The 72,089-nt window shown below is 45.2% G+C and overlaps 1 protein-coding gene across 1 annotated transcript; it reads left to right on the forward strand.

The window, feature by feature from the left end:
- Nucleotides 1-5,495: 5,495 nt before the first annotated feature.
- Nucleotides 5,496-46,352, forward strand: LOC143940991 (UDP-glucuronosyltransferase 3A1-like). The gene is made up of 7 exons (XM_077462861.1): nt 5,496-5,648; nt 23,112-23,213; nt 30,606-30,720; nt 33,910-34,444; nt 37,018-37,249; nt 38,262-38,481; nt 45,168-46,352. Exons 1-7 carry the CDS (start codon nt 5,552-5,554, stop codon nt 45,442-45,444), a joined length of 1,578 nt encoding a protein of 525 aa, XP_077318987.1. The 5' UTR covers nt 5,496-5,551; the 3' UTR covers nt 45,445-46,352.
- Nucleotides 46,353-72,089: the final 25,737 nt, after the last annotated feature.

The following is a 72,089-nucleotide window of genomic DNA, read 5'->3' on the forward strand; positions in this document are numbered from 1 at the left end:
TACAAATCAATTGCAATTTAAAAATTAAATATATTAAAAAAATTCCAATTCAATTTTGCATAAAAAAGACAAAAAATAAATATAAAAAGGAAATTACATATACAGCTTATAAATTTTTTTTTAAATATACTAATCAATTGCAATTTAAAAATGAAATATATAAAAAAAATAATCATTTTTTCCTCACATATGCTCATTATAGGAAAAGCACCGAAATTGAGCTAGATACAAGTACACTGCGGCTCTCTCAGCTGCTGCTACTCACTCTGGTCTCACAAAATGGCTGAAATAGTTAAACAATACTGTTTTTTGGGCTTTGGGAGGGTCCTATGATGTTATCTTAAATAAACACTCCTAGATGCAAAACGCGGCATGCAAACATCCCGTGTACATTAAGCCTTACTTACTTGGTAGGTGATCAATTACTTATGGCAAAAGAAAAACTGCGCTATTCAAAATAAGTTCTGTAAAGCTTCAAATCCAAAGTGATATACAACAAACAAAACAATAGAACCAAAGAGCTTTGCTAGTGTTAAATTCACAATAAACGAAAGCCTAAAAATAATTGAATGGATGAATACTTACGCGTTGACGTCAGCACGGGTGAGCGACGTACTGACGTCACCTCGCACTGTCACGCTCCGCTTTGTACGGGTGTGTTTTTATGCTTTTAAAATTTTGCCGGCTGACTTCTATTGTGTGCTACGATATTGCGCCTTTTCTGTCTGTATAGACTTTTATATAGACCATTTTTTTTGTTTTAATAAACCATCGGATTTTACCTATGGCGGTGCATTTCTGTTTTCTCCCCATGGTTATACATACCCGATAAGATCATCCACCCTTACCTCTTTCTCCTTCCATTGGACCGAGTGTATCACCACCAATTATTCAGTGTGTCAGCTGATACTGACCTATTGGGATTGTTGGATTGCCTAAGCTGGAACTTTGGGAGACGCCAGGTCTGTGAGTCATTTGCAGCAGCGGGAGACCTTCACTACCCAGGATTGGGTGATAAGCCCTTTTCAGATGTTAATCTGGTAAACCTGCATTCCTTAAGGCGGTGGAATCACACTATTTACAGGGTGTCGTAACATCATCATCGTGTTAATTTCTCCTGTCACTGACGGCTCTGGGCTTATTTGCCTTTATCGCTAGCACCATTGACTTTTTGTAATGCATTTTGATCTGGTCCATAGTGTTCATTAACATTATGGTAATTCTGGTGTGACACCCATTTATATATGCACAATTGCACTTCTAGTTTGTGTATTCATCCATTCAATTATTTTTATTTTTTGGTTTTCATTTATTGTGTATTTATCACTAGCACAGCTCCTTTGGATCTATTGATTAATTCTGTCATGCAATAAAATGCAAATTAATTATTTAAAAATCATACAATGTAATTTTCTGGATTTTTGTTATGATGAAAAAAATTACAGACTGCTACATGCTTTGTAAGTAGGAAAACCTGCAAAATCGGCAGTGTATCAAATACTTGTTCTCCCCACTGTATCTCTATGAAATGTTTTTACTTTTTTGTTTTCGCATCCTTATCTACTTTATCAAGTTTTTTTATTTATATTGCTATTCAAATCAACCCATGGGTATTTTTAATACTGTCCAATTTACTGTGTAGTGCATTAATTGTATTTTCCAATTTCAGCATTGTCTTTTGTTTCCTTTTCAAGACCAATTCTTGTCATTTAAAACCCACCCCATTAACCACTTGCTTACTGGGCACTTAAACCCCCCTCCTATCCAGACCAATTTTCAGCACTGTTGCTCTTTGAATGACAATCATGCAGTCATGCTACACTGTACCCAAATTAAACTTTTATCATTTTTTTCCCCACAAATAGAGCTTTCTTTTGGTGGAATTTGATCACCTCTGTGTTTTTGTTTTTTTTTGTTAAAAAATGTAAAAAGACCGAATTTTAAAACTTTTCATTTTATTTTATAAAATTGTAAAACAGGTAATTTTTGTCTGTCATTGATGTACGCTGATGAGGCGGCAGTGATGGACCCTGATCAGTTACACTGATAGGCAGCACTTCTAAGTGGCACTGATTGGCACAACTGGTGGGCATTGATAGGTGGCACTTGTGGGCTTTGATAGGTGGCACTTGTGGGCATTGATAGGTACTTGTAGGCACTGTCAGGTGGCATAAATGAGTCATAATTTCCTCTTCCTCTTCGGAACGATGTCCCTATCAGATGAGCCGGTGATCGGCTTTTTTTTTTCTCCTCCACTATCAGCGAGAGGAGAAAAAAAAACGATCACGGAGCTTTTGTTTTGATCATGTGTGTCATTGGCTGACAGCTGATCGCATGGTAAGGGGCCGGGACCGGCCCCTTACTCAAATCGGTGATCACCCGAGTCTCATTGACTTGGTGATCACAGTGTGCGCCCTGTAGGGCGTGTGAGGGGAGCGTGCACAGGGGAATTCAAGTCCGTGCTGTGGCCGTCAAAAGCTCATCCTGGCTACCCATAAATGAGTGGCTTTCGTGACAGAGGGGCGACCCCCAGGATGGTCAACACATGGTCTCAGCAAACCAGTCTATAGTCACGCCAAGTGCCAGTGGTGGCCGCCCTCATTAATGAACAAGAGGTCCCATGCCTGATTGACACAGATTCAGAGATCTCTGTCATGGAGTATGACTTTTACGCCCAGTGGTTTGGGACACTAGACCAACTGGATGCCTCCTGGCAATCCCTCAAGGTAGCCAAGAATTTACTCATCCGGGTAAAAGGTGTTACCTGGATGAGGATCCAGATTGACAACCAAGTTGTGGCTCGAAAGCCCAGTAAGCTCAGGAGTGCTTACTGTTCTAGGCATGAATGTGTTAAAGAATTTAGACTTTCCCTGCTCGCTGGCCAAGTTAGAATATTCCAACCAGAATGTGTAGTGCTGTGGTCTGCGAGCTGTGTAGCTCAATGTGATACAGGCCTAGGAAGCTCACCAGAGGGCAGCAAGGAAGCAGTCCAACAGATAGGAGTCGTCTGTAACCCTCCAACACAAAAAATCCTCCTGGCACCAAGAGGTAGTCTAGTCTCTTCCCATCTGGACCCATAAACTTCAAGGAGTCACAGTAATGGTAGAACCCAGTAGTGCCAGGGGAGTGGCTAGTTGCTCACACCTTATCCAAGGTCCACAAAGGAGAGGTTCTAGTGCAGCTCGTCAACCTAGGGACAACCCCATTTGTGCTCCACTGCAAGCAGCCATGTCCTCGTTGGACAAATCACAATCCAAGTTACTGCTGGAACAGCTGTACATCCCCTTCCGGGGCTATCTTCTACCACAACAAAACCTGCTTCCTTAACTGTTTGAAAAAGCAGGTTTTTGTCGCCAGCCTGGAAGACTACAGCTACACCGAGGCCATCCATCACCCAATCCATATAGGGTTTGCTCCACCCATTTTGTAGCAATACCATATTCCCCCAGCTTTGTGTCAGGAGGTCACAGATTTGCTGTGCAACATGCTACAAACTTGGGTGATTTGAGAAAGTCATAGCCCATGGGATACACCCATGATCCTGGTGCGAAATACAGACGGAAGTCTGCGGTTTTGTGCAGACTACCACAAGTTAAATGCTTGTCCTCACCAGGATGCTGACCCGTTCGTTACCCCAGGTAGAATTGGCAAGTGGCTACAGGCAAGTCTCGGTGAGAGATCAAGATAGTGAAAAGACTGCCTTTGTCACACCCTTGGAACTGTTGGAATTTAACTGTTTGCCCCTTGGGCAGAATAATTCCCCCAGCACTTTTCAGTGCTTAATATTGTTTTCTTTCCAAAATGGGGTCATTTTGTGGGTAACTCCACTGGGCTGGTGCTCAAGGACCTTCAAAAGTGTGATAGGTAGGAATTAAATGAGATGTGTAATTTATGCTCCTAGAACGCCTAAAGGTACTACTTCAATGTTGGGCCTCTGTATGTGGACAGGCTGTATAAAAGTCTCACACATGTGGTATCGCCATACTCGGGAAGAGTAGCAGAATGAATTTGGGGTTTAATTTCTGCTATATACATGCTACGTGTTAGAAATATCTTATAAATTGACAACTTTGTGTAAATAAAAAAAAAAAAGCAAATGCGGTTTAATTTTTTTTCCACATTTTCCAAAAACGTCTGAAAAAGAATGAACTGTTCAAAAGATTTGATTATACGTTGGGGTGTTTGCTTTCCAAAATGGAGTCATTTTGTGGGCAATTCCATTCTACTGGTGCTCCAGGGCCTTCAAAGGTATAATAGGTGGTTGAGAAATGAGACGTGTTATTTATTCTCGTAGAACGCCTGAAGGTGCTACTTCAATGTTGGTCCTATGTATGTGGCCAAGCTGTGTAAAAGTCCCACATGTGGTATCGCCATACTCGGGAAGATGTATTTTGGGATGTCATTTTTGTGGTATGCATAGGCTTTGTGTGAGAAATAATTTGATAATATGACAATATTGTAAAAAAAAAAAAATCTTCATTTTGCAAAGAATTGTGGGAAAAAATTACAACTTAAAAAAACTCACCATGCTACTTACTTAACACCTTGGAATGTCTACTTTTTTAAAAAGGGGTCATTTGGGGGTATTTGTACTTTCCTGACTTGTTAGTGTCTCAAGAAATGAGATACACCTGATGTACTGAAGGCCTGATCAGATGTGATCAATTTTCAGTGATTGGCACCATAGTTTGTAGACTCTATAACTTTCACAAAGACCAAATAATATTCACTAATGTGGGTTATTTTTTTACCAAAGATATGTAGCAGTATACATTTTGGCCAAAATTTATGAAGAAAAATGACTAATTAGCAAAATTTTGACAGTAAGAAAGGCATTTTTTTCACAAAATTTACGTTTTTTTATTTTTATTTATAACATAAAAAATAAAAACACTAGTGATTAAATACCACCAAAAGAAAGCTCTATTTGTGTGAAAAAACGGACGCAAGTTTCATATGGGTACAGTGTTTAATGTAATTGTTATTCAAACTGTGAGCGCTGAAAGCTGAAAATTGGTCTCTGCAGGAAGGGGGTGTAAGTGCACTGTATTGAGGTGATTAATATTCTTTCCCCTTTTGCAACTTTCTCCTGGCTAAATGTTAATTGGAAAAAGTCTCTTATTATGCCCATAGGCTCGGTGCTCGGGGAGTCGTGAACCCGCAAAAGTCGTTGCAATGGACTAATTCCATGAAATATTTGGTTATTGTAATTTTCTTGAATACCCAGGATTACTGCCATCTCAAGAAATCAGGGGAAAAAAAAATCAGGAAAAAAATCAGGAAACAAATGTCATATGCGTGACACGGACTTGTTTTATTCACACACTGAAAAAAATAACTTCACAGCCCACAACTAATTTTTTTACAGCCTCAGACTTTGCACCGTGAGAATTGTTATTCTCTGAGCTTTTGGTTCAGTTCAACTGTTGGAGTCAAATGACATAATGTCAGAAGGGGTGTGGCTACTGTTCTGACCCCTCCCAGTCTCAGTCCCATCAATGATCTCTGTACAAACAGTGTAGAATTCACTCCGTTCTGATTCCTCATTACAATGGCTGCATGTAAGAAGCAGGCTGTGTTCCTTCTGGTCTTTGTACTGCAGTTCCTGTTTATTGATGGGGCCAAAATCCTGACAATCTGCTTTGTTGGTGAGTCATTTCATATATATTACATATAGTACTTGCTATATAACGTAATGAATGTTCTTCAGCCTATTTTCTCTTCTGAACAAATGTTATTTTATTATGGGCAGTAGTAAAGTACCACTTTATGGTCACCAGATTGAGCTGAGGAGCAGAGAAAAGTCATGTGTCTTTGTAACCAGAGATACAATACAATCATACAATTCGTTACCATGTAATCAGTGATTACATTTATTTTAGGGCTGTTGCTGATTAAAATTTTCGTGTTTGATTAATCAATTTTTTTTTAATCGATTAATTATAACGAACATACAGATCCAACTACTTTTAGCTGATGTCCTTGCATTGCAACTCTGCATTAGTCAGTGGTAAATGTGGTATACACTATATACAATCACACGACACTAGTTAGTTTCCACAATCCATGACTTAACTTCACAGTTCACCCAAATACGTTTTAAATTCAAACTGTAGCACTGACGTAAGTCTTTTTTTTTCCACAGTAGCGTGACAATCCCTCCACCTCTGGTCTAACTAATCACTCTCACCTGATGGCATGGACCCCTGTGCTAACAGGTGGTCATGCAAGCGGGTATCAAAAGGGTTAACATGGACCATAAACTTCTCTCACGTCTCCTTAGATCTCAGCAAGGACACCAGGTCATGGGTAGAAAGAAAAGATCTAAGTGCTCACCGCTTAAAGCAGAGCTCCACCCTAAAGTGGAGCTTCTGCTCATTGGAACCCTCCCCCCCTCCGGCGCCACAATTGGCACCTTTCAGGGGGGAGGGGGGTGCAGATACCTGTATAGTACAGGTATTTGCACCCACTTCCGGCATAGATATCCGGAGAATCTGCGGATATTTACGCCACTTCCTGCGGGTCCCCCGCTGTCTGCTGGGAAACACACGGATCCCAGAGACAGCGGGGACCATCCTTATTGCGCAGCGCGACTCGCGCATGTGCAGTAGGGAACCGGGACGTGAAGCCGCAAGGCTCCATTTCCTGATTCCCATACCTAAGATGGCGGCGGCAGCACCCGAGAGCCGATCGAGAGATCGGCTTCGGGTGCCGACATCGCGGGAGCGCTGGGCGGGTAAGTGTCCTTATTTTAAAAGTCAGCAGCTGCAGTATTTGTAGCTGCTGACTTTAAAAAAAAAAAAACTGCGAAACTCCCGCTTTAAGTATAAGATTTCATTTTTCTGTTCAAACACAATCTGCTCACATAAAAGGGATAATAACACAGCATGTAAAGCCGACAATCATGTTAATTCTGTAGGGCAGCAGCGGGTGACGCTATGCGTAGCTCCTCCCCCGTATGCGTTATGTTCAATCAGAACTTCGGCGTCACCGGACTCCTCCCTCCTCCCCTTCATTAGCAGACTGAGGCACTTGGGGAAGGAGGGAGGAGACCAGTGACGTTGATGTCCATGTTTTCACCAGATCTCCGACGGAACTCCCTGAAGACCCGGAAGCGGGCAGAGAGGTGAGTACCAATCAAAAGAATTTTGATGGATCAAAAAAATTAATCGAGGAATTAATCTTTAATTTCCTAATTTTTTTGCTAGGCCTAGGTTCACACTTGGGCTGCTGCATAAAAAAATATAAATGCACTTGTATTCACAATTTAAATCAGATGACTATATAAACAGCGGCTAGCGCAATATTGAAGAAATGATGATAAAAAAATGTATAGATGGGGTGCAGCACTCATGTAATAAATAAGACCTTTTCAAATTAATCCAAAGACGGTGTTCAGCATACTTCACATCAAAGGTGGTTAGCAGAAGGTGAAAAGGGAGGAAACCTTTCCCACAAAGCACCAGAATTGCACAGTGGTTCACACCCGTATTGCACACCCATATGATCAGATTCCAGTGTGGACCACAAAAAGGGTCCTGTACCATTTTGGTGCAAATGTGATGCAATTATAGCCATACAGTTTGTATGGCTAATATCGCATCGCACAGACATCGCATGTGCTCTGCACAGCAAAGTGGTGCGAATCACATGCGATGTCTGGCATCACACTAGTGTGAATCATGGCTTAGGGACTTGTTAATGACTGGAATAGTACCACTGGATTAGCGTAGGGCCAATGGGGTGCCTATATTTAAAAAGAAACCAAAGTCTACTAAGTAACTGTAGACCTGTTAGTAATGAATAGAAAACTGGCTAAAAGACTGAATTCAGAGAGTAGTGGTTAATATTTCTTACTCTGAGTGGTCTAAGGTTATCAGTGGTGTACCCTAAGTTTCAGTCCTGGGACCCTTACTTTTTAATACAGTTATAAATGATACAGGGTCTGGGGTTAAAAGTAACATTTCAGTGTTTGCAGATGACACCAAGCTATGCAGTGGAATAACATCCTTACAGGATGTCTCCAATTTATAAGCCCACCTCAATGCTCTGTCTAATTGGGCAACTATATGGCAAATGGGGTTTAATGTTAATAAATGTAAAGTTATGCACTTTAAGAATATGCATGCATCATGCATACTAGGGGGAGTACAACTGGGGGAATCAATGGTGGAGAAGGATCTGGGGGTTTTGGTAGATCATAAGCTCAATAATAGCATGCAATGCCAAGCTGCGGCTTCCAAAGTGAGCAAAGTCCTTCTTGTATTAAGAGATGTATGGACTCCAGAGAGATATCATTTTGCTCCTGTAAAAATTATTAGTAAGACCTCATCTGGAATATGCAGTTCCGTTTTGGGCACCAGTTCTCAAAAAGGATATCAGGGAACTGGAGAAAGTGCAGAGAAGGGCAACCAAACTGATAAGAGGCATGGAGGAACTCGGCTATGAGGAAAGATTAGAGGAACTGCATTTATTCTCTCTTGAGAAGAGGAGAATAAAGAGGAAGTCCACCTAAAAAAAAGGGGTGTGGCTCCCGTGGAAGTCTATTCCCGGATGTGGGTGTAGATACCTGTATTATACAGGTATCTACACCCTCCAACCACCTGAAAGGTGCCAATTGTGGCACCAGAGGGGGGGGAGGAATCAGATGAGCGATAGTTCCACTTTTGGGTGGAACTCCGCTTTAAGGAGGAATATGATCAACATGTACAAATACATAAGTGGTCCATATTCACTTTAAGGTCATTACAGAGGACATGGGGGAACTCCTTCACATCTGGAGGAAAGGAGATTTAATCTCCAAGTATGGAAAGAGCTGTGAAAATAGAGAAAATAGACTCCCTGCAGAGGTGGTTCTGTTCAGCTCAGTAGATTGCTTAACCACTTCCCGACCAGCGCACGACGATGTACGTCGACAGAATGGCACGGGCAGGCATATTGGCGTACAGGTACGTCCAATATTCGATGCCGCCCTGCCATCGGGAGCGCGCCGCCGGCGGCGCGCTCCCACGCTGGTCGGGACCCCCGTGAGTCCGGTCGCGGGACCCGCGGACTCGATCGCCGCGGGCATGCCCGCGATCGTCTCACGGAGCGGCCGAATGGAGGAAATGCTGTGTAAACAACATTTTTCCATTCTGCCTAGCAACTAGTGACGCTGATCTCTGCTCCATGTGATTGGAGCAGAGATCAGTGTACACTAAATGAAAGCCTAACCCCCCCACAGTTAGTAACACACCCCTAGGAACACTTAACCCCTACACTGCCACCCACTGGTTAACCCTTTCACTGCCAGTGTCATTTACACAGGAATCACTGCATTTATATAGCAGTGATTACTGTATAAATGACAATGGTCCCAAAAATGTGTCAAATGTCCGATGGGTCCCCCACAATGTCGCAGTCACAATAAAAATCGCAGATCGCCGCCATTACTAGTAAAAAAAAAAATAATAAAAAATTATTAATAAAAATGCTATAAAACTATCCCTATTTTGTAAACGCTATAACTTTTGCGCAAACCAATCAATAATCGCTTATTGCGATTTTTTTTACCAAAAATATGTAGAAGAATACGTATCGGCCTAAACTGAGGGAAAAAAAAGTTTTTTCATATATTTTTGGGGGATATTTATTATAACAAAAAGTAAAAAATAATGCGTTTTTTTCAAAATTGTCGCTCTATTTTTGTTTATAGCGCAAAAAATAAAAACCGCAGGGGTGATCAAATACCACCAAAAGAAAGCTCTATTTGTGGGAAAAAAAGGACGTCAATTTTGTTTGGGAGCCACGTCGCACGACCGCGCAATTGTCAGTTAAAGCGACGCAGTGCCGAATCGCAAAAAGTGGTCTGGTCTTTGACCAGCAAATTGGTCCGGTCTGAAAGTGGTTAAAGAAAGGGCTGAATTCTTTCCTAAAATTACATAATATAAATGGATACTAACATTGTGTAAAGTTATTCCAGGGAATATCCGATTTGCCTCTTGGGGGATCAGGAATAGTGATGGACGAACGTTTCGCCCGGCGGTCGTTTCGCGGCGAATTTCCGACTTTCGCCGTCCGCGGGTTCGAACGCCTTTTTCCGTCGTTCGCCCCGGCGGACTTACGTGTTTAATGTATACAAGAACTTTAACCTTTCAAGACACGTTTATCATGTGTTACAGGACAACCAATTGAGACATGACAGCTCATGGACACTTGGACATTCCCCCTAACCTATAAATACACCCGATCCGGTGGCCATTTTACATTCTTTCTTCTGTCACTGTAGGGAAAGGATCCTGTGTGGAGTAGGGACAGAGAAAACGCTAGCTATTTGGTACACAAAAGTTCTTTTCAGGACTGGTATAGGTGTTAGGTCAGCAGCCTGAGTTTCTTTTGTCAGTTTAGATAAAGGGACAGAGCGCTGTATGCTGCTATTTTAGGGACAGCTCAGCCAGATTAGTCTTTCTTCATCATCATCATCATCATCATCATTAGCTGTTACTATCAGGTCCACAAAAGAGCTGTTCCAGCTAATCGTTCCAGCCTACTCTTTTTTGCCAATTTGTATAGGGACAGGCAGGAAGCAGTGTGTCAGGCAGTGAGGATAATTTTAAAGACTTGCTGTTACTATTAGTTCCACAAAGGTTCTTTTCAGGACTGGTATCAGTGGTACGGTAATAGGCTTGTACACGTATAATATTCTTTCTTCCAAATATAGAAAGAATATTATACTTGACTGCTGCCCTTCTGCTGCAGTCTGCTAATCATTCACAACTCACTTGTTCCACAAAGCTCTTTATCAGGACTGGTAACTTGGTCTGTCTAGGGTGCTACGGTACATAGGCTTGGGTGCGGTACAGTCTGCTGTTCTGTAAGGACCGCTATCGGTCCACAATACATAGGGTTGCCGTGCACTACTGCTGACCGCTGCCCTATACTGCAGCAGTCCTTCAGCGGTATAGGGACTGACGCACAGTCTGCTAAACACTAATACACAACCTGCTTGGTCCACAAAAGTTCTTATAAGGACTGGTAACTTGGTATAGGGTGCTACGGTACATAGGCCTGAGTGCGTTACAGTCTGCTGTTCTGTAAGGACCGCTATCGGTCCACAATACATAGGGTTGACGTGCACTACTGCTGACCGCTGCCCTATACTGCAGCAGTCCTTCAGCGGTATAGGGACTGACGCACAGTCTGCTAAACACTAACACACAACCTGCTTGGTCCACAAAAGTTCTTATAAGGACTGGTAACTTGGTATAGGGTGCTACGGTACATAGGCCTGAGTGCAGTACAGTCTGCTGTTCTGTAAGGACTGCTATCGGTCCACAATACATAGGGTTGCCGTGCACTACTGCTGACCGCTGCCCTATACTGCAGCAGTCCTTCAGCGGTATAGGGACTGACGCACAGTCTGCTAAACACTAATACACAACCTGCTTGGTCCACAAAAGTTCTTATAAGGACTGGTAACTTGGTATAGGGTGCTACGGTACATAGGCCTGAGTGCAGTACAGTCTGCTGTTCTGTAAGGACCGCTATCGGTCCACAATACATAGGGTTGCCGTGCACTACTGCTGACCGCTGCCCTATACTGCAGCAGTCCTTCATTGGTATAGGGACTGACGTACAGTCTGCTAATCACTAACACACAACCTGCTTGGTCCACAAAAGTTCTTATAAGGACTGGTAACTTGGTATAGGGTGCTACGGTACATAGGCCTGAGTGCAGTACAGTCTGCTGTTCTGTAAGGACCGCTATCGGTCCACAATACATAGGGTTGCCGTGCACTACTGCTGACCGCTGCCCTATACTGCAGCAGTCCTTCATTGGTATAGGGACTGACGTACAGTCTGCTAATCACTAACACACAACCTGCTTGGTCCACAAAAGTTCTTATAAGGACTGGTAACTTGGTATAGGGTGCTACGGTACATAGGCCTGAGTGCGTTACAGTCTGCTGTTCTGTAAGGACCGCTATCGGTCCACAATACATAGGGTTGCCGTGCACTACTGCTGACCGCTGCCCTATACTGCAGCAGTCCTTCAGCGGTATAGGGACTGACGCACAGTCTGCTAAACACTAACACACAACCTGCTTGGTCCACAAAAGTTTTTATAAGGACTGGTAACTTGGTATAGGGTGCTACGGTACATAGGCCTGAGTGCAGTACAGTCTGCTGTTCTGTAAGGACCGCTATCGGTCCACAATACATAGGGTTGCCGTGCACTACTGCTGACCGCTGCCCTATACTGCAGCAGTCCTTCATTGGTATAGGGACTGACGTACAGTCTGCTAATCACTAACACACAACCTGCTTGGTCCACAAAAGTTCTTATAAGGACTGGTAACTTGGTATAGGGTGCTACGGTACATAGGCCTGAGTGCGTTACAGTCTGCTGTTCTGTAAGGACCGCTATCGGTCCACAATACATAGGGTTGCCGTGCACTACTGCTGACCGCTGCCCTATACTGCAGCAGTCCTTCATTGGTATAGGGACTGACGTACAGTCTGCTAATCACTAACACACAACCTGCTTGGTCCACAAAAGTTCTTATAAGGACTGGTAACTTGGTATAGGGTGCTACGGTACATAGGCCTGAGTGCGTTACAGTCTGCTGTTCTGTAAGGACCGCTATCGGTCCACAATACATAGGGTTGCCGTGCACTACTGCTGACCGCTGCCCTATACTGCAGCAGTCCTTCAGCGGTATAGGGACTGACGCACAGTCTGCTAAACACTAACACACAACCTGCTTGGTCCACAAAAGTTTTTATAAGGACTGGTAACTTGGTATAGGGTGCTACGGTACATAGGCCTGAGTGCAGTACAGTCTGCTGTTCTGTAAGGACCGCTATCGGTCCACAATACATAGGGTTGACGTGCACTACTGCTGACCGCTGCCCTATACTGCAGCAGTCCTTCAGCGGTATAGGGACTAAGAGTTTTGTCACAGGGTGATTTAAAAAATGACAGGCAGAGGAAGAGGCAGGCCCTTCCGCACGGGTGGTAGGGGTAGGGCAGGAGCAACAGCCTTGAGCCAAAGTGGGAAGTTGCAGAAGGTGCGTTCAATTACTTTAAAGGACGCACCAGACTTGGTTGAGTGGCTCACTCAGCCTTATTCTTCTGCACCCTCCTCATCCTCTCGATCTGCACCCTCTTCTTCACTCTCTGCTATGTGCACCCCCAAAGACACTACCACCAACAACACCACCACCACCACATACCTTCCGCTTGAGTGCAAATGGGGGCCTTCATGCTCCAGTGTTTTAATAGGGACCCCCGTATAAAAAGCATGAGGGTCAAGGACCAGTACTGGGTGGCAACGTACTTAGATCCCCGGTACAAACACAAAATGGCGGAAATGTTACCGCCGTCGCAGAGGGCTGTCAGAATGCAGCACTTCCAGGCCTTGCTTCGAGAAATGCTGCATTCTGCTTTTGCGTGCGCTGGCAGAGGAGCAATTCCCACTCCCAGAGAAGGATTTGCGGGTACCAATCCAACAGCGCCTGCAAGAAGAGGCCGGTTTGAAGATGTGTTGGTGACTTCGGATATGAGGTCATTCTTTCAGCCGACCCATCGACAGGTGTCATCCGGATCCAGCATCAGGGAACGCCTAGACCGTCAGGTGTCCGACTACATTGGGTTAACGGCCGATGTGGACGCTCTGAGGAGTGATGAACCCCTAGACTACTGGGTGGGCAGGCTTGACCTCTGGCCAGAGCTTGCCCAATTTGCAATCGAACTGTTGGCTTGCCCCTCATCCAGTGTCCTGTCCGAAAGGACGTTCAGCGCAGCAGGGGGGATTGTGACCGATAAGCGTACTCGCCTAGCTCACGACAGTGTTAACTACCTCACATTTCTAAAAATGAATGAGGCATGGATCTCGGAGGAATTCAACACATGTGATCAGTAGACCATGTATATGTCTATAAACAATTTTTGGAATCAAGCACACAGACCTTCTTAATTCATTTGGCTCACTTCCCTGACCCAAAAAAGCACACCGTACTATATGCCCCTACCCTCCTCTTTGAAGAGGTTGAGCGGTGTCATATTTCTACTGGGGCTGCTTATTATGAGGGGTTCCCACCATCCCTGTGCTGTGCTGACTTCCTCCTGGGTGTTCTTATTATGAGGGGCTCCCACCATCCCTGTGCTGTGCTGACTTCCTCCTGGGGGTTCTTATTATGAGGGGATCACACCATCCCTGTGCTGTGCTGACTTCCTCCTGGGGCTGCTTACGGTGCTGCTGTCAGCGCTGTATGTCACGGAGCTGCTGTCAGCGCTGTATGTCACGGAGCTGCTGTCAGCGCTGTATGTCACGGAGCTGCTGTCAGCGCTGTATGTCACGGAGCTGCTGTCAGCGCTGTATGTCACGGAGCTGCTGTCAGCGCTGTATGTCACGGAGCTGCTGTCAGCGCTGTATGTCACGGAGCTGCTGTCAGCGCTGTATGTCACGGAGCTGCTGTCAGCGCTGTATGTCACGGTGCTGCTGTCAGCGCTGTATGTCACGGAGCTGCTGTCAGCGCTGTATGTCACGGAGCTGCTGTCAGTGCTGTATGTCACGGAGCTGCTGTCAGCGCTGTATGTCACGGAGCTGCTGTCAGCGCTGTATGTCACGGAGCTGCTGTCAGCGCTGTATGTCACGGTGCTGCTGTCAGCGCTGTATGTCACGGAGCTGCTGTCAGCGCTGTATGTCACGGAGCTGCTGTCAGTGCTGTATGTCACGGAGCTGCTGTCAGCGCTGTATGTCACGGAGCTGCTGTCAGCGCTGTATGTCACGGAGCTGCTGTCAGCGCTGTATGTCACGGTGCTGCTGTCAGCGCTGTATGTCACGGAGCTGCTGTCAGCGCTGTATGTCACGGAGCTGCTGTCAGCGCTGTATGTCACGGAGCTGCTGTCAGCGCTGTATGTCACGGAGCTGCTGTCAGCGCTGTATGTCACGGAGCTGCTGTCAGCGCTGTATGTCACGGTGCTGATGTCAGTGCTCTGTATTACGGTGCTGCTGTCAGTGCTCTGTATCTCCTGCACCCTCTTGTTTGCCTACCCTGGTCCCTGACCTTCCCTCTCCTCCATTGCCTTCATTAGCTCCATAGTCCTGAATTGTCAGAACAATTTCCCAAATAAAAAAAAAATGCTTGTAGTTATCGATCCCAAATTCACCTCATACATGTATTATGCTATTGTCCAGGTGGTGGGACTACGTGCTACCCCCTAATAATTACCCCGTGGCCGCAAATTCGACCTAAAGGTTTGCGAAATTCGCCTCCCATTGAAGTCAATGGAGCCCGCGGCGAACGGTCGTTTTCGCGAACGTTTGTGTCCGTTCGCGTTTCGCGTTCGCGAAACGTCCCGTCGGAAGTTCGTCCATCACTAATCAGGAAGGAATTTGTACCACTGCTGGAGCAAATTGGATCATGCTTTGCTGGGGGGGGTTGCCTTCCTCTGGATCACCTGTGGGTATAGGATTGTATTTTTTTATTTTTTCCTTTTATTGGTTGAACTAGATGGACTTGTGTCTTTTTTCAAGCAGACTATGTAACTATGTAGTTCATGCCTGCTACTTCCATCATAGCAAATAAATAGTAGAAATAAAAAATAGACAGTTCTTACTTTTGTTTAGATCATCATCCTGTCAAAGTATAAAGCTGTTATCTTTTATAATTATTACATTATTTCACTTTTCTACTCAATCACCTTTGTTTTCTACTGACATAATTCCACAGTATGACCGGGTTCTTTTTTTCTTCCCATATTTTATCATATTATTTGAAAATGAAAGATTTGTCCCACAAAGCCTGTAACATCTGTTTCCTCTAGTGAAAAGAAAGAAAAAAGTTTTAAAAGCAAATCTGATAAATACTACAGTTTGTAAAGCTAAATCCAAATTCATCAAGGTGTCCCTAGATGGTACAATCCTCATCATATTTACACACAGATTTTATATACTGTATACTCCAAAAACATTATAGACGTTCAGAGGCTCCTCCAAAAATAGCTTGTTTTAGAAAGGATTGAATATCACCTTTTGTTGGCATTGGGATTCACAGCTGTGGATAAGGTACCACCAGTCCTCCTGTATGGGGCCCAGGCCAGTGGGGGGCCCAGACAGCATGGTACATCAGATGTGGCCAGGGAGGGTAAGGGTGTGGTGGGGGAAGAAGAGTAATTATTGGAATTTGATTCCCTTTATGGCTCTTTCTGCAGCAGCTGAAAGCTGGCATCTTTTTCTCTCCCTCCTGCTGGATTTCAGCTGCTGCAAAGGGAGCCATTCAGTGGATCAGTTACAGTAATTGCCCCCCTCCCCCTCCGCTACACTGATCACCCTCTCTGTGCACCATACGTTTCCCCCTCACCCCAGGCTCCCCTACCCCCACAGTGCTACTGGCTTCCCCTTCTTCCCACAGACTTACAATTTTATGTGATAGACCAACAAGTGGCACATAATTGTGAAGAGGAAGGAAAATGATAAATGTTTTTCATTTTTTTTTTGAAATATCTGAAAAGTGTGGTGTGCATTTGTATTCAGCCCCCCTGAGTCAATACTTTGTAGAACCACCTTTCACTGCAGTTACAGCTGTAAGTCTTTTTGGGGGTGTCTCTGCCAGCTTTACACATCTAGAGAGTGACATTTTTGCCCATTTTTCTTTACAAAATAGCTCAAGCTCTGTAAGATTGGATGGAAAGCGTCTGTGAACAGCAATTTTCACGTCTTGCCACAGGTTCTCTATTGGATTTAGGTCTGGACTTTGAATGGCCATTCGAACACATGAACATGCTTAGATCTAAACCATTCCATTGTAGCTCTGACTGTATGTTTAGGGTTATTGTCCTGCTGGAAGGTGAACCTCCGCCCCAGTCTCGTCTTTTGCATGCTCTAACAAGTTTTCTTCTAAGATTGCCCGTGTATTTGGCTCCATCCATCTTCCCATCAACTCTGATTAGCTTCCCTGTCCCTGCTGAAGAAAAGCATCCCCACAACATGATGCTGCCACCACTATGTTTCACTGTGGGGATGGTGTGTTCAGGATGATGTGTGATGTTAGTTTTCCACCACACATAGCATTTTTGATTTTAGGCCAAGAAGTTCAATTTTGGTCTCATATGACCAGAGCACCTTCTTCCACATGTTTGCTGTGTCCTCCACATGGCTTCTGACAAACTGCAAACGGGACTTCCTATGGCTTTCTTTTAACAATGGCTTTCTTCTTAACACTCTTCCATAAAGGTCATATTTGTGGAGTGCACCACTAATAGTTGTCCTGTGGACAGTTTTCCCACCTGAGCTGTGGATCTCTGCAGCTCCTCCAGAGCTACCATGGGCCTCTTGGCTGCTTCACTAATGCGCTCCTTACCCAGCCTGTTGATTTAAGTGGACGGCCATGTCTTGGTAGATTTGCAAGTGCATACTCTTTTTCCATTTTTTTTTTCCATTGCATAATCCATTTGCATACTCTTTCCATTGTTGGATGATGGATTGAACAGTGCTCCGTGAGATGTTCAAAGCTTGGGATATTTTTAAAACCTAACCCTGCTTTAGACTTCTCCACAACTTTATCCCGGACCTGTCTGATGTGTTCCTTGGCTTTCACGATGCTGTTTCTTCACTAAGGTTCTCTAACCAACCTCTGAGGGCTTCACAGAACAGCTGTATTTATACTGAGATTAAAGTATACACAGGTGGACTCTATTTACTAATTAGGTGATTTCTGAAGGCAATTGGTTCCACTAGATTTTAGTTAGGGATAACCGAGTAAAGGGGACTGAATACAAATGCACGCCACACTTTTCACATATTTATTTGTAAAAAAATGTTGAAAGCCATTTATCATTTCCGTCTACTTCACAATTATGTGCCACTTTGTGTTGGTGTATCACATAAAATCCCAATAAAATACATTTACGTTTTTGGTGGTAACATGGCAAAATGTCAAGGTACTGTATGCATTGTTCATGCTCAGGGCTCATGCTCACAGGTATAAATAAAATCTTCATACCTCTGCCAGATATTGCTGCCAGAAACGCCCAGCATGGAAAACGCATGTCATGGTCCATACTGTAACACTACTTGTGTTGTTTATGTGCCTTTAGATACTATACTTCATCCACTAGAATACAATTCAACAGGTACACATGTACATGCATTTATATGCATGCAGTTAAATGCAAAATAGTCCAAATTACACATACTGGATTTGAAATTGTTTTTTTTTTAATTGCTGAACACTGTGCATAGTTGTAGTTAATAGGACAGAGTATAGGGATCAGTAGTTTGTAGGGCAAAGTACAGAGGTCAGTAGTTTGTAGGCAAGAGTACAGGGGTCATTAGTTTGTGGGCAGAGAATAGGGATTAGTAGCTTGTAAGGCAGTGTATAGGAGTCAGTAGTATGTAGCACAGTTTACAGAGGTCAGCAGGACAGTGTATAGGAGTCAGAAGTTTGTGGGACAGAATACGGGGTCAGTAGTTTGCAGGGCAGAATACAGGACTGAGCAGGGAAGAGTACACGCAGGGCCGTCTTTAAGGCAGGGCAAAATGGGCAGCTGCCCTGGGCCCTGTCATTGTTTTGGGGGCCCAAAACAGCTGCCTCATACTTGCCAACTATCCAGGTTTAAATAACCTTGTCCCTTGAAGTTTTATTCCTGTGCTGTGTCCCAATATCTCAGTGTGAAGTGCTGCTACTAATGCTGCCCAGCTCTGCCCTACTGTTGTGTACAGACGACTCACTTTGCAGACCCTGTGTTTACATGTAAATAACCGGCATTTGTATGTAAATAGTGGTGACAATACTGAGTAAATAGCTGCGGCTGGTGGCATTGATATGTAAATAAAGGTGGCATTCCTATGTATTTCATGCTCCCATGCTGTGAGGAGGTGATGTGCTGTAACCTCTAGCAACTAATCAGTAATGATATGCTGTAATTGCTGGCAACCAATCGCAATTGCTGCCTGATCTGATACGGAAAACTGATTTTAAGTCAAGCTGCTATTTATTGTATGTCTCAGAGAAGGTGGAGAGGGAAATTACTTGGGGGGGGCCCAAGAAAATTTTTGCCCAGGGTCCAATCTATATTAAAGACGGGCCTGAGTACACGGGGTCAGCAAGCAGGGCTAGGACAACGGGTGGGCAGAAGTGGCGTCAGCCCTGGCCATTGTAGTATCATGTGAGAGTGGGGGGCACCTCCAGGACATTGGGGAGATTTGTGTTGGGAGGGGGAATTTGGAGGGTGGCAGGGGATAAGAATTGTTCTAGAAGGGAAAATTAGGGGTGCGTGCGCTAGGAATGGTGATTTGGGGGGATTTGTGTTGGGAGGGGGGAATTGGAGGTTTGTGCTAGAAGAGGCGATATGGTAGAGGAGGGGGGGAAATTTTTCACTAGTACAGGATTTTTTGGGGAGCAGCGATGGGGAGGGGAGATGTGCTAGTAGAGATGATTAGGGTTATTTATGCTATGAGGGAACATTTTGAAGGAGCTAGGGGGGTTGGGGGGGGGCAATTAGTGCTGGGAAGGGGGATTTGGAGTGGGGGGGGATTTGTGCTTGGAGGGGAACCTTAAGGGGTAGAGAATTTTGCTGGGGGGGGGGGAGTGATTTGGAATGAGAGAGTATTTGAGCTTGGAGGGGGGGGTGGGTGGGGCAAAGGTTAGTGCTGGCAGGGAGATTTTACTGGGAGGAGGGGGAATTTATGCTTAGGGCTTAAGCATGCTGATTAGTGCTAGTGCTTTTTTGGGGGGGGGGGGGGGGCAGTTTTCTATGTTTGCCCTGGACTCTAGACCTTGTCCCGGCACTGTCAGCAAGGCAAAGTACAGGGGTCAGCAGGGCAGAGTACAGAGGGTCAGTATGGCAGAGTAGAGGGGTCAGTAGTTTGTGGGGCAGAGTAGAGGGGTCAGTAGTTTGTGGGGCAGAGTAGAGGGGTCAGTAGTTTGTGGGGCAGAATAGAGGAGTCAGTAGTTTGTAGGGCAGAGTAGAGGGGTCAGTAGTTTGTAGGGCAGAGTAGAGGGGTCAGTAGTTTGTAGGACAGAGTAGAGGGGTCAGTAGTTTGTGGGGCAGAGTAGAGGGGTCAGTAGTTTGTGGGGCAGAGTAGAGGGGTCAGTAGTTTATGGGGCAGAGTAGAGGGGTCAGTAGTTTGTAGGACAGAGTAGAGGGGTCAGTAGTTTGTAGGACAGAGTAGAGGGGTCAGTAGTTTGTGGGGCAGAGTAGAGGGGTCAGTAGTTTATGGGGCAGAGTAGAGGGGTCAGTAGTTTATGGGGCAGAGTAGAGGGGTCAGTAGTTTATGGGGCAGAGTAGAGGGGTCAGTAGTTTGTGGGGCAGAGTAGAGGGGTCAGTAGTTTATGGGGCAGAGTAGAGGGGTCAGTAGTTTGTAGGACAGAGTAGAGGGGTCAGTAGTTTGTAGGACAGAGTAGAGGGGTCAGTAGTTTGTGGGGCAGAGTAGAGGGGTCAGTCGTTTATGGGGCAGAGTAGAGGGGTCAGTAGTTTATGGGGCAGAGTAGAGGGGCCAGTAGTTTGTGGGGCAGAGTAGAGGGGTCAGTAGTTTGTGGGGCAGAGTAGAGGGGTCAGTAGTTTGTGGGGCAGAGTAGAGGGGTCAGTAGTTTATGGGGCAGAGTAGAGGGGTCAGTAGTTTATGGGGCAGAGTAGAGGGGTCAGTAGTTTGTGAGGAAGAGTAGAGGGGTCAGTAGTTTGTGGGGCAGAGTAGAGGGGTCAGTAGTTTGTGGGGCAGAATAGAGGAGTCAGTAGTTTATAGGGCAGAGTAGAGGGGTCAGTAGTTTGTAGGGCAGAGTAGAGGGGTCAGTAGTTTGTAGGACAGAGTAGAGGGGTCCGTAGTTTGTGGGGCAGAGTAGAGGGGTCAGTAGTTTGTGCGGCAGAGTAGAGGGGTCAGTAGTTTATGGGGCAGAGTAGAGGGGTCAGTAGTTTGTAGGACAGAGTAGAGGGGTCAGTAGTTTGTAGGACAGAGTAGAGGGGTCAGTAGTTTGTGGAGCAGAGTAGAGGGGTCAGTAGTTTATGGGGCAGAGTAGAGGGGTCAGTAGTTTATGGGGCAGAGTAGAGGGGTCAGTAGTTTATGGGGCAGAGTAGAGGGGTCAGTAGTTTATGGGGCAGAGTAGAGGGGTCAGTAGTTTGTGGGGCAGAGTAGAGGGGTCAGTAGTTTATGGGGCAGAGTAGAGGGGTCAGTAGTTTATGGGGCAGAGTAGAGGGGTCAGTAGTTTATGGGGCAGAGTAGAGGGGTCAGTAGTTGTGAGGAAGTGTAGAGGGGTCAGTAGTTTGTGGTGAAGAGTAGAGGGGTCAGTAGTTTGTGGGGAAGAGTAGAGGAGTCAGTAGTTTGTGGGGCAGAGTAGAGGGGTCAGTAGTTTGTGAGGAAGAGTAGAGGGGTCATTAGTTTGTAGGGCAGTATACAGGGGTCAGTGTTTATAGGGCAATTCGTAGGGGTCAGCACAGCAGCATACAGGGGTCAGAAGTTTGTGGGAGAGAGTGCAGGGGTCAGTAGTTTGAAGGGCAGTGTACAGGGGTCAGAAGTTTGTAGGGCAGAGTTCAGGGGTCAGTAGTTTGTGAGGCAGAGTATAAGTATTAGTTTGTAGGGCAGTTTACAGGGGTCAGTAGTTTGTATAGCAGTGTACACAGATCAGCAGGGCAGTGTACAGGGGTTAGATGTTCATAGGGCAAAGTACAAAGGTCAGGAATTTGTAGGAGAGTGTACAGGGGTCACGATATGTAGGGCAGAGTACAAGGGTCAGTAGTCTGTAGGGTGGTATACAGGAGTAAGTAATATGTGGGGCAATGTAGAGGTCAGTAGTCTGTGAGAAGGAGTATACAGGTCACTCATTTAAAGGGCATTGACAGAGTAAAGATGTAAGTAGTTTGTAGCTCATCTGAAGAGTACAAGGGGTCATCAGGATATGGGCAGCCACAAAAACCTATCTGAGATCCTAATCCTGTAGCCCTCTACTGAGAAATGGAAAATAGTATGCTGTAAAGGGGTATGGTGTATGAGTTGCTTTGCTTGATTTTAAACTTATACTATAGCTTCAGTATTGCTCTAGAACATGCACACAATGAAATGAGAGCTTCTGCCAGCAATAACTGCACCCTTTAATATTATTATATTTCCATACCCTTAAAGCTATACCTTTTTAAATCAACCCTTAATCCACCCACCTGCGTCATCCCAAACTACACTGTGTTAAGTTACCACCCTCTTGCAGATGCTTACTTAGCTTTGTTCAAGCCCTGTGTTCCCTGAACACCATAGGAGGTCATAGTGGAGGTAAGTGGAGGTAGTGGAGGTAAGTACGCAGCTGCTGAGAGGGGGTTTGGGGACATTGGTGCAGTGGAGGAGGGGGTATTATTTTAGAGTGGCGAAAAATAAGAATTTATTTTAAATTTATTTTCTTTGTCCTCGTTTCTAATGCCGTGTACACACGACCGGTTTTACCGTTGGAATAAACTCTGAAGGTAGTTTCGACGGAATTCTGCTGAAACTGTCTTGCGCACAAACGATCACACCAAATTCCGACCGCCAAGAACACGGTGACGTACAACAGGTACGACGGGACTAGAAAAAGGAAGTTCAATAGCCAGTAGCCAATAGCTTCCGTCTCGTACTTGCTTCAGAGCATGGGTCGCTTTTGGTACGTCAGAACAGCATACAGACGAGAGGTTTTCCCGATAGGAATTGGTTCAGTCGGAAATTTAGAACATGTTCTATTTCTAGGTCCGTCAGAATTTTCGATGTAAAAAGTCCGACGGGGCATATACACGATCGGAATATACGATGAAAAACTCGCGTCTGAATTTTTCTGTCGGACATTCCGCTCGTGTGTACACGACGTAAGACTTCTAAGTTGTCAGAAACACATTTATAAATTATGTATATTGTACATGCAAAGCAGCCCCTGTCCTCAAGGAGCTTTACAGTCTAAGGTTCCTATGTCACATACATACACATGCTGTGGCCAATTACCAGCATCCAAGTGCTGGAAACCAGAGTACCCAGAAGAAACCTGCACAAGTGCAGGGAGTACATTCAGGCTCTATGCAGGTAGAGCCATGGTTGGGGTTGGAACCGTTGTGCCTAGTGCTACAAGGCAAAACACCACCAAGCCTATGTGTTTTTCATTGTTTGTGTTTGCAGGTGGGAGTCATTACCTCCTGATGGATCAGATCTCCCAGATCCTCCATAACAATGGACATGAAGTGAGAATGTTTCTGCAGTTCCAGGAAGGGACACTTCCAGGTGGGTGTACAGCAAATTATGTATCCTTTTTCTTTTCTTTTTTTTTATAGAATTGCATAACATTACCAGACAGTACCATGTGACACATTATACAGTACATTCAATAGGAGGAATTTATACAGTGAAGAAAAACGGTAGGACATTTAGCCTTTTGGTTAGTAATCTCTTAGGCCGCGTACACACGCGGGGACTGTTCGCCCAACTTTGTCCGCTGAACAGTGTTTCGGCGGACAGTCCGCCCGTGTGTGGGCTTTCAGCGGACAGTTTCAGCGAACAGTTTGCTGACCAAGGTTTTTCGGAATTTCCGAAAAACTGTCCGCTGAAACTTGGTTTCAGCGAACAGTCCCCTCGTGTGTAGGCTTGTTCGTCAAACTAAGTTCCGCGCATGCTCAGAAAGGATTTACACGCCGAAAGTTGTAATGCAGTGTATAGGACGTTGTATTTTCCGTCCCGTCGTACGTGCCGTTCACGTCATCGCGCACGGTTTCAGCAAACTGTTCGTTCGTCGTGTGTGGCCATGTCCGTCCATGCTAATTTTGAGCGGACTGTTTGCCGAAACTGTTTGACGGACAAAGTTGGGCGAACAGTCCCCGCGTGTGTACGCGGCCTTACACCTAGCATTTGACTAGAACTGCTACAAGGGAAATATACAAATAACAGATACAACACCAGCAGGCATTGGAACTAAAACCTCAGCCAGCATTAAGTCTAAGTAACTTGACCATGATCAGATTCACCAGGGGGAAGCCCAGGAACATCCAATCAGGGAGCCCACAGTGTTTCATATTTAGGCGTACACCCCCCGGTACTGGTATATAAATGTCTCCATCCTCAGCATGTCCCCTACAGTTTTAATCCATTCTGCACCCGTAGGACTTCCAGTGCAGCATAATTTGTTTATGCTCCTGAAACAGGACTCGTCCTATGGCTTCTCTAGTGTGATTAGCCCAGTCCAATTACTCCAGTATTCCTAGTAGACAGAGGTTTCTGTCAACTGGAAGAGACACTTGGAATATTAAATTCAACTTTTTGGACACCTCCACAGAAGATGGATTAATTCTCCATGGTCACACCTACATCTAGAACATGTGGACTCTGTTTGCACTCCCATTATGTGAAGCCTATGGGGGTTGTAATACACCCTTAGCAAAATATGCAATTGGGTCAGCCGTTCACATTGAGCGAATATGTCACCACTGACTGAAAAGCCTCACTGATCACCAGTTTATTGACCTACATCTTGTTCCCAGCCCTTCATCACTCTTACAGGGATGCTGTTTCAAATATGACTGTAAATGCATAGCGTAGCTTTGTGATATGAAGCCCTTAAAAGTCAAGGCATCCCTAATAAGAAAATCAGAGTTGAGGGCAATAGTCATTCCGATGATTTGCTCTGAGCTTGAATTGCATGGCGTAATTGTAAGGCCGCGTACACACGCGCGGACTGTTCGCCCAACCTTGTCCGCTGAACAGTGTTTGGGCGGACAGTCCGCTCGTGTGTGGGGCTTCAGCGGACAGTTTCAGCGGACAGTTGGCCGAACAAGGTCTTACGGAAATTCCGAAAAACTGTCCGCTGAAACAAGGTTTCAGCGGACTGTTCGCTCGTGTGTAGGCTTGTTCGGCCAACTAAGTCTCGCGCATGCTCAGAAAGGATTTCCACGTCGGAAGGTTGCATTGCAGTGTATAGGACGTCGTATTTTTCGTCCCGTCGTACGTGCCGTTCACGTCATCGCGCACGGTTTCAGCAAACTGTTCGTCCGTCGTGTGTGGCCATGTCCGTCCATGCTAAGTTTGAGCGGACTGTTCGCTCAAACTGTTGGACGGACAAAGTTGGGCCAACAGTCCGCGCGTGTGTACGCGGCCTTAGTAGTAAAATTAGGATGGTAAATTAAACTTCACCTGGAGAGCAGCAAACGACAGAAGTACTCCATTATGAAAGATTTGTTAGAGATACCTGATTCCATAACCCTTCCATCTAGCCCCGGATCATGCTTCTCTATGATGAAGGGGCAACGGAGGACATTGCTCCTTCTCCACCTCCTCCTCTGTACCCATGGCTCCCACCTCTTCCTAATCTCAGATTCGCTCAGCTAGACAATTTCGAATGAGATCCTGTAAATTTCCTGATCTCATGACCTGTCCGGCCATTTGGGCCTTCTGCATGAAGCTATCAGGGACCTTAAGAAACAGCGCTGGCATGAGATTCCATCCCATCTCAACATCAGGCAAATTAAAGCACTTAAGTCCTTACAAAAATGTTCAGAATTTGTTATTAAACAATCGGACAAAGGCGGCAATATTGTCTTAATGGCACATACCCAGTACCAATCAATGTTCTTGACTTAAACAACTGCAACTGGTAGAAACCCATTTCCCCTGCCCTTACCTCTACCTTTGCCTCAGAACTTCGGGATCTTTGCACTGAGGCCTTCTACGAGGGCCTCATTGACAAGGATATCCTGGAGTTCCTGGTTCCCAAATTTCCCCATGTCCCTACCTTCTATTCCCTTCCTAAAACTCGCAAACACATCCAGATACCACCCCGGTAGACCAATCGTCTCTGGAATAGGATCTCTTACAGATAATGCCAGCAAATTTGTAGATGCCTTTTTAATGCCTCACGTACGAAGCCTTCCCCCCTAGATACATGATACCACCGACCTTTTGAAACATATTGAGGGGATCCATATCCCTCCCGGCACCCTGCTCGTGGCTATAGATATCGAGGCTTTGTACTCGAGTATCCCCCAAGAGCAGGGTGTCTAGATGGCTGGCTCCTTCCTCAGAGAACAAGAACTGGCCTCTGAAACAATTTATTCTGCAAGTACTATATTTCATTTTGACTAAAAATTACTTTACTTTTAATGACTAACTGTATCTACAGACTCAAGGAGACAGCATTCCTGCATGTGCAGATGTGGCACCTTGCTGAGGCCTTTCCCTGCACGGCTGTCTTCCCACTGAAGTCTCAGAGTCTGCCAATTGAATTTACAACTACTTAAGGGTGTCCTGGGCCTAACCCTCTTTCCCCCCAAAATACAAAAAGGACTATTAAAAGAAATAAAACCTTTCTTACATCCAAGAAGTGTCTGGCGCCCAATAACTTTGTCCACCTTACACCCACTACGCCTCACAACCCACCACATACAGAAGGATGTCAGCTATCTTTGGCCTGGAAAGTTCTCATTAGACTGGACAAGGCCAGAGACCTTGCTACATGGAAAATCAGTAATGTTGGGCTGCGCACCTGGCTGTGTGGTGAAGGGGGGGGGATTATAGCTGACCCTGAGCTGGCAGGCAACCATAAGGGGTTTGCCAGGACATCGGGAAGGTAGCACTGGGCCCGGATTCTTCTGGTTTGGTGTGTAATTCTGGTACTGGGCTCCTCTTCCTGGGGTCTAGCTCTGTTTGTATCGGTGCTGTGTGACAGTACCCTGGGGACAGGTTCTCTTTATTTGGGGGGGGGGGGCTGTGTTGTGTACAGCAATGTGTAAAATAATCATACAGACACTAAATTACTCACTGATCCCTGCTCTCTCCTCACAAGTTTGATATGTGAGGAGAAGAATCCGGGATCACCTAGTAACGGCTCTAATGTTTACACTTGTGATACAGCCGATCATGTAGCAAACAGGCAATTTCATTGCCTGTTTACCCTGATCGGGGATGGGCTGTGTCCGAGGGATACGTGCCAACTCCGATCACTACGGGGTGTGCCCTCGGGGGCGTGCATTAGCAGCGCATCCTAATGGACGTCATATGACGCCTAGTCAGGATAATGCAACCATTTTCTGTCTGTCATTCTGTTATATGGCAGGTGGGAAGTGGTTAAGAAAGAGTCGTCTTAAATGAATGTCTGTGGACTTATTCGGCGTAAAGCTTACTTGAACAGTGCACAATGGACCTGGGCCTGACAATGGGCCTATAGGACCCCGGATCCACCGGGTCTTTGCCCAGTTTTAAAAGCAGAATAATATTCGCCTTTGACATAGAGAGAGGAAAAACTTCCTGTTGGAGGGATGAGTTCAAAACTTTCAAAAACTGCAGTAATAACACTTAATTGACCAATATACGAGCTGGATGGATCCTGATATGCAAAAAACTTGCGCATGCCCCGCTCTATCTCTGCATGGGAATGGAACAGTATAAACCAGAAAGCATTGAATTTCCATGGAGCTTTGGGTAAGGTATTTGGCGGGTTTACCACAAGGCTCACCACCATGGGAGAATTTTCAGATACAGTACATGGTCTATAAATCACCTCAGAGACGAACTGGAGCATGCTTGGGTTACCCACACCAAGATCAATCCTAGATAGGGTGCCATGAGATTTAGAAAAGGGAGTATCCTTGAAAGAGGCAAAGGTCTGAGACATCGGATGTCTGCCTTAGAGCAGGGTTCAAGCAGCAGTTAAATGCCCGACTATAACTGGAAATCCCCTCACCCGCCATCCATAGCCCAATGGCTTCACAAAGTTGATGAGGTGGGTAGGATGGAGGACTTGATCCTCACCAGCCAACATAGACAGGAAAGCTATTCCAGGACGTGGCAGGCATGGAACGCATTTAAATATTCAGAAGAAGGACAGAAGCTTAGAAGGCCAGACTAGACAATTAGACTAGTCGGGCTCCTTGCTCCAAGTGGGGGTCACTAAAGGGACCCAGCCCCATAGGGCGTGACCCATTAGGCCCATGTTCCCCACCCCCCCCACCCTTCCCCCCCCTTCCCTATACCTCCCTTTTTTTATTCTACCCCACTATCTTTCTTCTCTGCTCTTTTCTCTCTTAGTGGCACCAGACCACGCTTCTTACTTTGATAAAAGTAAAAAAAAAATAGAAGGGATGCTGAATCCATGGGGCCAAAATCAATCTCCTCTCATGTTCGAGAGACTCCTGTCCTATTGGAAACTATGACGGCACATTATATATGGATGTTTCTTTTTGCATATTTGTGATAACATTTGTCTTATTCATGTACTGTGATCCCTGTGGATCGGTTTCTGTCATAAATAAAAAAAATAAAAATAAATGCCCGACTATTAGTAACGGCAGGTCCAGCCTTGCAGCCATAGGATATTAAAAGCTGAAGTACCATAACAACAAAGGGTGAAGGGATATATATACAGGCCAAAATAAATTGCAGGTTACAAATACAACAATGTAGAAAGATAAATTGCCCTTCAGAGTCAATTAGTACATCATAGTCCTGGACGTCCAATGAGCCATGCACCAAAACACTTTCCTCCCTGGGAGAATGAAGTGCGCACAGAATGGTAGTCCCACCAGTGCGCAAAGAATGGCAGGGGTAAACTTGGGTCAGGCACTGAAAAATCATGTTAAGCTTCAAAGGTGAATGTATCCCCCTAATGTTCAAAGATACCACTGGTACCTTTTTCATGGCTGGTTGTAGGTTCGTAAGGGAGACAGGAGCATGTAAGTGGCCAGTGGTAGACAGTATACCGGCCAAGACGGCAAACAGCATTTTCCCCCATAAGCAATACAGTAAGGCACCAAAAGTGTAAAGCCAACCAAGTTCAGTTGGTACATATCTTCCACTCCGGGTTTAGAGGACTGTCGCCATTTCAAGGCAGCATAAAGACACACCAGCGTCTACCCTAAATAAGGTATTTCTGGCAATGTGAAAAGAAAAAAAGAAAAACTGCCCATCAAAAAACATGAAAAAGAAAACAAACATCAGGCAGCCCAAGTATCTGGAAGTGTATTCAAACACGTGTAGATAGATAGATTTGTAATATTCCAACTGAAGGTGAGAACAATTTAGCTCACAGCTTGGTTAGCAATATCATGTCCCCCAGCCAGAGAACAACAGAAACAATATTCAGTAGGGTAAAATGCAGCATATTTACCAAGCTGGAAAGGCAGATGTTGGTGATCAGTACCCGTCAGCAGCATCTTGGTGGTGGCGAAGTATCTGTTCATTGTGATCGAGCCAGACAGAGGCTTCCTTAGCTGACTCCTGTTTCAAGTTACTCAGCAATAATTCTAAAACGACATCCACTAGACTGCATGTGTGTTGTCAGTGTGCATGGAACTTTGGTTGTGAATGGCAGTCTCTGTATTATTGTCGGAGAACCTTTGTATTCTCAGTGGCCCATTCAGGGCTGAGCGCTACATGTAGGGCTCAAAAAAACAGATCTCTGTGGTACATGCTTCTGGTCCAGATTAGAGATATCCGTAAAAAATTTAATAAAAAGCTGAAATTAGTTAATGTGAAGCAGACAGGGGAGCTTTTTGTGAATAACAATTGTAACAGGAATTCTGGTGTTTGCTAATAAGCAGGACTTTAAAATTTGTTCTTTGAAATATATGTAAACCCTTACCTTGTACAACAATCCATTAATTTTAAAATAGAAATAAAAGACAAAACATTTTATGTATAGATATAAAAAACATTTATAAATACCCTTTTTTTTCTATAAATGATCACATATCCTCTGTTCTCAGCTGCATAAGAGCTAGGGGAGGAGAAACCGCAGCACTCTAATCTTGCCAGTGATTGGTGCACAAGGGGTGTTTGTCAGGAAAAGTCTGCACAGCTAGAGAACTGACCACACTTTTTCTTTAATGCATAGTGTGGTCGGTTTTAATATAAAAACATAGGGACTGACGGGAACACCAGGTATTTCACACAAAGGAAGCGATACAAAGAGAACAGGATTCTTTTTCATACAAGTACATGGTACAGCAGGCACATATCAGGAATGTGAAATGTGGGTTTACATATTCTTTAAGTAGGTTTGCTTTAAAGTGAACCTGTAGCCATAGAGTCATTTGTACTCAAGGCAAAAATCTGCAAAAGATTAGGCAATATACAGTACATACCTTTTTCCTGAAACACCATTGCTTTGCTTCTTCCTGGCTGCTGCAAATATTCCATACATTAAAGTATGAATACCTGCTCTGCAGCCACACACTGTGGTTCCTCCCTGTGGCATGTACATCTCTACAATGCATATGAGTTAGTGGGAGAAACCACAATCTGCAACGGGAGGTAACAGATATTCCACCCACCTGCAGGGGTTACGGAGAAGCAAAGCACCTGCGTTTCAACAAATGGGCCACCAGAAAGGTACATGCACTATATTGCCATTTCTTTTATAGAGTTTTGTGTCTTGTGTACAAACAACCCAGGGCCACTTTGAGATGACCAGATATGGGATAGTTATTCATCAAAAATCCTGAAACAACTGTCTTGACTTTTGTTGGTTTCCTTGTTTTTTCTATCGCCTCCCATAGAAAGAGATACTGTATGTATTTTCAGGGCTGCAAGTTGCTAACTCAGAAATTTAACAGATTACTTATTTGCTGTAGGATCCTCTATGGAAAAAGTAGTCATAGTGCATATAACGGAAAAACTGTTTTTGATGTTCAGGTTACAAGCGACAACCCAGTCCATATCCGGTGACCACCTATTCCCTGGATGAGAAATATCTTCAGAAATTTATGGATATTTTTGTAGAAGATCAGAAAAAGTTCCTCACGGGCAGGTATGGTAAAGTATACAATAGGTGTCCAGAAGGGTTGACCGGTGGGGGCGAGGATGACCAGAAACATATTCAGTGGGAAAATCATAATCATACCTGGTAGGATGGAAAACCGGAATCATATCATTAGGCCTTCAGCTGAGGGGAGATAACATATTTGTAAGGGGTCCAAGGGTGAAATTAAGCGATGTGCACTGGACTTAGAAGGTTTTCCAATGGTAAAATACATGCAGTAGAAGTCCAAGGTGGGAAAGAAAACCAGAAACATATTAGGAAAGGGTCCAAGTGGGGAATCTAGAAACATTCCTGCCAGAGCTCTAAGTTTAGGAGGTAGGACCCATAAATAAGCATACCATTAGGACTTGATTATGTGTGTGTGGGCAGTATGTGTTTGTGGGGAGATCTCATTCGGTAGGGATTTAATGGGCGAACTGAGTGCTGTGTATTAGACTTTTCCTGAAAAAAAAAAACCATATTCAGCATATCACATATTGATCATATTTGATCAAGGATCAAAACGGGAAAGAAAGACCAGAAACATATTAAGTAAGGTTTTAAGTGTAGAAACCAGAAACACACCTGCAAGAGCTCTGAGGTGGGAAAGAGGGACCCAGAAACATAGCATTAGGGGTACCAAAAACATACCAACAGGGCTCCGGGAGGAAGGGAACTAAAAACATAATATTAGGGCTACACTAAGGGGGGAACATAGAAATGTATCGTTGCGGCTTTAAGAATTTGGGGGAACCCAGAAACGTAGCATTAGGGCTACACAGGGGTCTGCAGGCTTTTCTGTGCTTAGTAGAATTGACCTGGATGAATGTTAAGCTACCTGATCACTTGCACTCACATGTACTGACAGATAAGCGATGGCTCCCACTTATTACTATTATTATTATTATTATTATGCAGGATTTATATAGCATGGCCCTAGGTCGTCTGTGAGCCACAGACCCCTGCAGGGGGATTTAGGTTGGTGATCAGTGCAAGATTCTATAAATCCCTGTTCATCAATATCCTCTATGTTCACTTTAGAGCTTCAGGATAATAGCCACAGTGGCAGTTTATGACTCCTCTCCTTCTACCCAGTGTAACCCACATTTTTGAATACAGTAAAACCTTGGATTAAGAGCATAATTAGTTCCAGAAACATGCTTGTAATTCAAAGCACTTGTATATCAAAGCGAATTTCCCCATAAGAAATAATGGAAACTCAAATGATTTGTTCCACAACCATTTATTCCTAGGTCCTTCAGCTTATAGTAGCAATGTGACCAGGTTGTGTAACCATAAAATGTCCATCCACAAATGGAAGCCTCCACAATGGGATTAGAAGCAGAATCCAGCAGGACCTACAAAGTATAAAAGAGAAGAGAGGCGCCTCTGTGTAGAAATATGTTGCTAAATGTTGTACCTTAAATGTAACCATATTGCTACACTTAGAGGCACCTCTCTTCTCTCTTCTACTCAGTTGTGACATGACACTACTTGTATATCAAGACATCACTCGTATATCAAGTCAAAATTTACTTAAACATTTTGCTTGTCTTGCAAAACGCTCCCAAACCAAGTTACCCTCAAACCAAGGTTTTACTGTACTTACCTTTAGCTCTTCCTTTAAAATATTTGTTGTGCAGCCCTGCCCAGCAAAGCATAGCTTTGGTTTGAAAATAGTCGCAGCTGGGCCTTGGATCAAACTGTAATATTTTGCACACCTTTTCTTTGGATGAACTTGGAGTTATTTTATCTGATTTAAACATAAAGGGTGTAACGACATATTCGGCGACCCATCGCAGTTTGCTACGGAAGTGACGTTCTGTCGCCGCCATCTTGCTACACCCCACACTCGTCCACGGTAAGGATACACTAAGAAGGGGGAAAGTGGACATGTTAGACCCACCGGAGTTTTGCATTTTACACGTATTTATAACAGTAAAGTCAGTTTATATAGTGAAATACAGGACTTACAACTCCGTCTGACTAGTTAGATCTTGAATTATAAAAGCAGCAGCAACCCTGCTCATCCCACAGGTTTGCTAATCTGACAGAAGTTTGCTGCTTTTAAAATTCAACATCTAGGCAGTCAGATGGAGTTGTAAGTCCTGTTTTTCACTATAGAAATTGACTTTACTGTTATAAATACGTGTAAAAAGGAAAACTCAGATGGGTGTAATAACATGTCCACTTTACCCCTTCTTAATGTATCCTTACTGTGGACGAGTGTGGGGTGTAGCAAGATGGAGGCAACAGAACATCACTTCTGTAGCAAACTGTGATGGGTCGCCGAATATGTCGTTACAGGGGCAATTAGGCTTTAACACCATCACTGCCAGGCTGATTTGTATTTTTTTCATTTTTCACACACAACTAGACATGTATATTTTTACATGAACATGTACTTAAAACACCCCAAAAGAATAAATAATTTCTGTTTAAGAAACCTTTTTTTTTTTTTCCAGAAAAACATACACTAAAAATAAGTTTTTTTACAAAATGCAAACTCAAAATGTTTTGTTAAATGTAAAAGATGAGACTGTGTGAATTAAATAGATGCCAAATATATCAAGTCATGAAAATAGACACATCTACAAAAAAGCGGCAAATTACTGTCCTCAAAATTGTCCATAGCTAGGAATTACTTTAAAAGCCTGTCATCCATTTTAGAGTTAACAAGAAATGCTGGCCTATGAATTTATTTATTATATTTTAACTTTTTAAAAGAGTTTTGCTAAATGGCATTGCTTTCACAATATAACTGACAAACACCATATGTAACGGCATATCTGAAGAGGCAGGTAGTCTTTATAAAGGCATCATGGGTCGATTAGATCCCTAATTCCTTCTCCACACCATGTCCAAGCAGATTGGAGTACAAACTGTCCAGTATCTGCTTTTTGAGGTGTGGTAGTTGAGGTCTGACATCTCTGAACTAGTGAGTGCTACTTGGGAGAAAACTAGGCAATAGACTTCCCTTGGCCTCCCACTTTTCTCCATCTCACCCATGGGCGTGCCAGTCTCCCACAAGACATAGGATTCCAGAAGACCAAGTGCAAATTTACGAACCTCCTAGATGGGATCTAGTAAACATGTATTCTGTAAATGTTATGAATTGCTATTTTATATAAACCAAGATGTAATTTATGATAGCTTATCCATGAAACTAAGTAGGTGGAGAAAACTTCTCTTTTTCAGACAAGGAGTTCAGTCTGTCCTTACATTTTTGAAGGAGCTGTCTTACCAGTGCAACCTAACATTGCACCAGACAGAAATCTTAAACTTCTTGAAGGAGGAACATTTTGACATTGCAGTGGTGGATGCATTCAACCCCTGCACTTTCCTGGTCTCCGAAAAGCTGGGACTCCCATTTATTGCTTTCTTTCCTGGGATGATGGCCAATGCTGACCGTGTAGGAATGCCAACTCCTCTGTCCTATATTCCATTGTTCCAGACACAGCTTTCTGACCAGATGGATTTCTTTGGACGTTTAAAGAACACAGTGATGTTTCTGGGTTCATTAGTAATCCAGAAAAAGATGGACTCACTGTATGATGGTGTCATCGAAGAGCATTTTCCTGCTGAGTCTAGACCAACTATCGCTGATCTTCACTTGAAAGCTGAGCTCTGGCTGTACAATATAGACTTCACCCTTGAGTATCCTCGTCCACTTCTGCCTCACGTTCAGTTAATTGGGGGATTATTGACCAAACCTGTAAAACCAATATCACAAGTGAGTATGGCCGAATAACTTTTATTTTATAATAATAATTTAATAAAACATGCTAAAGAGATATACATTTTTTTTATTGGTTTTTGATAGAGTGATAATGGGTCAGAGTATTTGGCAGGTTTTCATTGCTGGGTCAATTTAACAGAAAGAAGCAGACAAGGACATAAACTTGGGAGAAGCTCTTTCTTCACTTACTGCAACCCCTGTCACTTACTGGCACTATAACCATAATCTTAAAGAGGTTAAAAATTCAATTTTTTTGTGTAAAATAACAAATGTGTTTACTTACCTGCTCTGTGCAATGGTTTTGCACAAAACGTCCCCATACCTCCTCTTCTGGGGTCCCCCACTGGCACTCTTGGCTCCTTCTCTTCTTGCCATAGGACTTGGTATTATGCTGTTGAAAAGTCATAAAATGAAAATAACCAGACTGGTTCATGTTTCCTCTAATGCAGGCCATACATTATGCAATTTCCTTTAATACAAACACTGTCAGAGTTGATGGGGGAATCCCTCTCACAGTGCTATTGTGTTCTGCCGGTGGGGAGCACAGGGAGCCTTCTCCACCAACAAACTACAATGATTAAAAAAAAACAGGCTGGTTGTACTGATGTTAATGAGTAAATAAAACTTCAGTACAACCAGCCTGCCCATAGAGGGATCAAAATTTGTCCTACTGACTTGGCCAAATTTTGATCCCTCTATGGCTGATTTTAGATGCAAAAGACATGCTATACATTGTATTCTAGATGGTACAGAGTCAAAGCCAGGCTGGCCTGAATCCCTTGTCTACCAAGATACAGCATGTTTATAAAAGGCCTTGCAGCCTCACAGCTGCTTTTAGCTCCACCCCACACACCTTTCCACATGTATGTAAATGGAAATAGTACCACGCATGTAAGGTACCACCAGAAACATCGCAGTGAGAAATAATTCTGGGTCATAATGTACAGTTAACTCTAATCTGACCATCTGAAAAGGCTTTTAAAGCATTGTCTATGGACAATTTTAGCGTATCATAGCTCTTTGCTATTTTATAGATGCATGCAATTTTAAGGCTTGATATGCTGGGTTTCTATTTAATTGATGCAACACCACATTTTATTATTTACCAACAAATACATTTTATAATATACCCAAAAATGTGGTATTTTGTTGCATTTGTGTGCATTAAAATTATTTTAGTGTATTTTATGAAAATATACTGTCCATTAGGTAATGAGTTTAGCAAATATTGTGCTACCGAAAAAAAATACAACTGCCACCATTTTATTCTTCATGGGCTCTGCTTTCATAAAATCGATATAATTTTTTGGGGGTTTATAGCAATTTTCTATCAAAAATGCAGATTTTTTACATGTGTGTGAAAAATGTAAAAATTGCCCTGGTAGACGAGTGGTTAAATGTATGCAAATTCGTATATATCAACCAGTTGTAGCTTAGAACTGATATTTCTTTACTTTTGGTGGGAGAATCCTTTAATTTGACCTTTTTTTTTTTCCAATGTACGTACTATTATGAACTTCTACTTGCAGCTCCAGACATCTGTTAACTTCGCTATTGCCGAGAAACATAATGAGCTTACAAGTGTATTTCTACTTTTGCAGTCAAATTTGAGAAAACACCACTATGTTTATGTGTTCCTCACACGGCATGCCTTTAAAATTTTTTTTTTTTTAATATTTCTTACCTTTTAGATGCTTCTCAGGAGGAGGTATCATGGCTGACTGCAAGGTGTTTTGACTAATGCTAGCGTAAGCCTGTCCCATGTCTATCCTTGTTAACTTACAATGCAAGAGGCCCAGGCTTTACACCTTTAAGCCTTTGTTAGGACAAATAATGTTAAATTTTAGTTATAATTGATAATTAAGATCAGTCTGTATAGTACAGACATGGTTAATGATAGTAAACAGCCAGCCCCCTCGTACACAAAGTGAACTAAGTAGAATTTTCCTTGCTGGAGTGTCCAGAATAGAGCATTTAAGTACCTGAAATAAATAATAAATAAATACATTTAAAAAGGTAATCTGCATTTTTCAAATAATTTCTGAAATGCTATGTAAATGAGGGCATGTGACAAATATAAAATAGTTGTTGTCCCAATTTAGCTGCAAAAGTGGAAATAAACTTTAATGCATAGGAGGGCTTCATATACTTCTCCGATAAATCATGCATATTATATGAAAGGAGTGGTGAACACCGGATGGGCTGTTTTTTTTTTCTTTATCGTTTTCTTTTTGCTTTTTGTCATAATTGTTTGTTTGGAGTTTAAGGTTGGGGCAGAGGCAGGTCCTGAGTGAACTGGAGCGTTAAAGGGCAATTAAAGTTATTTTATAAGATCTAACAGTTTATATATTCATAGTCTTGGTGTGATCTTGTGATATACAATGCTTTGCAACCATTATACTGTTGTTCATGGAATTGTGATGTGTACTTTGTGCCTTGCACTGCTTATCTGTTCTGTCAGCAATTAAATAGAGATTATATAAAAAAGCCAGACAGATACTTCCTTATTGTCTAATAAAAAAAAATTGTACTTTATAAATAAATATGTTTTATTTTATTACATTCAGGAACTGGAAGACTTTATATCTGAGTCCGGGGATGCTGGTTTCATTGTGGTGACTCTTGGATCGATGTTGTCCTCACTCCCTGTAGTGGAATTTTTCAAGGAGATGAACGGTGGATTAGCTAAGATTCAGCAGAAGGTGATCTGGAGGTATCAGAGGTCAAAATGGCCAAAAGATGTGGAAATTCCTCCAAATGTGAAAATTATGGACTGGTTGTCGCAGAATGATTTACTAGGTAAAAATCTTTTAGTAATATGAAGTTACTTTTTTGCTAGAAATTAGCTGTACTTCCTTTCCTTTAAATTGTGGTACTTGTTCTACCTTCTACATCCTACCATGCTACCCTCGCTTTTATTGCCCTAACCTTGCTCTCCATTGTCCCACCTTGATTTTGCCCTCCCTTTCCTAATCCAACTCTGTTTTTTCATCCTCTAACCTAGCTCAAGGTCCTATAGTGCCAGCAGTGAAAAGGCACACTCCATGAGTTGTGGACTACTTTAGCTGCATGTGCCCCCTACTCCTTAGGCCCCCGAAGATGTCTTCTCTTCTGTCTACCCTGTGGCCTTGCCCTACTCTGTCCTCTCTTTCTTCATCTTGATTCTGTCCTTCCTTCGTCCACCCTAACTTCATCCTCCCTTTTCCTACCCTAACTTTATCCTTACTTCCTCTACCAAACACTGTCTGCCATTCCTGCACCCTAACTCTGTGTTAACTTGCTCTACCTTAACTCTGTCTTCCATTCCTCCACCCCAACTCTGGCCTCCTTTCCTCCCCTAACTCTGTCCTACCTTTCCCCACCCTGACTCTGTCCTTCTTTCCTCTACCTTAAATATGTCCTCCCTCCCGCCACCCCAAAGCTGACCATAGATGGTTAGTTTTTTTTTCTCTGTTCAAACAAGATTCCTCCATCCACTCTAGCTGTCAGAATACACTGATCAGCGACCGCAGCCCTTGGTCGAAAAAAGTTTTCCATCATGCACCTTTGACAGACGTTGTTTAAACATCTGCCTTCTATTGAGCAGGAACTCCCACACAGTGATCAACATTCGGCTGGTCACTGCTGAACCTGCCAACTTTCAATCCCTGTATGGCCAGCTTTTTTATGTTCTACCTTTCCCTGCCTCATTTCTGTCCTCTCTTCCTTACCCTAACTCAGTCTTTCTTACCCCTCTCTGATACTCTCTTCTCCCCCCCATGCTTTCCTCTTCTGGTCTGACTCTTTATTTTTATTGTTTTTGCAATTTCAGGACACCCCAAAGTGCGTCTACTGGTGACACACGGAGGAATGAACAGTTTAATGGAAGCTGTGCACCATGGTGTTCCTGTTCTTGGGATTCCACTGTTTGGGGATCAGTATGAAAATATGGCCAGAATAAAAGACAGAGAAATGGGAACCTATATTCTACCTGAGCAACTTAAAGCTGAAAACTTTGCCAGCACTATTCAACACATCATAGAAAATAAAAGGTAATTGTTGGCAATGTAATATCTGTAGCAGTGTTAATTTTGGCAGCAAATTTTCGATTTTGCTTTAGTCTTAGTCTAAGGACTAAAAAGCCATTTTACTTTTAGTCTCATTTTAGGCATAAATTATAACATGATATTAGATTATTTTACTCTAGGAGTATATAATGAGCTTGGAAATTCTAGAGAAATGGTTAAATAATGCATTACAATTTAACTAAACACATATTCGATTTTGACTAAAATCTCCAGTACATTTTAGTCGAATAATTTAGTCAGGCCTGCTGTGCTGTAATTGTGATACACAACTGTACACACTCACAGTCTACCCTGCTCTGGGTGCCTAGCAGCGTGGTCATCTCGGGAGTCGGGACTCGGGAGGCCTCAGCCTGGCTGGCCTATAATGCCCGGTGCTGCCCTCTCACACTCAGGTCTCTGGCAGTCGTCTCGACATGCTTGCTGGGAACGGATTTCGGAAGCAGGCGGAGCTCCGTGAAAAAGCGGAAGTTAGTTCACGAGGGTAAACATCTCTGACTCACATTTTCATCCTGTTTTCATTCGTTAACAAAAATGGATTTGATTGTCGTCATAGTTTTTGGCAGTGGACAAAAATGTGCTGAATTCTTCGTTTAGTTTTCATCACTGTGAAAAAAGCCGCCAACTAAATCTTTGACGAAAATGTTTTTGTTGATGAAATTAACACTGATCTGAAGGACATCGCATAACACCACAAGTGGCACCTGACTCCTGAGTCTGCCACGGAATGTGTTTTAGTTTTGAACAGTTAACACACAGGAAGAACCTAGGAGCTGCCCCCCCCCCCCCCCCCACAATACCTACCACTGATAACAGGAATCCCTTCATGGCAATGATGGTATGGGACCAAACCCATACTAACAGTTTTTCAGGATCTAGCTGTTTTCCAATAGATCATGCAACAATGTTTAGCTGGCCATAAACAGGTAGTTGGCTGGCTGAAATAACCCCACTTCAGTTCAACACCGGGCACTTTCACTCCCTTCTTGCCCAGGCTTCTTTTTACAGCTTTCAATGCTGTCGCACTTTAAATACCAAAGGAAGAGAAGGAAGCCCCACCTAAGTGTAGCAATTAAAAATTGGTTTTATTCACAATGGTTTTAAAAACTCACAAGATCGAGTAGTTAAATGCTTAAACATGTAGATGCCGCTCTGGTCTTTCCTGCAGTCACCATGCTGTACTGGGGAACCGCTGGAGATGGAAGAGATGGATGGAGCATCCCGTGGCCACCAGGAAGTCAACGCCAGACAGTGTGGAATGCACGGCAGATGTGACATCACCAGAACAGAAGAGATGGCCGGGTTAACAGGCTACACGCTCATAGCCACCAGCTCCTTCTACAAGGCCTATAGAACAAGCTGGTGGCTCCAAGCACGTAGCCTGCTGTCCCGGCTGTCTTTTCTGTTCTGGTGACGTCACATCGACTGTGCGTTCCACGCTGGTTGGCATAGACTTCCTAGTGGCCACAGGATGCTCCATCCATCTCTTCCATCTCCAGCGGTTCCCCAGCACAGTGTGGTGCCTGCAGGAAGGACTAGAGCGGCATCTCCATGTTTTTTGGGAAGCGTTTAACTACTCAATCTTGTGAGTTTTTAATGCCATTGTGAATAAAACCGATTTTTGATTGCTACACTTGGGTGGCGCCTCCTTCTCTTCACTTGTTTTCATTCATACAGAGGTGGCTATACTCCGAGGAAAGCTGCTGCTACTTGCTTCATGTATTCCTAAATCTATGGACTATTTCATGGACTGAGACATTTATTACAGAGCTGTGTTCTCACATGCCCTTTTGTTCTTTAACCACTTAAGGACCAGGCCTCTTTTTCAGACTTGGTGTTTACATGTTTAAAACTGTTTTTTTGCTAGAAAATTACTTAGAACCCCCAAACATTTTATATTGTTTTTTTTCGAACACCCTAGAGAATAAAATGGTGGTCATTGAAATCCTTTTTTTCACACCGTATTTGCGCAGCGGTCTTACAAGCGCACCTTTTTTGGAAAAAAATCACTTTTTTGAATAAAAAAATAAGACAACAGTAAAATTAGTGCAATTTTTTTTATATTGTGAAAGATAATGGTACGCCGAGTAAATTGATACCCAACATGTCACGCTTCAAAATTGCGCCCGCTCGTGGAATGGCGTCAAACTTTTAGCCTCAAAAATCTCCATAAGCGACATTTAAAAAATTCTACAGGTTGCATTTTTTGAGTTACAGAGGAGGTCTAGGGCTAGAATTATTGCTCTCATTCTACCAATCGCGGCGATACCTCACATGTGTGGTTTGACCACCGTTTTCATATGCGGGCGCTACTCACGTATGCGCTCGCTTCTGTGCGCAAGCTCGTCGTGACGGGGTGTTTTTAAAAAACTTTTTTTTTTTTCTTATTTATTTTAATTGATTTTATTTATTTTTACACTGTTTTAAAAAAAAAAATGGATCACTTTTATTCCTATTACAAGGAATGTAAACATCCCTTGTAATAGAAAAAAGCATGACAGGTCCTCTTAAATATGAGATCTGGGGTCAAAAAGTCCTCAGATCTCATATTTGGGCTAAAATGCACCAAAAAAAAAAATTTATAAAAAAAAAGAAAAAATGACATTTAAAAAAAATATACCTTTAAGAGGTATGGGCGGAAGTGACGTTTTGACGTTGCTTCCGCCCTCCTATGGTATAGAGACGAGTGGGGGCCATCTTAGCCTCACTCGTCTCCATACCCAGCCATCGACAGGACCCGATCGCCTCCGCCGCTACCGACGGCTCCGGTAAGCGGCGGAAGGTGCGGGAGGGTGGCAGGAGGGGGTGTGGCACCTCTCCCGCCACCGATAGCGGTGATCTCGCGGTGAATCCGCCGCGGAGACCACCGTTATCGTACAGCCGACCGCCGCCTGAAGAGATGGATATCTCGGTTGTGGCAGCAGCTGCTGCCGTTACCGAGATATCCCTCTTCAAAAATAGGACGTACATCGTCGTGCGGCGGTTGGCAAGTGGTTAAGGTGACATACTTCCCATGCGCCAGAAATTATTATATTATGTTAGCACTTTGAATCCCAATTACTCAGTCATGTAACACTGTACTCATATGAAATGTTTTATCATTTTTTTAGATAGAGCTTTTTTTTTGGTGGTATTTTTTACCACTAGGTTTTTTATTTGTTGCTAAACAAACAATTTTTTTTTCTTAGTTTCTGTTATAAAATGTTACAAATACCGTAAGTACATTTTCTCCACCACTGATGGGGGCTGATGAGGCTGCACTGATGGGCACTTATGAGGAGGCACTTATAGGCATGGATGAGGCTGCACTAATATGTGGCACTGATGCGCACTGATAGCGGCACTAATAAGGAGGAACTGATAGGCGGCACTAGTGGGCACTGATGAGACAGCACTGATGGACACTGATGAGGCGGCACTGATAGGTGGCACTGCTTGGCACTGTTGGGTTGCACTGATAATTAGGACACTGTTGATCAGTGCTCTGATCATCAGTGTAAATGTCCCCTGTCACACTTGTCAGTTACCGACTCTCCTCTCCTCATGCTGTGACAGAGCGATAACCAATAAGCGATAAATTATAACCAGCAAGTTTGTTTGATTGGACACAGCTGATAACATGGTAAAGGGCTGCTGTGATTGGCTCTTTACCCCGATCTGTGATCAGCTGTGTCCATGGACGCCCTCCCAGAATTGGATGACCGTGTTGTAGCCATCTTTTGGCTATAGCGCAGTTGGAAAGTGGTTAAAAAAGATTCCCATTGTCACACAAACGAGGTGCATGGAGGAAACCATGCTCCCCCTGGAACAGCAGAACTCACCCATAGCAGAATGCACTGATGACGATAAGTGCCTGCAGCTGTTAAACTAAAGTTTTATAGCATGCTCCTTGGACATAAGTCATTCAAGTGATCAATTTCTGTTGAGCAAGGCCTGCAATACACTCATCAATGTTAGGCTAGTCCCTGCAGAATTTTGAAAAGTCGATTATCAGCTTTACTTTTGCATGACTGTTTATGATGGCTGGTTGCTGTCTGAGTGAACAGAGTAAATCTGTTAATTTCTCATCCTTGAAGGCCGTTAAATGATAATCTCACCATACACTAGTAGACTTTGGAACATTCATATGAACATTCGTAAAAAAATTCTCAGCACATTTGATGACTTAACAAAAAATGTTGTTTGCTTTTAACATTTGATTTTGGAATGAATGGACTTTACCAAACAAAAACCAAATACACTGTTAAGCCGCGTACACACTGGCGGATTGTATGGCCTACTTAGTCCGTCATACAATCCGATGGACAGTCCGTCATACTTTCGAATGAATGAATGAATGAATGAATGAAATACTTATATAGCGCACAATGCGAACTGAATCGCCTCTAGGCGGCTTGACCACACACGGACTTGACCACACACGGATGCACAAACAGTCCGTCGAAAGCTTGCGCGATGACGTGTACAGCACGTACGACGGGACTAGAAATAGGAAGTCCAATATACAGCAATGCAACCTTCCGCCGTGTAAATCCTTTCTGAGCATGCGCCATTCTTAGTCCGTCGAACTAGCCTACTCACGAGCGGATTGTCCGCTGAAACCAAAGTATGACGGACAGTATTACGGAAATTCCGAAATACTTAGTACGCCAGACTGCACGCTGAAAAAGTCCGCTGAAGCCCACACACGAGCGGACTGTCCGCTGAAATGTGTTTCGACGGACTAAGTAGGCCATACAATCCGCCCGTGTGTACGCGGCCATAGAAACATTTTCCATGCCACGCCTTCGAATTTTCTGCTCACTGGAGTCGAAAACACATATCAACTTCACTAAGGATTAGAAATTCAAAGCAATGTTCTTAAAATGAACCATTCTACGAGTATATGGTCAGCATTGGCTACCTGATTTCTTGATACAGTCTCAGGCTTTGAAGATTAGTCCTTTAAATTGTAAATTTTTTGTGAATATTGTTTCCAAGATGTATGAAAATGTCCAGCATGTCAATCCATAAGAAAGAAGTATTCTGTGTAGTGTGATATTATGATTATTTAAAGTGGTGCTATACAGAGAATCCACTCATGTGTTCATGGGACAGCAGGAGGAAAAAGTAAAATGTTACTTTAGCAAATGCATAGCTCCCAACTGTCCCTGATTTTGAGGGACTGTCCCTGATTTGGAGAAATGTCCCTCTGTCCCCTTTTTCCTCCTCATTTATCCCTCATTTTGGTCTGATCTATATAGTTGTATATAAAATGCACTTTTTACCTATCAAAAAGTGTTTTCCAGCGCTAAACCTTTCATCTGATTTTTAAATTTCTGTATTTTTTAATTCCAAAAGCCAATAAAAAGGAATGATAGTGGTAAAAAAAAATCCTTGTGGGTTAAACCAATCTAGTTTTTTTGTACAATTCCCCTTTAACCACTTAAGCCCCAGACCAATTTGCAGCCAAAGGACCAGGCCCCTTTTTTGCGATTCGGCACTGCGTTATTTTAACTGACAATTGCGCGGTTGTGCGACGTGGCTCCCAAACAAAATTGGCGTCCTTTTTTTCCCACAAATAGAGCTTTCTTTTGGTGGTATTTGATCACCCCTGCGGGTTTTATTTTTTGCGCTATAAAAAAAAATAGAGTGCCAATTTTGAAAAAAATTCAATATTTTTTACTTTTTGCTATAATAAATATCCCCAAAAAATATATGAAAAAAAACATTATTTTTCCTCAGTTTAGGCCGATACGTATTCTTCTACATATTTTTGGTAAAAAAAATTGCAATTAGTGATTATTGATTGGGTTGCACAAAAGTTATAGCGTTTACAAAATTGGGGATAGTTTTATAGCATTTTTATTAATATTTTTTTTGTTTACTAGTAATGGCGGCGATCAGCGATTTTTATTGTGACTGCGACATTATGGCGGACACATCGGACATTTTTGCCACATTTTTGGGACCATTGTCATTTATACAGCAATCAGTGCTATTTAAATGCACTGATTCCTGTGTAAATGACACTGGCAGTGAAGGGGTTAACCACTAGGGGGCGAGGAGGGGTTATGTATGACGTTCTGGGCTTTTTTAATTGTAGGGGGCGTGGCCTGGCATGTGACGTCACTGATCGTCTTTCCCTATTTCAGGGAACAGACGATCGATGACAGCCACAGTAGGAAGCACTGGGAGAGGTTTGTTTACACAGACCTCTCCTCGTTCTTCAACTTTGTGACCCGATCGCGGGACACCAGTGTCGATCGGGTCGGGTCCGCTGGTCCCGCGGTCATGGTCACGGAGCTCAGGACTGGGTCGGGAGCGTGTCGCCGGTGGTGCGCTCCCGACCCACAGCTGGGCACTTAAAGAGCAACGTACAGGTACGTGCTTGTGCCCACATGTGCCATTCTGCTGACGTATATGTGCAGGAGGCGGTCCTTAAGTGGTTAAGGGAGGCATGGCAGAGGGTGTGCCCTATGCCTGCATACTTTTTCTAATAGGCGTCCCTCATTTCCATCTCAATAAGTTGGGAGGTATGGGAGGTATGCAAATGTGCTTGACGTCCTTCAATATTTTTTTGTTACGTGTCTTTAAAGCTCTGTTGTAAATTTACTCAGGTCAACTAAAATCTTTGTCCATGATCCTCCTTGTATTTTGTCATGTGTTCACAGCTACAAGACATCAGCAATGAAGCTACAAGCCATCAGGAGGTCACAGCCCTTTCCTCCAGACCAGCAATTAGTGAGATGGGTGGATCACATCATCCAGTCCGGTGGAGGCGGTCATCTTCATCCCTATTCTTACAAACTGCCCTGGTATCAATATTGGCTGCTGGATGTCATTCTTTTCCTCGTCGTCATCCTCACTGCGGCCATCTACCTCATTGTCACATTATTCAGGGCTCTGATTAGGAAATGTTGTTCCCCAGGAAAAGTAAAGAGGAACTAAAGAAACTTTGCCTTGTTCTGGAAACGAAACTTTGCAGCTTCTCCTCGCTAGTCTCCAGGCATATTGCTGTGATCGAAGACTCAGATCTTTTACTTAAAGTCACCATTACTCTGATGACCTACATGTCATTATGACTGCTTTCACAGGCACTTTACAGTCGCTATAGCGCTAAAAATAGCAACTATAAAGCGCCTCTCCTCTCACTCCAGTGTAAAAGCCCGAGGGCTTTCACACTGGAGCGGTGCGCTGGCAGGATGCTAAAAAAAGTCCTGCAAGCAGCATCTTTGAGATGCTTTAGGAACGGTGTATAAAGACTTTTTTTTTATCTAAAGCACCTAAAGTTTTTCTCTTCTTTAATTTGCTGCACTGGTCATGTGGATTGCACAATCCCCTTAAAATAGAAGGTTGAAAAGATTTCAGCTCAGATGTGGCTGAAAGGAACTTGGCTGAACGGCACTGTGGAGCTGGTTCCCCCCATGCATTTCTATTGGGAACCATACTGAGGATGGCTCTCCCTGTAGGAATTCATGGGGGTGACAAGGACTCCCATTGAAATGGCTACTGCATATGGAGGGAGCTGTATATTCCCAGTGCCCCACAGAGGTAAAAATCAGACAGGCTAAGATTGTCTGACAAATCAGGACACTTTAGACATAATTTGTTCATAATAGACATTTGTATGGAAAAACATAACCTCCCTGCCAAGGCAATATTGATTCAGAATGCACAGTCCTGGATGTCAGAGATTTATTTTGGCCATACACTTATTTGGCCCTAAAAATGGAGCCACCTAATATGAGCTGCTCTGTTGTAAAATGAATATACTACCTTGTACCAATGAGCAAAATAATATATTTGTAAATGTAATAATTGAAACTCAGAGCATAATAAACTCCTTTTTTCAGTGATGTGTTACTTTGTACAGCACACATTATTATCTGGTCAGATTACTGACCCATGTTCTGAATTTGTTGTCTGCCTCAATGTCTTTGATCTCAATACTATATGAATCACAAACCTTAAACCAGTAATATACAAGTGACATGGTTCACAAAATAGTTTCAGGTTAGTATTAGTAATTAGTATTACTAGTTAGTAGCTCATATTATGGTAGTAAATCAGAAAGCATTAAAGCCAGAGGGTCACCATGACAGCTAGTCCCCTAACGTTTTCAAGAGGAGATTAGCAGGGGCAGCCTCCACATTTGTCTTATGGTACATCTCCTTTAGCCCTTGTACACACGGTCGGAGATTCCGCCGGAATGTGTCCGATCGGAGCGGTTTGTCGGATATTCCGACTGTGTGTGGTATGCATTGGACTGTTTCCGTCTGAATATCCGTTGGACCAAATTTTCCAACTTGCTGGAAATATTTTCCGACAAACTGCTCCGATCGAACATACTCCGATCATGTGTAGAGAATTCCGATCGGACAAAGTGCCACGCATGCTCAGATCAAATTCCTACATCAAAGCTATTGGCTACTAGCCTGAACGTAGTCCCATCGTAAATTACGTCATCACGTTCTGAAAGATCGGATTTTCCGACAACTTTGTCCAACCGTGTGCATGCAACAGTTTCGGACAAGATCCATCGGACAAAATCCGACGGATTTGGTTGTCGGGATCTCCGACCGTGTGTACAAGGGCTTAGACTCATCTCTGGGATACTATCATTTTTTTCCTTAAGACTTCCCTTTGCCAAACAAGTATAATGTTTTTCAAAACCTTATTCATTTTGGCATTTCAGCTACATTCAGCCGCCAGCTGTCAAAAAAAACCCACACAGTGCCTGTATCTGATTGGATCGAAAGATGTTTTTGACATCAGATACCAGCTGAAATTCATTCAATGTATGGCCAATTTAAAGGTTATTGACACATAACCCAACCCACAGCCAGTTTAAGGTAAAGGGCAGCCAAGTGCCCAATGGTGGGTTATGGAAAGTGGCAGGCAAGGCCTTGACTAAGCATAAGCTGAGATCTGTATAGTGCTCTCTGGGAGCGCATGAGTACTTGAAGCATTGCATGCAGGATGATATTTTTTATTGCTAACCACTTGCCGCCTACCATATAGAAAAATGACGGTGGCAAAGTGGTTTCAATATCCTGACCGGACGCCATATGATGTCCGGCAGGATATCAAGCCATTGCACGCCCCCGGGGGTGCACATTGTGGCGATTGTCACCCCGCTACACCTATCTAGGTAAAGAGTCTGTGATGGAGGCTCTTTCAGAGAAAGAAGTCATAAAGTAGCCACTAAACTGGATCAGTACTTAGCCAGGAATTTGGGACCCCCCAGAATACATCAGGAAATACAAGGTCATATCTTAGATGCTCAATGATCCGTTCTCCCATCCGTGGACTGGGTCCTTTGACAGCCAAAAAATGGAGCTATAAATAAAGCCATTGCAAGACTCGTTGGCTCTTTTGCCCTAATTGGTTTCTACATAGACTATTACAGAGCGATAACATTCAGCAATAACAGAATAAAATATGTTATTTGTTTAGTCCCCTGCTGTTCTCGGGGAATGCAACTAATTATAACCTACTAATTGGAATTATTTAGAGCAGCTTTCAGCATCAGGACAGCTATTCTATGACAAACAGAGAAGATAAAAGCTGGGAAAATGTTCAATTAAAACAAAATACTCCGTTCAGTCTACAGAAAACTGAAATATAAAGTCTGGAGCAATAGTATACAGAATGCTTGAGAGCAAGAGAACTATTTTCAGAACAGCACATATCTGATGGCCATAAAGGGGACCAGACAAGACTGAGCTTATGAGTCTTACATTGTTGTCCTTGTGAAAGCTTACTAACAACATGTTTTAATGTATTCCTTAAGGCGCTCAATCAGAAAATCGGAAGTTAAATTTCATCTGATGAACAATCTGCCAATTCTCTGATCGTTAGTATGGGGCTTTTGACAGCTGATTGCAAATTTTCCTCAGACAAAAACTGGAACGTCTGATTTTCATTTCATTAGTAAGGTTTTCGGTTGTAAAAAATCTGAAGAGCGAGACTACGCATGCTCAGAAACTAAAGAACACATACGTCACTTCTGACGTTGAATTCTGTCATACAAAACTTTTCTGATGGTGAGTAACATCTTCCCTTTTGATATGAGACTAGTATGCAAAAAAAACTGATGAAAATCTGATTGTGTGTACAAGGCTTAAGGCCTCCTCACTGCCTGTGTTAACCATTAAAAGCCTGGAGCATTGCTCTGAAACGGTCTCCTTTACACTTTGGTGCCTTGCGGTTCTATGCATGTGAATGGGTCCCATTTGACAACAGTAAAATTGTCTAAATATGACAACTTGTCATGTTGTGCATAAACCATGGGAAGTTCATTTTTTTTTAAGCCAGTGAAACGTTCCCATAGACACACTCCTAAACCTTGTGGACAGCCTTCCCAGAAGAGTTGAAGCTGTTATAGCTGCAAAAGGTGGGCCAACTCAATATTGAACCCTACGGACTAAGACTGGGATGCCATTAAGGTTCATGTGCGTGTAATGACAGGTGTCCCAATACTTTTGGTAATATAGTGTACATAAATGCAAGTGACATTAAAAAATGAATTACCGGTAATATATTGAGTGATATCATTACATTGGTCAAAGTATTAGAATTTCATGATAGTGGTTCGTTAAGGTTTAGGAGTGTGTGTATGGGAATGTTTGACCATTCTTCTAAAAGCGCAGGACAAGAAGGCCTGGCTTGCAGTCTCCGTTCTAATTCATCCCAAAGGTGTCCTATCAGGTTAAGGTCAGGGCTCTGTGCAGACCAGTCAAGTTCCTCCACCCCAAACTTGCTCATCCATGTCTTTATGGACCTTGCTTGTACACTGGTGTGTAGTCATGTTGGGACAGGAAGGGGTCATACCCAAACTGTTCCCACAAAGTTGGGAGAATGAAATTGGAATGAGCAGTGGTTCCAAAGTGCCTGAAAGTGCTTTGAAAGCCCTCTTGGCTGCGACCCGTTGTTCCTCTCCTGGAGACTTTGCCTGGCAGTGCCCTCCCACTTTCCTCTCTTGCTCCCTTGCCACCTGTCCAGGACAGCTCCGTGTGTAGTGAGAAGGGTTCTGTCCACAATCGAGCCCTGGGCTCAAGGTCAACCCACCCCCTCCAGACTGGGGAGCTCCCTCAAAGGCCCCGGCAGCCTAAAACTCAATTTCCAGCTTCCACCTGAACCACTCCTCCTGAGCTGGGCTGACCCTAGGTATTTAGGGAGGCCTGCCCCCTGCCAATTCAGGTTGGGTATTGGCCAGAGCTCCCCAGAACACCCCAGACAGCTCTACCTCCCCTCACCCCCTTCCTTTCCCGAAAACACCAGAACATTCTGGAAATAAGTGGGAGATCTTGGCGATGCTGCCTGCGAGTCACCCTGATCTACTGTGAGTCACTCCCAACCTAGATCAAAACACACCCAGGAAGGGCCGTCTTTAGCACAGGACAAATGGGGCAACTGCCCTGGACTCAATGTTTGTAGGGGGGCCCGCGCTGCTACCCGTGAATTGGGGCCCTGATGAAGGTTTTTCAGAGTGCACAGAGGACACGGGAGGCTGTATTCCCGTGCTAGCCACCTGAGAGGGGGCGGGGCCGGGAGCTCCACTGACACTCTGGCCCCGCCCCGTGCAGCCTGTATGCTCGGAACAGAGTGGCTGTAGTGAGAGCCAGTGATCGGAGTGGGAGCGTCAGTGGAGCTCCCGGCTCCGCCCACTGTATTCTCCAGCCAGTATAGAGGGGGCGGGGCCAGGAGCTCCACTGACGCTCCCACTCCGATCACTGGCTCTCACTACAGCCACTCTATTCTGAGCAATCAGAGCGTCAGTGGAGCTCCCGGCCCCACTCCCTCTCAGCTGGCTAGCATGGCAATACAGCCTCCCGTATCCTCTGTGCACTCTGCAAAGCCTTCATCGGGGCCCCAATTCACGAGTAACAGGGCCCCCCTACAAAGCATCAGTGGAGCTCCCGGCTGTTGTAGTGAGATCAGAGAAGGGAACCCCCGCCCACATACCTCTAAATGTATGTAGTGAGTTTGGCTGGCCAGGTATGTCCTTACACCCATAAAATGCCTGACTGCTTAAACCCTCAGCTGTGTTATTCAACTGTAAAGCTGTGCGTTGCTGAAAGTTCTCTGACCATCTCCTGTATAATGTCCGCAGTCTCTGTTTCAGGAAAGGTTCCACACGCTGATGATACTGTCTGACATTTGGCGTGCAGTACTGTGGTCCACCAGCAGGTGTCTCCTGACAGTCTGGAACTGCCTGGGGAGCCTTCCCCTGTTAATAGTATTATATGATCCTGGCGTCCACCAGCGGGTGGTTCCTGGCAGTGCGGGGCCGACATCATCTCCTGCAAATAGGCGTCACCTGAGTAATTGCAGGAGGTGTGTATAAGTAACCGGCAGACACACTGATGCCTTGCCTTGGTATCTCCTTTGCGACCTGGACCTGTCTGTTCCCTGTTCCCTGTTCCCTGTTCCCTGTTCCCTGTTCCCTGTTCCCTGTTCCCTGTTCCCTGAGCCTTGTACCTGATCCATCCTCTCCTTGTCCTGTTTGTCTTCCATCCCCAGCTGCTGACCCCCCCTTGTCGACCCTGGCCTGGCTCTGTTTATGATTCTGGTATTCCCCTTTACTTGTATATATTTGTCTGTTACTATTTGTGGGTTTCTGTTGGTGGCTGTTTGGTTGCACATTATAGTATATTGGAGGCGGTTGTATTTATTCACTTATCTTAATAAATTATATATTTTCACCTTATCTGCGTTTGTTCCTCTGTTGCTGTCCACACAGCTCTGGTCCCACCAGATACGTGGCACTCTGATTGTCTCCTGCAGTATGTCCGCAGTCTCTGATTGTCTCCTGCAATATGTCTGCAGTCTCTGATTGTCTCCTGCAGTATGTCCCCAGTCTCTGATTGTCTCCTGCAGTATGTCCCCAGTCTCTAGTTGTCTCCTGCAGTATGTCCTCAGTCTCTGATTGTCTCCTGCAGTATGTCCCCAGTCTCTAGTAATCTCCTGCAGTATGTCCCCAGTCTCTGGTAATCTCCTGCAGTATGTCGGTAGTGTCTCTGATTGTCTCCTGCAGTATGTCTGCACTCTCTGACACTCTCCTGTAGTATGTTTATTAATGTGCCCCTTGCTCAATTATTTAGGATTGATCCACAGTTAGAGGTAATGATGTGCATTAACCTGTAGCAACCAATCAGCGAACAGTAGTGATCTGCTTTAATCTCTAGCAGCCAATCAGTAAGTGGTAATGATATGCATTAACCTCTAGCAACCAATCGGCAAGCAGAAATTATGTGTTGTAACCTCTAGCAACCAGCCAGTGAGCAGTAAGGATAGGCTGTAACCTCTGGCAAACAATTGCAATCACTGCGTGATCTGCTGCAGTAAACTGATTTTGAGTCTACCTGCTATTTTTTGTATGTCTCAGAATGGAGGGGGCAAGAACATTTTTGCCTAATAAAAATTAAAGACAGCCCTGCACCCAGGCTTGGCTGCCAGCCAAGCCTGGAAATGTACCTACTCTAACAAAAGCATGCCCTATCCTTCTAGCACACTAGAGGGTGCTACACTTCTATTATACATTCACATCAGTCCGTGCCCTCAAGGCGCTTACATTCTAAGGTCCCTAACTCACTTTCATGCATACAAATACTAGGGCCAATTAACCTACCAGCATGTCTTTGGGCAGAAACCCACGTAGGCACAGGGAGAACATGCAAACTCCAGGAAGGTAGTGTCATGGTTGGGATTCAAATAGATGAGTCTAGTACTGCCAGCCAGAAGTGCCAACCCCTATGCTATTGAGGTGCTCTAACTCCAGTTATAACATAAAGTCCAACTCTGCTTTGCTAGATAGGGTCACTTTAAATTGAAATGATAAATTATGTTACCTTTTGTGCTCCCAGCAGTGTCTACTAACTCTGGAGTGACTGAGAACCTGGGAAATAAATGTAATGTTTTAATTACAGCACAAAAAAACAGTATGCAGCATAAAAACATAAAGAATGCACAGCATGCAGAGAGCACATAGTAGAGCATGCAAAGAGAGAATATAGCACAGAGCACACGGTACACATAAAGAGCACATGACACAGAGCACAGAGCACACTGATCCTATTCTCAGCACATAATGCACACATCACATGACCAGTGTAGTTCAGAGGTACCCAACCTTCCTCTTACTGCTATACCACTTGTACTCCAACATCCCCATTTCTTACCCTTCTAAAATGATGAGACCACACCTTAATTTTGGAGTATGAATGGCCATAGCAGCCTATTTATTATTTACACCATACAAATAACTCCAATATCAAATATATACCAAAATATCACCTCCGTAACAATTTGTTTAACTCCAGTCTGTTGGTCTTTGACAGCACTCCCGAACTCCAACACATATTCCACCAATACACTGCGGGACCTTTTTCCACACGATATGCCTCGATAATCAGCTCAGAGACAACCCCCTTCCCGCAGTGCAACCATTACAGTATTCCAGCTAACCTTTCGCTGGAATACACCGGAGGGGCACATACTACCGATGAGCCCCCCACCCCTTTCCATCACATGTGTTTACTGCCACCGTCAAAGACCAACAAAACACCGCCACAGCTCGCAAGGATGACACCTTACCCTTAAGGGCTCCCCCACACCCCCATCTTGCAGCCCCAGCGCCCAGAAAACAATCCCGACTACCTAGAGGTGTATTCTAACACCCTCAGTTACAGGCCCACATTAGTTTCCACCCCTACTTGTCTGATCACCATGCCCCCAATTCTGATCCACAACCTCCCCACCACCTGTGTGTTAAACAACCGTACGAAGTCGTAAAATATCTGACTTAACGTCCGAGATCAGCTCCCTGATCATTCGAACCCAAAAGCCTTACCCCTTGCATGCATAACCCAAAAGACTGGCAGTCTATCCCGCCGTGCTTAACGTTCCACTTCCGATATCACCTTGCTCCACCTCAACCCCCATACCCCTAGCCAGTGAACACATGTCTCCCTCCTCTAGCTACCCAACTGTCTGCCAACCGATCTTGCATCTGCTCTTCTGGCCCCCAAACAAACATACAGATAACAACGAAAATCCAGACAAGGCATATAAGTCCTCCATCTGGACGAAAAAAACACCAAACAAAGGCAGCACCAACTTTAAAGTAAACCAATGTACCCCACACCACAAACAACACAGCTTGTATGTACAGCCTACCCCCCCCACTCGTTTTTTTTTCTCTTCATTCCACCACTACATAAAGGCATAGGTAAGTGTGTAATCTCTTTGCTTCCCACCTACCATTCCTCCTTACCGCCACCTCATCCAACCCACACCTCACAGCTTCTACAGCCGCCCCGATGCGGAAGGAGTGTGAAGCGTATTCTGCACTATCCAACCCAGCAGCATTTTCAAAACACCCACCCGAACTGGAACCTCAACCAATACTTCCCAACCTTGTGCCACATGAACTGCCCCCCATCCCATCTGTTCCAAATCCTAGAAACTCCCTAACCATTTTGTCCCATTTTTTTTTCTTATTACCCTGAAGCCGGGTAACACAAACATCAGCACCTCCACCCCTCTAACCCTTTGATCATTTTTTTTTTTAATTGACCAACCGAAACTCCTTTTTTCAATCCACCCTGCACAGCAGGTTAAACAAAAGCCAATAACCCACCAGGTTCCACTTAATGGCAGATACCGACCCCCGTTTACCAAGTTCCTGGAACCACAGTACCACCAACAACCTTACCCCCCACATAGCCATGTTTGACCTCAGCCTCCTGCACCGAACAACCCACCCTTCCTTTCATACCTTCAAATAAGCCGCCCATGTGGACTCACTGGCTGACTGCCCTGTTACCTCTCGTGGTGACTCCAATGCCATCTCCCCTATCCAGCCCGAGTAGGGAACTCCTCCCCCGCTGTGGCCAGCTAACTCTCTGAACCTGTCCCACTGAAAATAGATGCAAGGAGTAAGCCCCCCCATGTTTCCGATGCCTGCAAGATGAATAGCATATAGAAAATGTTCAACTGCACCTAACGCAACACAAAATGGCGTAGCCGCCGTATGACCAGTTGTGACAAAGCAGACATGTGGTTGACCACATAATCACAATTCAACTCCGTGTCAGGTTCCTGCATGACCCTTACCCCAGCTCCATAGCCAGAACCACTGGAAAAATTCCAATAGCACATGTTTACGAATGAACACCCCACTTCCACCCCACAAAAAGTTTCCCCCAAACCTGTTTACCCCTCCGTGTTCGTGACCTCTTTTCCCATCGACCTTATTCACCGGGCTGGCATCCGTCCGTTGTATGCGGCCAAGAACTCGTACCAAACCTTCTAACCCTCCCTATGTTCCACATTCCACTGTTTAAATTAGCCAGGGCCTGAAACCCCCACTGTAGCAGAGGGCAGACGTCGGCCAAAACCCACTCATCGGAATAAAACCGGCAGGCGAAATTTAACTTACCCAGCAACAAATGTAAATTTCTCAACTGTACCTCGCACCGTCCCTGGGCATCCCACACCCCCTCCTATAGTATCTCCAGCTTGGTCACTGGCAGACGACCCTCCGTAAACCCTGAAACAATCACAATGCCAAAACAAAATAGTACAAAAAATAGTACAAAATAGTACACCACCTTAACACTCGTGTTTTACGTCAAAAACCACCGAACTGACAGGAGCTCACATTGCACTGCCAACCCACCCCCCTTTCTTTTCGGCCGACCGTCCAGAGGGGGGTACGCCTCTACTACTACAGAAACCACATCCAGAGGCCGCTATCCTTTGATCCCCACGAAGAGACAGCCATACCGACCTGCGCGGTCTAAACTGCTCATCATCCCGTAGCCAATGAGATCCCCCTTTTTAACATGTGCACCTACCAATGGCCTACATATAACAGAACAACGCCATACCATGTTCGGGTTCTTCCTCCCCATGAGAATCGCATAATGGCGACCGCCTTCCACAAAATAAATCGGTACCTCCTCTTACCTTCATCCTTCTTCCCTTAATCTTCCTGCTTGACCCTATACACTTAAAATTTTAATTCCCCTTTTTTTTAAAAGGGGGGCCATAACGACAAGATCTCCACACACTTGCCTTTTCAAATCGTATCCCGGACCTTGTATTTAATTGTCACTGTCCCCAAACTGGCACTTGTGGGCCAGCATCCACCACCTCTGTTCCCAACGGAGCAACCGCCACCGACATTGCACCCCTCTTTCCAACCCCCAACAAATCCCGCAATGCAACTTAAACGAAAAACATTTAGACATTATTTGACTTACCGGGCTGACTGGAACCCCAACAGCCGCCTCGCTTGCTTCCATGGCTGGCTCGCATCCCTGCGGCTCCTCCTCCTCACACACTGACAGCTCGCCTTCCGACCTGTCGTCCTAGACCAGGACCGGTGGTGTCATCAGCCCCCCAGACAAAGAGATCCAGGGGGCCGTGGAGTCCCTCCATTGTAGTGCCCGTCGCACCCCAAAGCTCTGCCTCCTGCCACGGTTCCACACATGCCCTCACATACTGTGACCTGGAAGGTCAACCTCATCCTTGCACTGCCATCTTGTGCCATCTCGTCTCATCCGTATAGGCCACGCCCACCCACGGAGCCCCGCCCCTTAAAAAAGTTTTTTTGTTTGTGTAAGCGGCCGGACGGTCGTACTAATAAGTCTCCCTTGCAGAGCCTTCCTCCCCACGCAGCGATGCAGGCAGAGGAGGTAGTAGTCCTGTAGTTCAGGGGCGGGAAAGCGGCGCCATAACGGCCAGTGGCCCCACCCACCGAACTGGGCCGGCGGCGTGGAGACCGCCCAGACCCTGCTCAGGCAGACAGTTGGCTATTCTTTGCTGGGGGACTGGATTGTTCCACCCAGAGGGCTCCTCACCTGGTGCATGGCCCTAGATGAGGGCCCTGGTGAAAACAGAGTGCCAGAGGCCGCAAACCTCTGCATGCACAGCAACCCTCACCTCCCAGCCTCCATCCGCTCACCTGGTCATCCATAAAGACCCCAAACTGTCTGTGCATCCACCCCGGTCCCCTGTTCACCGCTGCTGCCTGCAAACTCATCCAAGTGACATCTCGGGCATGTTGGAGGAGCAGAGGAAAAAACTCACTGTGTGCTACTAGAAGTGAGAGTAGGTAAAAAGCATTGTAGCAAGGTCCCAGGCCTCCTTTTGATTTAATGAGAACCTTCAGGGACAGGGATAGCTGACATCCCTCTGTATGTGGTGGGTTGTGAGGCATGGTGAATGCAGAGTAGTTACAGTTATTGGGCGCCAGGCACTTCTTCAATGCAAAAGAAAGTTTATTTCTCTTAACAAACTTTTTTGGGGGGAGAGAGGGTTAGGGCCAGGACACCCTTAGGTAGTTGCAAGATTAATTGGCAGACTCCAAGACTTCAACAGGAGGACAGCCAATGCAGGCAAAGGCATCCAGCAAGACGCCACATCTGCATGTGCAGGAATGCTGTCTCCTATGGCAACAGTCTTTAACAGTTCCTAACACAAAGCATAACAGTTCCTTCACTTTCACTACAATCGCTCCTTGTAGTTCTTTAGCATACTGAGCTCCCGGTCTCTCACTAGACCCTCTGATTCACTGTCACTGAATCCCTTGCGCTCCTCCAATCTTCACTGTGGTATCTTAGTCAAGCCCCAGCCCGCTTCCCTGCTGGGTCCCTAGCTTGGCACTCTAGATACCTCTCAAGCTTCACCCCACTGGCTTGATCGGTCCCTGGCTTGACACACAAGTCTAATCTGCAAGGCTCACCTCCTGCGCTGGTTGGGTCCCTGGCTTGATACCCACTGAAGTTTCCTAATTCTTCACCGTCCCTGGTTGGTGAGAAGGCTGCTCCAGTACTTGCTTCAGTTACTCACTGTGGTCCCTGGTAATTAGATGGATAGTCCCTTACTGGCGACAGCTTCCCCTCTACCCCTGACTAGGGATGAGCTTCGTGTTCGAGTCGAACATTGGCTGTTCGTCCGTTCGGCGAAATCTGAACATTTTGGTCCGTTCGCGTCAAATTCGTGTGGCGCTCACGGCCCACAATGCACTGCGATGGCGCAGTGCATTGCTGGCTCATGATTGGCCAAGCATGCACTGTGACCCCGCATGCTTGGCCAATCGCAGCGCCAGCAGCGAGGAGAGCCATGATTGGCCACAGGCAGGATGCCTGTGGCCAATCATAGCTCAGGCTGTGTAGTGCACGCCCCACACTATATAAGGCCGCCATCGCGGCGGCCTCGTGTAGTGTGTTGGCGTCTGAAGCAGTGGGTGTTCTGTGTAACTTCAACACAGTACACACCGATCGTTTTCGGCCGATTTTCTATCTTTCTGTTGTGTAGTGGTTTTTGTCTGTGTGCCCTGACTGCAGTATACACCGCTATATTCACCTCACCTATATAGCTAGTGATCTATCTTTTATAATAGAGCTTGCAGTCAGTAGTGTTAGGAGCTTGTGCGTGCTGTCTGCGTGCTCTGTACCCAGTACACACCGATATATCCACCTCCATAGCTGTTCTCTATTTGAGCCCACTTGCCATCTGCAGGAGTTATTGGAAGTTGTGTGTGCCTCCAGCACAGCACAGTATACATCTGTATATACCCCTTTATCTCTGGTGTTCTATAATAAAGGCATCTGCAGGAGTTAGTGGGTGTTGTGTGCCTCCAGCACAATATACACTACCCAACTGCTGTTTTACCCAACTCCCTTCAGGCCATTACCATGTCTGGAAGGCCAGCAAGGAGAGGCAGACAGGCGTGAGCCGATAAAAGAGGGCAAGCAGGCTCTGTGTCTAGAGACAACAGTGCTGGTCGTGGACGCGGTGCATTGTCATCAGCACGTGGCCATGGGACATGCTTGTCCTTCTTTTCGGCAGCTGGACATGTTGAACCGCAACATGCCAACGACTTGGTAGAGTGGATGACCAAGCCCTCTTCATCCTCCTCATCCTCTCTCACCCAGTCTCAGGGTAGTAGCAAAGCAGCTGCCAACGCATCGTCTTCCCTCCTCTCAATGTCATCATCAGTGACTCCTTCCCTAGACCCACCACGTCCTCCTGAGGAGTCTCCTGAACTCTTTGAGCACAGTGTTGGGTACATGCTCCAGGAGGATGCCCAGTGTTTTGTGGGCTCTGATGATGACACTCAGCTAGAGGAAGGCAGTAGCGTGAATGCAGAGAGAGGGGATGCTCAAGAAGGACAGCAATCTGGCAGTCATGTTCCACAAGCTGCAGCATACTGCCAAGTTTGCTACAGCGATGAAGAGGGAGGGGATGATGAGGGCACTGACTCCACGTGGGTGCCTGGAAGGAGGGAGGAGGAGGAGGAGGCACATGTCCAACGAGGCAGGATGCCCTCCGGGGGCCAGCTTAGGGGCAGCACACCGACTGAATCACACCGCAGAGCTCCGCCTGTGCAGAGCGCTGCCTCTGCGCCTTATTCTAAAAGTTCTTTGGTGTGGGCCTTTTTTGAGACGAGTGCATCAGATCGCACCGCTGCTATTTGCAACATATGTCTCAAGCGTATCTCACGTGGCCAAAACATCAGCCGCTTGGGCACCACATGCTTGACCAGACATATGTTGACCTGCCATGCAGCTCGTTGGCAAGCGTACCTCAAAGACCCACACCAAAGAACAAAGCGGACCTCTCCTTGCTCCTCATCAGCTGGCATCTCCAACCCCACTAGACCTTCAGTCCTCTCTGAAACCTGCTCTGAGAGGAATGAAGGTGTAGAATTAGGTGTGTCACAGCCAAGTGCTTCCGGGAACTCTGCTAGCGGTACACCCACGTCCGATTATAGCAGGCAAATGTTCCTGCCCCAGCTGCTGGACCGGCGGAAGAAGTTCACTCCCAGCCATCCACATGCCCAGCGGTTGAATGCTAGCTTGGCTAAATTGCTAGCACTTCAACTGCTGCCTTTTCAGTTGGTAGACTCGGCCCCCTTCCGTGAGTTTGTACAATGTGCGGTTCCTCAGTGGCAGGTCCCCAAACGCCACTTTTTCTCTACCGGCATGTGGAAGGCAATGTCCTTGCCTCGCTGGACAGGGCGGTCAGCGGTAAGGTGCATATTACCGCTGACTCATGGTCCAGCAGGCATGGACAGGGACGTTACCTGTCTTTCACGGCCCATTGGGTCACTCTTCTGGCAGCTGGGAAGGATACAGGACAAGGTGTAGTAGTGTTGGAGGTTGTTCCGCCACCACGCCTCCAAAATGCTACTATTGGTTGTGACACACCTCTCTCCTCCACCCCAGGGGCGGACTGACCATTCGGTCACTCGGTCACAAACCGAGGGCCCGGCCACTAGGGGGCCCCATCAGGGTTGTCAGCCATAATAAAAACCAGGGACAGTATGTAAAAAATCTATGTTTTTTTTACTTCTGTCCCTGAAATGTCCCTTACCGACATACTTTTAATGTAAAAATCCCGAGATTGTAGTTGCCCCGCCTCTCCACTGCCTCCTCAGCCAATGGGAAAACAGTGTACCCGCCCCCTTCTTCAGCGCGGCTTATTCGAGATATGAGCAGGAGATGCCGACAGCTGGAGGAGAGAAGAAGAAGAAGGAGGGGGAGGGCACAGCCTGCAGCCTGATAGAAGTGAACTGCTTCTGGAGGATGTGCTGAATGTCTCCCCCCCCCATCTGTGCTACACCTCCCTACTCATTACCTGCTTACCAGTACACAGGCACAGTCCCCTCACATGCATTCCTGTGTCTGTGAGCTGCTGGGGTACTACAAGTCCCAGCATGCCAGTGTGTTCCATCAGACTTTTTATAGTGTGTGTATATACTGTGTGTATATATACTGTGCAGGCATGTGTCTGTGTCTATAGTGTGTGTGTGTGTGTGTGTGTGTGTGTGTGTGTATATATATATATATATATATATATATATATATATATATGTATATATATATATATATATATAGTGTGTGTGTGTATATATATACTGTGCACTTGTGTGTGTATATACTGTGCAGGCATGTGTCTGTGTCTATACTGTGTGCGTGTGTGTGTATACTGTGCACTAGTGTGTGTGTGTGTGTGTGTGTGTGTGTGTCTGTAAGTATACTGTGTCTGTGTGTTACTGTGCATGCGTGTAGGTATACTGTGCATGCATGTGTTTGTGTATATACTGTGCATCTGTGTGTACTGTGCATGCGTGTGTGTATACTGTATGATCCATGTGTGCTCACTGCTGCTCAACAGAATTTGATCCAACAATCCTGTGCCCGTGAAAAATGCCCTTGTTGCCATTCGGAGCCATCTGATTGGTGCACTGCTGAGCTCAACCTCGGATCAGGCAGCAAGGCAGGTCTGGGTGCACACCTGTGCAGTGATAACATGGTGCACAGCTTTTATTCATATGCCCCACTGCCCGATCTGAGGCCAACCACTGCAGTTCACTATTCCGCTGACTCTACGACAGCACATGTGCAGTTCAGAGCCTGCAACATGTGGCTTTATTTTTTTTTTTAAAGGCCTTGCCCACCAGCTGCCTACCTCACCAAGCACCAAGGTGCAAAGGTGTGTGTGTGTGTGTGTGTGGGGGGGGGGGGGATATTCATGGAAGGTGGCACTCTGGGGGCTCTGCCGTAGGGCATGTCAAAAGTGTCCAATCTGTCTGCCATAATGTCGCAGTCCCGCCGCCATTACTAGTAAAAGAAAAAAATTATAATAAAAATACCATAAATCTATCCCCTATTTTGTAGACGCTATAACTTTTGCGCAAACCAATCAATATACGTTTATCGTGATTTTTATTTTTTAACAAAAATATGTAGAAGAATACATATTGGCCTAAACTCTGGAAAAAAATGTGTTTATATCTATCCATCTCTCTATCTATCTTACTTTTTTTTTATAGTATAAAGTAAAAAATATTGCTTTTTAAAAAAAAGTGTCTGCCTTTTTTCGTTTATAGCGCAAAAACTAAAAATCCCACAAAAGAAAGCTCTATTTGTGGGAACTAAAGGACATCACTTTTGTTAGGGGAAATACCTCGCACGACTGCGCAATTGTCAGCTAAAGCGACACAGTGCCGAATCGCAAAAAGTGCTCTGGTCAGGGAGGGGGTAAATACTTCCGGGGCTGAAGTGGTTAAGACTCTCCCATTGACCATGCCCATTGTTCGCCATGGTTCACTATGCATGCCACAGATCATCATCTCCCTGGTAGGGGTCCCAGTGCAGTATTTTGCCCAGGGGACCATGATGTTAAGGTGGCACTGCCCATGAGAGGCTCGTGGTGCCTTTACTGGGTCACCAGCTCTAGGTCTCCTGCCACCCTGCATGTCGCCGAGCTTGGTGCCCCTCCTCTTAAAAAAAAAAAAAAAAATGGCTGCCACGTGGTGGCCATCTGTAAGCCTGGGGGCCCCATAATCTCTTATTGCCCGGGGGCCCCATAAGTTGTCAGTCCGCCCCTGCTCCACCCCCTCCTCTTTTTCTTCCTCCATGGCCTCTTCCAGTGCTCTGTCCTCAGAACCAGCGGTGCTCCGTAGGCGTTCCAGGGGCTACGCAAGTACGCAGGCAATAGATGCCATGCCGTGCTTGCGCTGGTTTGTTTGGGGGACAGGAGCCACACTGGGGCGGATGTTTTGTCAGCTCTGCAGGGGCAGGCCGAGAGGTGGTTGACGCCATGCCAGCTTAAGCCAGGAATGGTGGTTTGCGACAATGGCACCAACCTCCTCTCCGCCCTCCGACAGGGACAACTGACCCATGTGCCCTGTGTAGCTCACGTCCTTAACCTGGTGGTGCAGCGGTTCTTGGGCAGGTACCCCGGCTTACAGGATGTCCTCAAGCAGGCCAGGAAAGTCTGTGTGCATTTCCGCCGATCATTTAATGCCTGTGCTCGGCTGGCTGAGCTCCAAAAGGAGTTGAACCTGCCCAAGAACCGCCTTATATGTGACATGCCCACCAAATGGAACTCAACATTGGCCATGCTGCAGCGGCTGCACACGCAGCAGAGGGCCATCAATGTGTACCTGTGCGACTACGGCACCAGGACAGGGTCAGGGGAGCTCGGTTTTTTCTCACCACGCCAGTGGGGCATGATCAGGGATGCATGCACTGTCCTGTCACCGTTTGAGGAGGCCACAAGGAAGGTGAGCAGTGACAGTGCATGCATCAGTGACACTGTACCTCTTGTCCACCTCTTGGAGCATACGCTGCGTGGAATAATGGACAGGGCACTTGAGGCAGAACAGAGGCAGGAAGAGGAGGACTTCCTTGCCTCTCAAGGCCCCCTTTATCCAGACAGTGTTCCTGCTGTGCCACCCATCACACAGGAAGAGGATGAGGAGGAGGAAGAGGAGGAGGAGGATGATTGTATCAGCATGGAGGTGGAGGCTGGCACTCAGCATCAGCAGCAGCAGCAGTCTTGTAGGGATGATTTACAGTCCCAAGAAACACATGGACTTGTACGTGGCTGGGAGGAGGTAGCTGCTGATCATGTTGTCCTTAGTGACCCAGAGGACTCCGGACCGAATGCCTCAGCTAACCTACGCTGCATGGCCTCCCTGATCCTGCAAAGCCTGCGGAAGCATCCTCGTATTCTTCGGATCAAGGAGAGGGACCATTACTGGCTGGCCACTCTCCTTAATCCACGGTACAAGGGTAAGGTTGCCGACCTTATCTTGCCATCGCAGAGGGAGCAGAGGATGAGACATCTCCGGGAGGCCTTGCAGAAAGGTCTGTGCAACGCGTTCCCAGAGACTGGGAAGTTACAAACTCCTGGTCCTGGACAACTTGTTGCTGAGGCATCGGTCAGAAGGAGCGGTGGAGAAGGTGGCCGTCTGACTGATGCTTTCAGACAATTTTTTAGTCCGCAGCCCCAAGGTATGATCGGTTCCAGCACCCATCGCCAGCGTATGATTTACATGGTGCAGGAATACCTAGGGGCAAGGTCAGACTTGGACACCTTTCCCACCGAAAATCCTCTGGCTTACTGGGTCTTGAGGATGGATCACTGGCCAGAGCTTGCACAGTATGCAATTGAGCTACTGGCCTGTCCTGCATCCAGCGTTCTTTCGGAACGCACCTTCAGTGCTGCTGGTGGCTTTGTTACCGATCACAGGGTGCACCTGTCCACCAAATCAGTTGATCGACTGACCTTCATCATGATGAATCAGTCTTGGATCACCCACAGCTACCAAGCACCTGAAGCTGATGTAACCGAATAATTTTTTTTGAAATACCACATCCCTTCAAGACTGCCTATGCTGATGCTGAGTGACTGTCCTGTTATGTTGATTGTCTATCCTCTTCCTCCTCCGCTGATATGTTGGAAGAACATTTCTGGTTCTGGTTGATGCCATCAGCCCAATTTTTCTGCCCCTGTTTAACAGGGGCGTTTAATTACAATTTTTGATGCAATGCTTTGCAGCAGGGCTAATTCCTGCAATAAAACTAGAGTATATGGCAGAGGTTGCAGTGTGGTGGCACCAGCAGCAGTGCCTAAGGCCAAATTTTTCTGCCCCTGTTTAACAGGGACATGTAATTACAATTCTTGATATAATATTTCACAGGAGGGCCCCTTCCTGTGCCCACCCAGAGTAACGGTGAGGACTTATAGTGTTGTGGCACCAGCACCACAACCACCAAAGGTCAATTTTTCTACCACTGTTCAACAATGGCATGTAATTACAATTCTTGATATAATCGTTCACAGCAGGGCGCTCCAGCGCCCACCAAGAGTCACTTTGAGGGCTTACAATGTTGTGGCAAAACCAACACCTTGTTCCGCCATTTCTGCAGAGCATATAGGGCAGGCCCCTACTTTCAAACATCCAACTTACAAACATCTCCTACTTGCAAACGGAAGGAGACAACAGCAAGTGAGATGAAAAAAGATGGACGACAAAACAAATTATACAGGGGTGATAACCCTTCCCTATGTTTTCCAAAAAGCTTAAAAATAGTTTTTTTGACTGGAGCTACACTTTAAAAATGTACCAGTTGAAAATTACAAACAGATTCAACTAAACACAACAAACCTACACAGTCCCTGTCTTGTTTGCACCGCCTGTATACTGCTGTTCTGAGTATATAGGGCCTGGGGGCCACACGCATTTCCTTTTTTTAATATGGGTACAGGGTTCCCCTTAATATGCGTACAAGACCCAAATAGGCTGGTAATGGGCAGGGAGGGCTACCCATGCCATTTTTCTCAATGATTTTCAACCATATTGCAGGAACCAGATATAACATTAAAACCGCAAGCAGTTTTAAATGGTGTTATTTCCGTTTAATGTCATTTTGTGCAGGGACTGTTCTAAACACGGGAAAGACGTGGCACTTCACAGGCATACTACAGACACCCCCCAGGCACCATATTTAAAGGAATATTTAATTTTTTTTTTCACTTTAATCGTCATTAAAATCAGTGCTCCCGCCAAAACGGCCATTTTAAAAAACATTTTAGGCATTGACCCATGTCCCCTGGGGCAGGAGCCAGGTCCCCAAACCCTTTTTAGGACAGTATCTTGCATATTAGCTGTTAAAATTAGCACTTTTCATTTCGAACGTTCAAGTCCCATAGACTTCAATGGGGTTCTATCGTTCGTTCGAATTTGGGGTCCGTTCGAAAGTTCTGGTGCGAACCGAACCGGGGGGTGTTCGGCTCATCCCTACCCCTGACCATGACAGGTTCTCTGGCCAGCAGAACCGGCACTTTTGGTTGGACTGAAAGCTGCAGTCCCAACCCTGCGCTGCTCTCTTGCTTCTGGATAGGCTGTCTGAGGGCCTAACAGCCAGATATGCCTGGGATAGGCCCCATTTTGGGCCTAGCAGCCTGGGCAATTTGACAAACGTGCACCCAGACAGCTGTCCAGGTGGTACAGAACATAGATCACCTGACTCCACCCGAATATATATAGGTTCTCCCAGGAGGCCAAGTGATACAAGAAAACCCCTGCCCATTGGCTGAGACACCCAATATACCCATAACCTGACCTTGAGTTGCCCTTCACATATCTAGTACCACCAAGTACCAGGCCACCTAGTGATAGAAAAAAAAAAGTGCAACAAGGCCAAACTTAGAGAGAAATCAATAGATCTCTACCAATCAACCAGGATCTCTACTCCTGGCAAGTAAATTTGTGAGGAGCAACTCTGTCTAAACTCCAGGGTGCTACAGCATTTTTCTGACCCAGGAATAATCTGTCATGAATTGGGTCAGGGTTATTAGAGGCCAGGGCTAGAAGACTCATCCTGGCAGTTCTCTGGTGCCTCCCCCTGTTTCTAGAATGTTGGAGAACATTCTAGAATATAAAGGGTGGAATCCAGGAGGAGATGCCTTGAATATTTATGGGCTCTCAGCCAATCCCCAGGAGGGGGGCTGGCAGGGGATGAAGAACCCATAAATAGACATGGGCAATGCCAGCAAGGGAGTGGGGTGGAAGATGGAGAAGCAGTGCTGAGGAGAGGCTGTCATGGCCCTTGAGGGAGGGGTTTTACCCTGGGTTGGAGCTTGGGAGGCTGGCCTGGAAGGATCCCACCACAGGAGGCAGTTGGAGGGATTCATTCCAGAGAGGCAGCAGGAGAAAGAAAGGAGAGACAGTGAGTATATCAGCATGGTGCAGGGACAGACAAGGGCAGAGACTGTCAGCTGTAACAGTGCTCTCTAAGACTGCAATGTGCCAAGTCTTTATCTAACCTTGCCCTGGGGAATCTCCCTGTGTGTGCCAGTCAGGAGGACTGAGGGAAGCAAGCAGCCAGGTGGGATGGTAGCAGCCAGACAGGCTAGCAGTTTTCTGTGGTGGTAGAACTGGGCTCAATGTCTACAGAGAAGCAGAAGGAGATGCTGTTCACTGCACAAGTGCTACTTTATCCACAAAGGGACGAAAAGTTCCCAGCATGTAATGGGCTGTTGCTGAATTGACAAAAGACTGCTAATTCCACCAGTAGTGATCAGAAAGGGCTGTATAAAGTGAACCACATTTGTGCAGGATAAAGGAAGAAGAAGATTTCTGTGTAAATAGGAAGGAAGTTGTCCCCTGTTTGTTCTGTGTTCTGGACATTTTCAAGTTGGGCATCCCATAGTTCCATACCCCACCCAAGTTATCATCCCTAATAAAAAAAATAAAAAAAACAAGCCAAAGACAGATTTTTCTGTGTTTGAGTGAATGAAGGAAATGCTATGTGACTGGCTGTGCAGCAGTGGGGACCTGGACATCAGCGACTCCTATGGGGGTATTGCTACACTGAGAGAGGCTGAAAAGCAACTCAACATTGCCTTCCTCTGTTTAGGTGGATACTATCAGACACATTTTCATTTGTGCATCAGATTTAAATGAAAGGTTATAAAAGATTGGTAATCACATGCTTGAATGTATTATAGTGTATCTCTGGGAAAACCACTTTTTCTTTTGGTAAGAATAGAGAAAGGCTCTTTCTGTGTTGTTTATAAGCAGGTGCCGTTAACTAGTCTGCCACTAGGTGGCTCTGTTTGCAAATAGTATCGGAAAGGGAATTGCAGTAGTTTGGCGTTAGGCCTTCTTTTAGAAATACCTTCTTGTAGTGATGTAATGGGGTAGTCACTGCCAATATAAAAGCCAGGATAGGAGGAGCTTTAGGCAGATGGGGCATAGGCGTTAAACATCCCAGAGCTATACATACAGTGGAGAAAATATTTATTTGATACCCTGCAGATTTTGTAAGTTTGCCCACTTACAAATAAATTAGGGGTCTTTAATAGTTATCATAGGTGTAGTTAAATGATAGAGACAGAATATCAACCAAAAATCACATGATACAAATGTTATAAATTGAGTTGCAGTTCAGTGAATAAAATAAGTATTTGATTCCCCACCAACCAACAATAGTTTTGGCTCCCACAGACTGGCTACAGTATGTTCTCATGTGGTACACAGATTAGTCCTATCAATTTAAGAAGGTGCTCCTAACAATAACTTGTTATGTGTATATAAGACACCTGTCCACAGAATCTTTTTCTTCCATTCAAACCTCATCATTATTGGCAAATCCAAAGAGCTGTCAAAGATTTGAGACCTGCACAAGGCTGGAATGAGCTACAAGACCATCAGCAAGAAGCTTGGGGAGGAGACAACTGTTGGAGCGATTATTCGCAAATGAAAGAAATACAAAATAACCATCAATCGCCCTCGGTCTGGAGCTCCATGCAAGATTTCGCCTCCTGGGGTAAGGATGATAATGAGAAAAGTGAAGGATCAGCCCAGAACTACACGGGAGGAGCTTGTGAATGATTTCAAGGCAGTTGGGACCACAGTCACCAAACAAACTATTGGTAACACAATACATCACCATGGATTGAAATCCTGCAGCGCCCGCAAGGTTCCCCTCCTAGAGAAGACACATGTACAGGCCCATCTGAAGTTTGCCAATGAACATCTAAATGATTCGGAGAAGGACTGAGAGAAAGTGCTGTGGTAGGATGAGACCAAAACTGAGCTCTTTCTCATTAAATCGACTTGCCATGTTTGGAGGAAGAAAAATGCTGACTATGACCATAAGAACACCATCCCTACAGTCAATCATGGAGGTGCAAATATTATGCTTTGGGACTGTTTCTCTGCTAAAGGTACAGGTTGACTTTGCCACATTGAGGGGCCAATGGAAGGGGCCATGTATTATACAATTTTGGATGAGAACCTTCTTTCCTCAGCTAGAACACTGAAGATGGGTCGCGGATGGGTCTTCCAGCATGACAATGACCCAAACCATACCGTCAAGGCAATAAAGAAGTGTCTCAAGAAACACATTAAGCTCATGGGGTTTTTGACCACTTCGCTCACCCACCCGGCTGGCACCTTTCCCTCCTCCCTGCCAGACGATGGACAGCATTGTTCAGCTGGGATTGATAATCATGTTCACTTGATCTGTGTATCCATTCAATTCAATTTTTTTAAATTGTGATTGCTTGTACCAATTATGTCTTTTCCATCCACACATGTTATATGCTAATATGATTTTTATTATGCTATGGTATGCATGATTTATGTATTATATATTATGATACATTATATAATACTCATTAATTGAATTGTATTTAATATATTGACTGTTTAGCAATTCCCTATGGTTACACAGATCTTCCCATGTAGGGGCTGTGATAATTAATTTACTTTTAGATATCCCAAAATTCACACTTAGACCCCTTTCACACCAGGGCGTTTTGCAGGCGCTATAGCGTTAGAAATAGCGCCTGCAAAACGCCCTAAAGAAGCTGCACCATTGTTTCTAGTGTGAAAGCCCAGAGGGCTTTCACACTACAGCGGTGCGCTGACAGGATGTCAGAAAAAAGTCCTGCCAGCAGCTTCTTTGGAGCGGTGAAGGAGCGGTGTGTTTACCGCTCCTCCAACGCTGCTCCTCATTGAAATCAATGGGGCAGCACTGTAATCCTGCCGGCGGTTTTAACCCTTTTGCGGCTGCTAGTGGGGGCTAAAAGCGCCCCGCTAGCGCCCGAAAAGCGCCGCAAATCCGGCGGTAAAACGCCGCTAAAAATAGCGGCATTTTACCGCCCACGCTATCAGCGGTGTGGTGTGAAAGGGGTCTTAGGGATGATTAGTTAAGTTTACCCAATTATTAAGCCCTTAATTAGATTTATACTCTAGGATAACCATGTTCACTTGATCTGTGTATCCATTCAATCAATTTTTTAATTGTGATTGTTTGTACTAATTATGTCTTTTCTATTACAAATATTAAATATATGAAACATGATGATTTATATTTTTTTATGCTATGTTATGCATGATTTATGTATTATATATTATGATACATTACTTATTACTTATGAATTGAATGTAATTTAATATACTGGATTAATTAGCAACTTTCTATGGCTACACAGATCTTCCCATACAGGGACAGTGATAATGAATTTACTTTGAGGTATCCTAAATTATTGTAAATGGTTGTAAAGCCTTACAGACCACTTTAACTTACAAGTAAGCCTAGATTAAGGCTTACCTATAGGTGCAAGAAATATCTCCTAAACCTACACGGTTAAGGAGATATTTTCCTAAAAACGGGCACTGATGTCTACGGCGCATGCATGCAATGGAGGAAGAAACCGAAGGATATAGGGAAGAAGACCAGAAGAAAGAAGATGAAAGAAGAAGACTTTAATAAAGGAATTGTCAAAAATGGTCTCATCATTTTGAACACTTTTGTCACTTTTTTGTTGAAATGTTAGGGGTACTTTTGTACCCCCTTACCATTTCACACAGGGGGGCAGGCCGGGATCTGGGGGTCCCCTTGTTAAAGGGGGCTTCCAGATTCTGATAAGCCCCCTGCCCACAGACCCCCACAACCACTGGCCAGGGTTGTGGGGATGAGGCCCTTGTACTCATCAACATGGAGACAAGGTACTTGGGGGGGTACCCTAAAGCATCCTCCCAATGTTGAGGGGATGTGGCCTGGTACTGTTCAGGAGGGGTGGCACTCTCTCGCCCCCCCCCTTTTCCTGCGGCCTGCCAGGTTCCGCGCTCGGATAAGGGTCTGGTATGGATTTTGAGGGGGGCCCCACGCCATTTTGTTGGCGCGGGGTTCCCCTTAATATCCATGCCAGACCTGAAGGGCCTGGTATGGAATTTCAGGGGACCCCCACGCATTTTTTTTCTTAAAGCGGGATTCCGCTGCCGTTTTTTTTTTTACCTGTGTCACTGGTGGGCGATTCCTACAGTGTCTTTGCAGTCATGATCGGTGTCTTTTTAACCCCCGGCGTGACGATTTCATTGCTAAGGAAAACTTTTAAAAAAGCAGTCCGGCGGTTTCCATTTTCACTGTGGGCGTTTGAAGCCCACAGGCATTTACTTCCTGGATGCGATGCAGCTGAGCTCCCAGCATCCACTGCTCCATCTCGCACATGCTCATTGAGTGTCCTCTTTGTTTTCCTTCCTCTTGCCTTGTGTGCTATAGTGGTAATGGCAGATAGAGCTGCCTGCCCACTTTCAAAATGGCAATTTCGGACATGCCCTCGTCACGTGACCGGTGTCCTCCTTCCGAAATCTCACGAGATTTCGGCATGACTGTGTCCCCCACAGATTCCTGGGAAATAGCTAAAAAAGTTCCCAGGGACCATTGCAAAGCCGATAAACACGCCTACTCCCACGGGAGGAGAGCCCGGAAGTCGGCATAAACATTAAAAATAAAAGGTAAATACTGCATATTATTTTATTTCAATGGTCATAACTGCATCTATGTTCCAAAGCCATTTGAATAAGATGAACTTGCAATTTTCTGTACAAAACCGCTTTAATGCTAACATGACCTGTGTGCAAATATCCTTAAAAAAACCCATAGAAGTTAACCAGAGAAAAAAAAAGTAAAGTTAAGAGGTGCGCCTGTTCAACTTATGCAAATGAATCTATGCGGGTTGACATTTACTAAGATTTTGCCGGCGCAGTGAACCAGAGCACTTGAATGTGCGCAAATGCCGCTTGCGCATGCGCAGTGCATAAATTGATCTCACGCAGTTCCAAGCGTATTTGCAGGCGAAGCAAGCTTGCTCAGAGAAAGTTACTTTTCCGTTCTATTTTGGGCATATTTGTTACTTGGACAGTTAAAGCTATACATCCTCACATCACCCACATCACCCCCATAATACTGGCACCAGGGCCGGCGCTACCACTAGGCGAAGTAGGCAGCCGCCTAGGGCGCACTACCACCTAGGGCGCAACTACGGCCTCTGCCCAGTGTGAGCTCCTCTTCTGCTCTCTCGCCCCCCCTGTGGTGTTCCACCGGCGCCACCAATCCCCCATGTTTCCCGCTGAGCGCCCCACCGTGCTCATCTCACAGCGCCGCTCCTGGACTCCTTTGCTCCAGCCTGTCCCTCTGGAGCGGCTCTGTGTGAGTGCAGCGGAGGGGCGGGGCTCGGTGGAGATGGGAGCATTGAGAGGTCGGTCAGCTGACCTCCTGCCCGGTGGGGACATCATGGAGCGGGGTTGACGGCGCTGGCCTGGTCCCGGCGGGGATATGATGGAGGCGGAGCGGATGGACGGCGCTGGTGTGGCCCCGGCGGAGTGGGTGGACGGCGCTGGCGTGGACTCCTGAACAATTCTGCACTCCCAGTGCGGAGGAGTCGGAGAGGCCCGGATGATGGTCGCTGAAGGCAGCATCAAAGAGCAGAGGTAAGGAGGAGGATGGATCCATTGAGCTGTATGGAGGGGGTTTGTGTGTGAGTAATGCAGGAAGTAGGAGTCAGGTAGGTCAGTGTGATGTGTGTCAGTGTGATGTGTGTCAGTGTGATGTGTGTCAGTGTGATGTGTGTCAGTGTCATGCCAGTGTGATGTGTCTGTGTATGTGTCATGCCAGTGTGATGTGTCTGTGTATGTGTCATGCCAGTGTGATGTGTCTGTGTATGTGTCATGCCAGTGTGATGTGTCTGTGTATGTGTCATGTCAGTGTGATGGTCAGTGTATGCATCAGTGTGATGGTCAGTGTATGCGTCAGTGTGATGGTCAGTGTATGCGTCAGTGTGATGGTCAGTGTATGCGTCAGTGTGATGGTCAGTGTATGCGTCAGTGTGATGGTCAGTGTGATGCGTCAGTGTATGCGTCAGTGTGATGGTCAGTGTATGCGTCAGTGTGATGGTCAGTGTATGCGTCAGTGTGATGGTCAGTGTAT

This window comes from Lithobates pipiens, unplaced genomic scaffold (assembly GCF_037356315.1).
Source record: "Lithobates pipiens isolate NorthernLeopardFrog02 unplaced genomic scaffold, aLitPip1_a1.2 Scaffold_3, whole genome shotgun sequence".
Classification (NCBI taxonomy): domain Eukaryota; kingdom Metazoa; phylum Chordata; class Amphibia; order Anura; family Ranidae; genus Lithobates; species Lithobates pipiens.

Bases quoted from the DNA above. Each gene is read 5' to 3' on its own strand.
- LOC143940991 (XM_077462861.1), top strand. From the start codon at position 5,552: ATGGCTGCATGTAAGAAGCAGGCTGTGTTCCTTCTGGTCTTTGTACTG. The intron at 23,214-30,605 runs GTGGGTGTACAG...TTTGATGTTCAG, and splicing joins CCAGGAAGGGACACTTCCAG to GTTACAAGCGACAACCCAGT. The intron at 37,250-38,261 runs GTAAAAATCTTT...TTGCAATTTCAG, and splicing joins GTCGCAGAATGATTTACTAG to GACACCCCAAAGTGCGTCTA.